This window comes from Rhea americana, unplaced genomic scaffold, assembly GCF_003343005.1.
Source record: "Rhea americana isolate MKP2758 unplaced genomic scaffold, rheAme1 scaffold_562, whole genome shotgun sequence".
Taxonomy (NCBI): Eukaryota; Metazoa; Chordata; class Aves; order Rheiformes; family Rheidae; genus Rhea; species Rhea americana.
The window spans coordinates 58,833-121,994 of record NW_028186715.1 but is presented as its reverse complement, the minus strand read 5'-3'; the positions used below and the strand labels follow the sequence as shown (position 1 = coordinate 121,994).

General features: G+C 47.9%; 4 protein-coding genes across 5 annotated transcripts; 3 read left to right on the top strand and 1 right to left on the bottom strand.

Moving 5' to 3' along the window:
- The first annotated feature begins 4,969 nt into the window (after nucleotides 1-4,969).
- Nucleotides 4,970-7,153, top strand: LOC146587842 (protein S100-A11). The gene is made up of 3 exons (XM_085318933.1): nucleotides 4,970-5,122; nucleotides 6,425-6,574; nucleotides 6,872-7,153. The coding sequence occupies exons 1-3, from the start codon at nucleotides 5,120-5,122 to the stop codon at nucleotides 7,022-7,024; spliced, it is 306 nt and encodes a 101-aa protein (XP_085175059.1). The 5' UTR covers nucleotides 4,970-5,119; the 3' UTR covers nucleotides 7,025-7,153.
- Nucleotides 7,149-29,441, bottom strand: COPA (coat protein complex I subunit alpha). Its single transcript, XM_085318932.1, has 33 exons — nucleotides 29,310-29,441; nucleotides 29,010-29,123; nucleotides 28,576-28,649; nucleotides 28,219-28,299; nucleotides 27,848-27,924; nucleotides 27,467-27,576; nucleotides 23,198-23,307; nucleotides 22,702-22,801; nucleotides 21,978-22,113; nucleotides 20,993-21,075; nucleotides 20,257-20,407; nucleotides 19,752-19,818; nucleotides 19,358-19,433; nucleotides 17,058-17,140; nucleotides 15,946-16,085; nucleotides 14,941-15,026; nucleotides 14,441-14,579; nucleotides 13,928-14,090; nucleotides 13,671-13,817; nucleotides 13,077-13,266; nucleotides 12,847-12,942; nucleotides 12,405-12,493; nucleotides 12,035-12,158; nucleotides 11,655-11,744; nucleotides 11,444-11,553; nucleotides 11,166-11,243; nucleotides 10,882-10,950; nucleotides 10,534-10,670; nucleotides 9,758-9,944; nucleotides 9,561-9,671; nucleotides 9,125-9,286; nucleotides 8,647-8,841; nucleotides 7,149-8,368 (listed from the first exon to the last, which is right to left on the bottom strand). Exons 1-33 carry the CDS (start codon nucleotides 29,347-29,349, stop codon nucleotides 8,309-8,311), a joined length of 3,675 nt encoding a protein of 1,224 aa, XP_085175058.1. The 5' UTR covers nucleotides 29,350-29,441; the 3' UTR covers nucleotides 7,149-8,308.
- A 105-nt stretch (nucleotides 29,442-29,546) lies between these two features.
- On the top strand, nucleotides 29,547-43,357 carry NCSTN (nicastrin). Of its 2 annotated transcripts, XM_085318926.1 has the most exons (17): nucleotides 29,547-29,685; nucleotides 29,990-30,094; nucleotides 31,516-31,639; nucleotides 32,188-32,306; nucleotides 33,834-33,979; nucleotides 34,103-34,253; nucleotides 34,725-34,834; nucleotides 35,671-35,823; nucleotides 37,223-37,327; nucleotides 37,502-37,579; nucleotides 37,726-37,895; nucleotides 39,107-39,209; nucleotides 39,486-39,581; nucleotides 40,091-40,178; nucleotides 40,313-40,464; nucleotides 40,794-41,006; nucleotides 42,603-43,357. In XM_085318926.1, the coding sequence occupies exons 1-17, from the start codon at nucleotides 29,559-29,561 to the stop codon at nucleotides 42,723-42,725; spliced, it is 2,163 nt and encodes a 720-aa protein (XP_085175052.1). In that variant the 5' UTR covers nucleotides 29,547-29,558; the 3' UTR covers nucleotides 42,726-43,357. The 2 variants fall into 2 exon arrangements, with proteins under 2 accessions (XP_085175052.1, XP_085175053.1); XM_085318927.1 differs by lacking the exon at nucleotides 39,486-39,581.
- Nucleotides 43,358-59,603: 16,246 nt separating this feature from the next.
- Nucleotides 59,604-60,014, top strand: NHLH1 (nescient helix-loop-helix 1). The gene has a single exon (XM_085318931.1). It carries the CDS (start codon nucleotides 59,604-59,606, stop codon nucleotides 60,012-60,014), a length of 411 nt encoding a protein of 136 aa, XP_085175057.1.
- The last annotated feature ends 3,148 nt before the right edge of the window (nucleotides 60,015-63,162 follow it).

The window sequence follows — 63,162 nt, the reverse complement described above, 5'->3', positions numbered from 1 at the left end:
GAACATTCGCTCTCGCGAGCTGCAGGCTGAGGTCTCCGAGAGCAGCGCACGCCAGACACGGGAGAGAGAAGAGCCAGGAGCCATGAGCACCGAGAGTGAAGTCTATGAGAGAACTTTCCACACCCTAAGAGAGCCAGAACAAGAGTGTGATATTTCCCCGTACCCTCATTCAGGTGGGTTACAGCATGAGGGATGTAAGAGGAACCCCCGTGCGTCCACAGGGCTCCACGACAAAACGAATTACATGCCATTACACGAGCAAGAAACATCAGTGCATGAACTTATCAGGCACCCATCACGCGATCGTGAAGGAAGAGGGGATGAGCGGAGCCTCTTCCAAACAGTGGAGTTGCATACAAAGGACCTCACCCCACCAGGAGATTCGGAGTCTATTGCAGAAGTGAGTAGCCGTTATCTCCCTCATGAGGCAGATGTACAGCCAGATATGAAGGTCCTCCCTCAGTATTGCAAGCCTCACACTTTGGCATACTTGATCCACGTGATCCAGAAACTAAACGATCCCGAAGCAGCCACCTATGAGATTGTCCACCACCATCCCAATGACCTGGGCCAACCAGTTTATGTGATGAAATGCTATGTATCACGCCAGTCTCCAGCAGTCCCACGTGAAAGGAGCAGCCGCCAGGATCCAGAACCCAGGGAAGACAAGAGAAAACCAGGGGAAACTCAGGAGCATGAACCCCCGCAGTGTAAAGGCACGCGTGTTTTGGAACCATGTGTGGTCAGGAATGGTAGCCAGSAGCCAACTGTTTCCAGCCCCCAGGAAAGAAAAGGAGACCTCAATGAGCCACATGAGTGTGAGCGGCAGGAGAATAGAAAAAGCTCCTGTCAGCAGGAGAGGGCTGAAAGAGAAGCGAAGGAGTGGGCACGTCAGGAATCACCATCAGATAGCATTAAGGGTGAACTTCATCAAGCATGCAAGGCTGAACCCAGAGAGGATGGGAGGGACAACCGGTGTCCAAGGATGCCTGACTCCAAAATGGAACTGCAGCGAAATGGATCAACAGCCTCTGGGGAGCAGGTCTCGTGGGAGCCCAAATCCAGCTGCTGCCCAGCAGGTGAGTCCCCAGCGCCAGGGGAGGAGGGAAGCCAGCCTCAGCTGCAGGAGGGCAAATCACCCCACAGAGAGGCAAGTCAGCAGGGGAATGAGCATGAGGARGAGGCCAAGAGCCGCCTACCTCCATCCCAGGCATCTGAATGGAACCAGGACCCAGAGGCCCAGGACCAGGTTCCAGAGCTGCAGCTGCAGGAAAGTGGAGGGTACCAGGCACCAGCATGCAAGTCAGGCCAACGAGCTGCAGAAGAGACCTGTCCACAACCACCCTCGAGGAATGAAGCTGGTCGCCGTCAGCAGGATGCAGAGAGGAACAGTCACCTGCAACAGGAGGAAAACAGCAAGAGGAGCTACCGCCAAGCAAGCAAGTCCAGAGCCCAAGGGGAAGAGGAACTACATCTTTGCACCAAGCAGAGCCAAGGCCCCCCCAGCCCTCCAGGCTTACAGGAGGCACCAAGTTATCGTGGTGTGGATGAGGCCAAGGAATCTTAAGGAGATGTCTGGTCTCTGCCGGGTAATTGCTGGGCCTTCCCCAAACCTCGCTGAGGATTGCTTCYGCTCTCTAGCTTTAGTGTAGGCAGAGCATTATCCCAGGATCTACAGCTGCTCTTCTGCATTATGTCTATCCACCTTAGTGCTGTGTTTAGTCACTTTTCTACTGTAATTGGACTCCTTGGGTATCTCTGTCCTTTATACCCCTGTCATCTCTGCTACCCTGTGGCTCCACTGTTCTGTATCTCACGCTGCACTCACACATCCCCAACCCTGTGGCAGGCTCTCCTGCTTGTTAGCTTCTGCTGTGCAATGCAAAAAAAAAATAATAAATAAAATAAAATAAAAAATCCTAATATCTCAATCATACTCATTCTGGGGCCTGAAAATCCTTGAGGCTGGGAAAAGACACCTCTAAATGCAGACTCAGTGCTTTTGGTTACACGTTTTTGCTTTCTAGCAGCTGAGCAGAATCCCAGCCCCAGTGTCAAGGAGGCTTTGAAGTAGTTGAGTTATGCTGTGCTTACAGAGTGATTACAGAGTAATGGTGCTGGTGGGCTGGGCGCAGAGAGGGATTGTTTCTTCTTCACACTGATGTACTGCATGAAAAATCACAATAAACAGCTGACTGCACTGACTGCTGCCCTCCTTCAATCTTGCAGCTAATTTCTTCAAAGGCCTCAGCTTGGCGGGAGGGTGTCCCACTTCAGACCACCTATTCCTTCTAATCCTAGGCACTTAATTCAGACAGGGATGAAAAATCTGCTGAACATCCCTCCAGATACCCAGCTGCACATCTAGCTCACATACCTCTAAAACTTTGACCCTCACTTCCGCATTATTTCAGGGGTTCCCATAGCAGCTCGCACATGTTATAATCTGAGACCCACAGTGGGTCACACAACCCTTGCCTTGCGAGGATGTGCCCTTGCTCTCTGGCTTTCACTACAGACACAGGCAAGACAGGGAAAGCCTGCAGTGCAAATCTGCTGCTGCCTAAGGAGATATCTAGATGCCCATTTTCCTGGCCACATGCATCTGCCTGTCTTTTCCCCTGGGCTGCCCCATATCTGAGACCCCTCACAGGTCCTTGGGCAGGAGAGAGGCAGCAGCACAGCATGGAAAATGTACTGCTTCCCAGACATAGTGCACAAGACTGGAGAAGATGTCTATGGCTCTCTCTGAGGAAAACCATATTTTAGTCATTTTTTTTTCTTTCCCTTGAGCAAGAGGGAACCAACTCAGCAGCAGATGGGGCTGTAATTTTGCAAGAAGATGGAGAGAGAAGTGAGGACAATCCTGGCACCATCTGTGACTCACTCTGAAATGCAACCAGAGCCGTGCGAGTCAGAGCCCGCTGGCTGGTAACGGCACCAGCTGGGAGGAGCAAGGGCGTCTCAGGCCCATCAGAGCCTGATGTGGCTTCAGGAGGAAGTGCACAGGGCTCCTTACTCATCCTGCCATGGGCTTGCTGCACAGCCATTTTTCTCTGATATTTCAGGCACAGCTGGTGCCAGAGGGACACAAAAGGGTTTGTCCCAACCTGGGACAGGCGGATGCATGGGATGACACTCTCCAAGATTCTCCCTTCATGTACATGACTGTCGCACCTCTTGGGTGACAGACACATGGCAGCACAGATGGCCTGTCTGCAAACACGGCCAAACCCTTGACTGCAAACACACAGAGCAACGGCAGGAAACAGCAACCTCCCAAAACCCCACGTTGCAGCTAGGACTGGGCTGGGCCAGGGCCACCTCTGGGATTTGCTCTTGTAAAAGTGGAAATAATGCTGGCCCGTCTGAACAGCTCTTTCTTTGGTTTTAAGGGAGCACAGGGAGGAGTCTGCAAAAGCACAGAGGAAATGCAGAGTCCAGGCAGAAGAGTGGTAGGTTTCCTGCTTGCAGCTGCCTGGTTTGAAAAATCCCTTTGATTCACTTGCACTGAAATGTTTCAGGTTTGGGAAGGGCTGGATGAAGGTACACTTTTTCCCCAAAACATGCAAAACAGTCTGGTGAAGGAAATTGGGGCAAGGAAGGAAAGGAAAAAATAGATTGAGGGGTAGGATTCTTCCCTAGATTTGGTGCTTTACATATTTTCCTGTTCCTGCCATAAGATGAGTCACAGTCACCAGTAACATTTCCTAGCAAGCTCCATCCCTAGAGGTCCCTGAGCCCAGAAGGCATCCTCACTCTCCAACACAACCATGGCAGTCTGTGCTACCCCTTACCACTCTGCTCCAGGCTCCACTGTAAGTTTTGGGTGAAATCTGGCACCATCTGGGGCTGGGAGTCATGGGAAAATCTGGCCCTCAGGATCTGCAGGCTTTGGGGTATGTTGGTGCTCATCCCAAAGGAGTGGAGAAAAAGGGTGCTGTAACCATGCAGCAGTTCAGTAAACACAGGCAAACCAACGTGCCTGAGCAACTTTCCCAGCACCCACTAGCTGCGGGCTGGGGAGTGGCTGGGGGATGAAGGCTTGGAGCTGGGGCTGCTCACGTAGCCAGCTTTGCTCTCTTGGGCAAAAGCAGCCACGGACATAAGGATTCAGCCCAGCTCTCCTCTCTACTGTGCCAAATTCACRGCAGCGCAAGTCTAATAGCCTTGATCATCCCGCCTCCACGCTACGTGGGTACGTCCCATGCCTTCTGAGTGTCCCTCCTCCATCTCCGTGTCTTCCCGTKTTAAGCCCTCCGTGGCCAGCACAGACTCTCACTGCAGCTGAGCAGCATCAGGCACAACGGTGGTCAGCTGCAGTGGGGAGCTCAGACCAGCACCCCAACCCCAGCAGGSTCGTCTTCTGCCGCCGAGAGCCCAACACCACAGGCAGTTGCCTCTTTTGCAATACTACAATGCTTAAAATGCACCATCAGCAGAGCTCATCAGGTGGGAGCAGGTGGAGATGAGCAGGTACGTGGACAGTCCTCAGGGGCAGAGGCACCTGGTGAGCCCCAGGGTCTGACACCCCTGGCAAGTTCTCTGCTCCCTTCCAGCAGCCTCAGCTCTGTAGTCCTTGTCCTCAGGTCCCAACTGCCTTCTGCAGGGCAGAGCTGTCTGCTCACCTGTGCCTTGTTTGCTCTTGCTGGCCCAGGGGCTCCTCTCTAGCAAGGCTGGAGCAAGCGAAAACGCTGAGGGCGTTCTGGGCAGCAGCCAGATGGCCCTAGGCTGGGCAAGATGGGAAGGGAGCTGCAAAGCGACGATGAACCAAGGGGAGAAAACAGGCTGGAAGGAAAATGAAGGTTCAAAGATGCAAACAAGAAAAATGAAAGTGCGACTAACTGTAAAGAATGAAACACAGAGCGGATGAGAAAGCCTGGAGGAGGGGCCCCGCGCATTCCTGAGCTGAGGTGGGAACCACAGGCATGTCCAGATCTGCCATTAGAGTCGGCGATTGCCCAACGCGGCGGAGGGGGCTGAGTCAGGGCTCGACGCTGGCTCCGCCGGGAAGGGCGGTGGCAGCCGGGGCGAGGCTCATAACCGCTCCGGCTCCTGCCCGCGCCGTGCCGTGCCGCAGCCCCTGCCGAGGACTGAGCCCCCTCCTTGCGCCCCAGCCATGGTGAGCGAGCCGGGTCCCAGGGGAGGGGAGGGGGACGCCGCTCCGTAACGGCTGGAAGGAGATTACAGAAGAGCGTTTCCAGCAAACAGCCCTGGAGCTCTGCACTCAGCTGAAAGCGAGAGTCGCTCTGGCACCAGGAAGAGGAGACAGGGCCAAGGGCCGAGTTACAGTCGCTCCCGAGCAGGGCGTCCGGGAGCGGGAAGGGGGTGCAGCACTGTGCAGAGGGCAGGCAGAGGGTCCCGGCAGCTGGAGGGGGACAGGAGGTGGCGTTGGGGTCCCTGCAGCTCCCCCCCCCCAGGCTTCCCTCCTCCCTCCCTTACTCCTCTTTCTTGCTCGTGTTTCTGATGCCCATTCCCGGACTCGGGGCTGCGTCTCTCCCTCACCAGGCCCCGGGGCAGGGGGTGCAGAGGAAGGCAAGAGCAGAGGAAGTGGGGCCCAGGGCGGAAGCAACTCGGCTTCTCTCACGTCAACCAAAAAAGGCTAAATTCAGCCTCAGGCGGGGCAGGATGTGGCCAGGGAGTCCCCGGGATGCCAAGGTTAGGGAGGGAAGGGCAGACTCCTCCAGCTCTTCCCTGGGCCACCCTTTCCCAAAGACCAGAGCACGGCTCAGGGCCTACGGCTCTGGGCGAGGGGGACCCTGTTGTCCCCCTCCCTTTTCCCTGGGTGTCCCCAGTGCAGCAGCCCGTGAGCCAGCCCAGCTCCCTCCCGGCCGGATCAGCGTTTCACGCTCCAGTTCCTTATGGCCCCGGCCCTCACGCTATTGCAGTTCCCAGACAGGATCCTCGGGGAGCCAGYACTGCTCGCATTTTTGTCGCCTGACTCAGAGTTTCTCCTCTGTCCGGAGAGGGCAGGGGGAGGGAAAGGGGGAAACGYTTATCTTTCTAGAAAAGCAGCCACAGCCGAGTCCTGTTGGAAATYGCTGAAAGAACTGGCTGCTCTTCCAGGGTGAGGGAGCAGCCATCATTGCTGCATGAGCTCTCCCTGTGCCAGGCAACTCCTCCTAAGAGAGCTGACACTTCCCCAGGGGATTTTCCATGCTAGAGATCYAAGAAATCCCAAAGCAGCATGACTCAAATCCTGTCCCTCCCCTGAGTACTTCCTCACCAGTGCTGTGYAGGGCACTAGTATTTATTCTTCTAAAGAAAAATGCAGCTGGGCAAGTTGGGCACAGGAGACTCTTCTAGCAGAGCAATTGCACAAGGTCCCTCTCACCCCAACCTTCCTCTACAAGTAACACGGCTTTATTCTGCAAGCAAAGAGCTGTCTTCAAGGGCTGGCCTAAACTTACTCTTGCTCCTTCAGTCAAAGGTATCACCCACAGAGACGGAACGCTGCATTGAGTCCCTGCTGGCTGTCTTCCAGCGGTATGCAGGCCGCGAAGGGGACAACTGCACRCTCTCCAAGAGAGAGTTCCTTGCCTTCATGAACAGCGAGCTGGCTTCCTTCACAAAGGTAAACAAAACCCAGACCCTTCCAGGAGAGTCTCCCGTGGTGTACTCCATCCCCCAGAAGTGAAAACCTTTGCTCTCACAAGCAGTGTGGAGTGAGTGGTGGGAAGAACTCACTTTTGTCAGAAGCCAAGAGTACATCCTGACAAAAACTGCCCTGATTGAATTCTGTCTCCCTCTGCCAACCCCTCTCCAATGGTGATTAAAATTCAGTAGCTGTAGGGTTCATACCTTGGTAGATAACAAGGGGCACGGCTTCCTCTAAGGACATGTTGACAGAAGACTCCCTGATCTTTTGCAGAATCAGAAGGACCCAGCTGTCCTGGACAGAATGATGAAGAAACTTGATTTGAACAGTGACGGGCAGCTGGACTTCCAGGAGTTCCTGAACCTTATTGGGGGCATTGCAGTGGCATGCCACGATGCCCTGGTTGTGCAGGCCCCTCGCCGCTAGCCCAGGCAGCTCCGCCTCTCCCACCACTGTGAACATGTCATGAGCAAGAACCACGCAAAGCTGGAAACAGTCCCCTTGAAACATGGGCATCCCTATTCCCCATTTTATGAATAAAGTTTTAAAATCCTAGCACAAGGCATGGTTTTATTTTTGCAGCACAAGTCAGGGGGAAGCACTATGCCACCAGTCCAGATACCTGAGGGAGCCAAGATCTCTTCCCAYTGATGTGAGAACATGGGTCTCCTCCTTCCTACCTCAAAATCACCCTGACCCTACATTTTTCAACCTTGTAACTGGTGGAAACYACAACACATCTGACTTTGGAGATCATCCAGTCTGTTAAATACCATGGGGAAGGGCACAGCAATTCCAAACAGTACAACTACACAAGGTAAACACAAAGACAGGAGCATTACAAGTAACAATAATTTGAGCATTRGCAAGAGCAATTATATATTAATAATTAGCAGAAGCACCCCTTGCCAACACAGTAAGTTATTTCAGCAATATAGTCTCTGTTTTCTGGGAACTTTAAAACTCAAAGCTAGTAGTTTTAAGAGCTCAGGAGGGATGGAAAAGTAGTATGTAAAGGGGAAATGAAATCCAACATCCATTCTATCTCAGTAAGACTAACTGGGCTACTGAAGAGGGGGATCAAGATGGTCAATTTATTTTATTCAAGGGAGAAKTAGATAATGTTGAAAAACTCTGGCAGAAAAAAAAAAGTCAACAAYAGCAGTTAGATTCTGAGCTGCTTTCCCACCGTTTCCAAAGGAAATGGAGCTGTTTGAGTAGGGACGGGTCCTGTGCTAGCCCCAGGTCCAGACAGTGCCACACTCCACTGAGAGCAGAGTCAGCTCTTCCTGCTGCTCCAGCTTCTTTCAGGAGTCCCAACACTAGAGGAGTGAGAGTCAGTCACTGCCTATCAAGTATTTTCTATAGTGTGCATTGTATGGTACCCAGGTCTGAGCAAAAGCCACCTTACGCCCTCTGGGAAAGATCTGATTTTGAAGGAGAAACTGTAGCTTTGAGGCAATAGTACATAGAAATGTCATCAACTGGATCTGGAAACAGACTCTCTAGTAGCAATTAGTCAAAAGCAGAGGAGAGTCTTATTACAACATTCCTGGGAGGGGAAGAGTATGTATGACAACAGCACAGGCACAACTATAGTGAAGAGATTTGACTAGGAGCTGGAATGATGGGAGGTAAAAGTTTCAACAATGCTGTGAGACGGGACCGTTCCCCTCTGATCCTCTCACCTCCCCAGGATAGGGCAGGGCCCTAGCGGAATTGGAGTGGACTGATCCGCAGCCCGATGACATCTTTGCCGATCTCTGTCACCTGGGGAATAAAAGGCAGATGATTAATGTTTAAAATGCAGCCTATACTGTTCTCAGGACTGCAAAGTCAGTCCCTGAAGGTACAATTTAAACTATGCTGTATTTCACAATTCCCAAATTGCTCCTCCTCACATGCTAAGTCRTCAGACATTCAACTTTAGACCCCAAAACCAGGCCAAATCAGTTTAGGGAGAGCAAAGGGGAAGGTGTTAGAGTGGATTTTCAAAGGAAGCACTATAGACTAGGAGTGCATGATTGCAGACATTCAGACTTCCTTACTGTCGTGACACGGCAGATCTGCCCCTGAAACTCAGGACAATAGCAGGCTCCACTGAGCGGACACTTCTCCACAGGTTTGCCACGATATATGGGCCGGTAAGAGGCGGCACAGATGTCAAAGGGGTTGTGCATATCGTAGTTGAGCTGGTAGGTGTCAGTGGGATTCTTCTCACATGCAGACAAGATCTTGCGGGTCTGCAAAAAGCAACCACATTGACCAGAGGGGGAGCTACAAAGCAGTCCAAACAGACTCTACCACAGGAGGTGGAATAGATTCAACTGGTAATGAGCAYAAACCAGGGTGCTTCCTCTCAATACCTCTCCCTTCCCCACCAGCGAGAACCTCCACTCTGATCACAAAAGCCTTAGCCCATCCCTGCAAGGAGCAACTGTCAGTCCTTTCTGGACCAATGAGGTCTCATTCCAAAGCAGAGAGAGCACCTGATAATATTCCTGGTCATGCATGTTGCAGACATACCTGCTGCGCCACCTCAGGCTTTGGACCCAGTTCCAGCAGTCGACGAGCAAAGGTAGCAGCTGTCTTGAAGTTTTTGAGTTTGAAAAAGAGGTTGAGAGCAGTGCGCAGCACCAAGATCATGTGGACAGGCTGCAGGTTGGAGTGGGTGAAATAGGCAGCCATCTGTGTTAGACACAAGGAGGGAAAAGAGAGATACAATCACTACCAACTAARTGAGAAACTGGACGCCGGGAAAATGCTGCAAGAAACATACCAAACTCTCACAGGTGATCACAGCCACCTCTGCTTTAAAGGCAGGCAACTGAGGCACAACTTCACATAAGAAGAAATGGTAGAAATGGCAGAACTCATAATTCCCAATGCCTTTTTAAACCAAAAGGCTATTTTCCTTCCCAACTCCCTCCCAACTCAGGGAAGAATGTCAGAGTTTCTGTACCTCACAGATCCGCTTCTGCTGCTCCAGGGTCTCTTTGGGCAGCTTTTTCCGCTCTATCTCCATTGAGAGTCCTACAATATACTCCCGACAAATGGCTATCAGCTGCTGGGCCTTGGAGAGAGGCAGACAGAAGGAATCAGGCACTCTGCCTCCTGCCCAGGAGGATGCAGAAAAAGTAAAAAAGATCTGTCTCTCACCTCAGCAATTTCCTGCTTGTTGTCCACCACCAGCAAGGGCACACTGAGCAAGATAGAGCGGAACTTCTCCACGGCCTCCTCAAACTTGCCAGCTGTAGTGAGCTGGTAGCACAGCTGCAGGCGCTGGATCAGGTCATTGAGTTTCAGTCCAACAGCAGGGAGGGCGTTCTTCAAGCCAGCTTCCTTCCTGGGGGTACCAGAGAGGGGTTAGAGACGGACAAACAGAATTACTGCAGAGGACATCCARAACACACCAATGTTACACCTCAACTGCAACTTGTCAGGAACACTTTGACCTAGGATCACACTGTCCTTCTCACCTTAGCACCAAGGACATCTGCGCTGCTGTAATTCTGCCTCCCACAATGCCCATCTGTCTCTGCATTATCACAAGCTGGGAAGTAAGGCTCATTTTTCTATCACGGCTCCCAGCCACCATTGTAAAAAACACACTTGTGGTTCTCTAGATCTCCTAGCTTCAGATTAACTCTATCAGAGAGAAATCATTAGAAGTAGGAAAACCAACATCCCAAGTGCTTCACACTATTTTCAGCCTCTAGAAAAAAAAGGAGGCAGTCCTTTCAAGTCTCTACATCTAACAACAAACAGCAGAAAAATTCCACTAAAGATGGAACACCCCCTRTTACATCCAGACAGGAAGACTCTTTCCCTCAGAAGAGAAGAAGGATTCTGGCTACAGCTGAACTTTAAAGGTGTCAGGGAGGAAAATGTCACAAGCCGAATTGCACAGAAGAGGAGCTAGCCCAATCGCTTACCAGTTGCGATGCGGGTATCCATACATAGCAGGGAGACAAGGCAAGGCTTGGTAGGTCGTACGGCCACGAGCATAGGTCTGCAGGAACAGCTGCTTGTAGGGACCAAAGTTTGTGACTCCTACCTGGTCATGAAGSAGCTGAAAGGGATACATTGATCTGCTGAGTAAAAGATATTCAGGGCTCTGCAGAGGCTGCACAGACATCAACACTCACGCTCTGACCTCTTATTTCATACCCAGAGAAAACCATGCATGAAATGATTCACAAAAGGACACAAAACAAAGCTTCAGACTAGATCAGAGACAAAGATAAGCTTTTATTCACCCAGGAACTCCTGTGGTAACTTACTCKCATTGCTGTTTCAAAGGAGCCTGCCAGGATGTGATCAACAGGAAGCTGAGAATTGTTACACCACACCTACAAAAAGGGAAGGGAAACATATTACAAGAATTGCATACACTCACACGTTTGCCCTACCYACTGTCATCACTCCTCAGTCCCCATCAGTCCCCATAACAAGTTGCTGTATTGTACTCACAGTTGAGTGAGTAACAAGAAGGACTGAGCTTGAAAAAAAGAAAGACCAAAGTAGAAAGTTTCTTGGAAAGAGGACAAAAGACTTGTCCCATTACCTGAGCAGGGCTGGTGCCTTTGGTGGGTGGCACAAAGAATCCATCCTCTGCTCCTCCTGTTGGACCAGCAGGTACATCCTGGGGAAACAYGCAGGGTAATGGTTAGCATTCAAGCATTTGACACTCAGATGAAATCATAGCTGGCTGCAACTGTGGTGGCAGAGACACTCTGGTAAAGCCCAGAAAGCATTTTTTCCCTGCAAGCTTTCACTGCCTCATGGCAATGAGGGGATACTTGAGAAGCTTCACAAGTGTGCCTGGCACCCAAAGCACCCTACCAGTTCAGGAGGAAGGTCCAAATCTTCCTCAACTTCCCATCCGCCTCCTTCTTCCTGCCCTTTACCTAGGCCTTCTTCTCCAAAGCCTTCTCCAGCATCCACAAAACCATCTGCATGGAGGAAAAGAACAAGTTAGAGCTCTTACACACATGCACATACATACACTCTCTTCCCTCTCACTTCTCTAAAAAGTATTTTTGGATACACCCACCTTCATCCAGCTGCAACTCTGCATCTTCACCCCAGCCTTCAGTGCCAACAGTGTCAATATCAATATCTGCAGCCAAAGCACCCCCTTTGCCTTAAAGAAAGGATAGAAGTATTCATTTACTCATCTCTGAGAAGATAAGATGTTAAGCAAAGAATTAACTTAGGCCAACACTTCCCCTCCAATTGTAAAACACCACTTTCTGTTAAAAGAACAGATTTCTTCAGAGATTTTAAAGGKAGTGTAAATATATAGCTAGATTCCAGCCTCTGACAGTAACATACAGAAAATCTGAGATTTAATAGCAACAGTTCAGGAGCCTGGCGACAAATTCAGTTCTGCATATCCTAGCTTAATGTAGCTTTGCAGGTATAGAGTGATACCTTTGCTAGCAATCGTTCCTTCGAAGAACCCCTTGGAGACAGTCAGCAGTGGCCAGTTGGTATCCAGAGGCATGATAGGGGCAGGAGGCTGCAGTAGTTTTGCATTGCGATCAATGTCTGGAATCTAAGTGGAAAAGAACCCAAAAATCAGCTAAAGGCCATAGAAGGAAAATCCCGTTCTTTGACCTACCTGCCTCTAGACAGCATAGGCAGTCACAAGCCTGATGAGCAGTGACTGGAATGGACATGGTTTCTCCCTCCCAGAAAGGAGCTGCTTCACCACGTGCACTAGCACCACACCCCACTGCCATCTTCTCCCAAACTCTAGGGTTCTCATAATGAGWTAGGAAGCATTAGTTAATCCACTAACTGTTTCTTTTTCAGGATCAAATGTTTCCTTCAGGCTTTCAGCTTCCTCATCCAGACCATGAGTTGCAGCTGTGAGATAGGCCAGGGACTCTGAAATGAGATATAGCTAAKATGAGTGAGTGTCCTCCACTGCCTAGAGCAAGAAAACCTTCTCATACTGACCTGCATGACCACACTGCCACAAAGGAAAGATTAGCACCATAGTAAGGTTTATAATTACACCTTTAGGRGTATAACTTATGGATTTAGGCTAGAATGTGTGCGTGCAATGACAGAGCATACTCAGATTGTCAAAGTTTGTCTCGGGTCTCCTGGATTACTTTCCTCCCATCTGATTCTATTTTTCACAAAGGGATTTGCCTCCAGAAATTAGCATTCATCTGCACGACCTCTCCAGCCTCTCCCTGGCCTACAGAAATATATGTTAGTCTGATATTACTCACTTTGCCCACAGTTCTTCAGGATCCTCACCCTCTCTGACACATCTCCAAGATACAAGGCATTCTGGTAGTGGCCACTCATATCTTTACGGATCTCAGCTAAATCAAAAGAAAAACAGATGTAATGATAGCTCTGCTGGTTTTGGCCTCCACTGTGTTGTCACTCGTYTCCTCTGGGAATGATGCTCTACTGCTTTTATTTTGTTCCTCTTTGCCACCATCCTGGGACTCACCTATCTTCATCATCTTCCGGAGCTTCTCCAGGTTGCCAGTGATGAGATAGAGGAAGGAGAGCTTATCAAAATTCTTGGTGCGCTGGTAGCACATCTCCACAATTTGGTGATTTCCCTGCAGCAATGCCACTTCTCCCAGCTTCTCCCAGCAATTCTTGTCATCCAGAGCCTTAGCTGCTTCCAGAGCAATCTAACAAGAGAATGAAACATGATTACAAGGGCAGACCTGAAAAAATAGCTAAACACACTCACAAGTGACTTGAGCTCTATTCTCTGCCCCATCAAAAACAGAAAGTGGCTTTGCAGAAGGCAGTCTTCCCTGCAGGTTCCTGTTGATAATACCTGTGATGTAAGGCATAGGATTAAATAATTGCATTAAATCAGGCCCTCAGCTGAGGGCCTGCACCTTAAGAGGGCTAATATCACTCTCTGCTCTGTGAAGCAGATTTGCGACTCTCATATACTCTCCCAGGGAGATGCAATGCAGAAAAGGAAAGGTGAGCTTTTTCTTCCTAACACTCCTCCTTCTTACAACATAAAGAAATATTTGCCTRAAGAGACCTGACTTTCCCATAGCACCACCTGCCACCTTACCTCAATGTTGCCACACTCCAGTGCCAGGCTGAAACGGGTTTTTTCATCCTTGACAAAGTGCAGTGCCACCTCAGGATAGCCCTTTTTTTGCAGGTAGGCAATGATGGACTGGCCTACAAGCTTAGCATTCCTCACCATGTGCAGCACCTGCAAAGGAAAGGCCAAGGCATGAAGATGACAATGCCACTTGGGAAGGATTATTCCATGCCCCCAGGTCACGGTCAAAGAAAAGTGCAGTGTTTCTCCTGCCTCCTCACCTCATCATATTTTCTGTTGATCAATGCCAGTTTGAATTTGAATTCTGTAGGATCAATGGTGAGGACCCTGGGACGGCATTCTCTGTCCAGGCAGTACACATTGTTTCCCTTCACACGAGTAACATAAATAGGTAGATCCAAGGTGCGGATGATGCCRTGATCCCTATACCAAAACACAACATATTCATGTCACGTGCATGCTAACACTATGCATCTGTATGACCACATCCTGTATCTCAATTGAGGCTCAAACACTATCATCTTAGCCTGGATTATAAAAGCAAGCCCCAGTTTGAAGAACAGTGCTACCATCCAGCAACGAAGTACCAGTAACAACATAAGCAACCAAAGATGAGGCTGGTACAACCACCTAGTTCTAATTGCCTTTGGGTAAGTCCACATTACAAAAAAAGTACAATTACACCAGCACTAGCTTTGGTGTCTGTCAAAAAGCATAGTAGTCTGTGCAATGCCTGTCAGTTCAGGGACTCAGTGGGCGATGTCCAGACTCACCCAGTGGTGACAGCGTATTTGATGTGGTTGCTGGTGGTATAGATGAAAACACCACTCTCATCCCAGGCACCACTCTTGACACGGATATTTTCATGGATATTACACAGTGACTCCAGTTTTCTGTTGCAGATCATGATGGCTAGAGAAGAAAAACAAAAGTCCCAGCAATACAGATCTGTTCATAGATTCAGATATTAAGGAAATGATAGCAAGCACAAACAGAATTGTGACCATCTGCCTTTATTTTACGAAGAGAACTAGCTGGATCCCTTTTGAGGGGTTTAGGAAATTCTGCTTGTGACCTCACAGAAAGGTTTTGCTGAAGAGACAAAYTGAAAGGGTCCACACCGTGAACGTCCTCAGCTGCACCTTCATTTGTGGCCATGGCACTGAACGGTTACTCTAGCACGCCATACAAGGAAGGATTCTGCTCCGCAAAAGGGAAGAGGCTGATACAGCGTCTAGGACCCAYCTGAAACACTTAAGCCTCCCTTGCTTACCGTGCTTAGCCAGCAAAGCTACGTGGGACATGTCAGCCGACCAGATGACGTATTTCACCTTGGAGATCTTCACCGAGGCCAGAGTTCTGTGGAAAGGACAGCACTGACATCAGAGAGCTGAACAATATCCCCTCTGCACAGCAAGCTCTATGATGACTCCCTGAACCCAAAAGGCAGATGCTCCAAAAYCCCTTTATGCAATTCTAGAGCTAAAAACTGTCTCTGCAGTCCAGTTTAGCAAAACAAAACTCTCTGCATACCTGCACAATGACAAACATACTTGCAGTGTAAACTAACCTCAAATTCTAGGTCTTTGAGGTACTTAYGCTTTTAAGGATAGATTTAAGYGAACATGGGAAACAGGATACTTCCAAGCAGCATTTATCTTGCTATTTGTTCACAGCTATCCCAACAATATGATAAAGACAAAGGCACACAAATAAGAAATTAGACTGATGAAAAGCTCTGGGACGTACGAGCACATACACTATACCTATTTGCAGACAATCCAGATTTCTTCTCAAGCCCCAAATATGGCTAAATCCATCAGCTCCTTGTCTCTTTGTGGCCAGCAACACTTACATTGCTACAAACTTGCTACCACATTGTGGTTTAAAAGCATTTTGTATACACGAAAAAAAAAAAAAACACTAAGGAAAAAGGCATCAGGCAAGCTTAGCCTGACTGAGCTTGAGTGTTTTTTCTCTTTCTTTTTTAAATTTCTTTCCCCTTTTATAATACCCAATTTTGTAGTCACAGAATTTACAAGGGTATGGCACACATCTCCCTGTGATCAATGGCACAACGCCTACAGCATAAATTGCACCTTGGCTATGTTTACACTGCTCTTTTCRTAACAGTTGTTAGCCGTGGTTTGGATCAGCCTGATGCAGCCTGCAGCTGATGCTAAATTCTGGAATGCATTAATAGCTATTACTTGTCCCCAGAGGGCACACGCCAACAGGATTACAATATTAAAACTTCTCCCAGCAGGCTGAAACCTACCGCTTCTGCTGCACGTCAAAGAGGGTGATGGAGTCTGCATCTCTCAGTAGCAGGTTCCCTGTGCCAGCATAGAAAATCTCATCGCAGTTCGGCACCTGCACCTTCTTGGTGATCTCATTCTTCAGGTTTTTGATTAGGATCTGCCACGTGATGAATGAAAAGTAACACCACAGGAAAGTTAGGCAGAATCTACAAAGATGTTTAAGATTAGGCTCAGACACTTTGTATAGCTGAACCCCAATAACAAGAGACATAAATAGAAAATACAGCCTTTCACAAAGCAAGATCAACAGAAATTTATTCCATCAGAAGACTCAACCGCATCAGTTTGTCAGAATAAAAATCTGTTTTTCTCAGTACAGCTTCACATAGTGCACACTTTCCCTTCATTACCACCATGGTCATCATTAGCTGGCCAATAAAATTTTCAAGCCTTCTCTACAAGTGAATATGGAGCACACAATGTAGATTTAAAAAAAAAGTTGGGCAAGTTGACAGAAGAACAGCAAGAGAGAAGGGGAAGCCAAGGAGAAAGGARTAACAAAACAGGTATGTAGTAAAATTGAATTTACTAACCAAGAAAATATTGAATGATGCAAATCAAACACTAAAAACCGTGATGGATACAATATTCTGTACAAGCAAAGACTAAGACTTTTCTTCCACCAAGTAAATCCAGGCAGGGAAAACTTTCAATCACTGCCTTTTGTTTTTCTCCTATTGCACTCCGTGAGTGAGAAGAGCTTTATTAAAAACCTATACCTGCTTTTTCACCATTTACTTAGCACTTTTGTGCTATGAAAGCGACCTGGCTAGCTTCACAGTCCTTTTCTGGGCAGCTTTCATTTCTGAACTCACCTYCTATAGTATGCCTCCAGCAACTAAGAGGCAACATTTACAGGAAAAGAAGATAAATAATATTTAAGTTCATTAGGTTTTCACCACATCATGTTTCTTTACATCTGCAGCCCAGTCTCTACTGGCAKTACTTTGCCACTCTACTCAGATCACCAATAATTCTGTTAACCCAGTTTTCCCACTTTCCACTCAGATGCTTCCAAATGACAGTACACCCAGTGAAAAAGATGACCCTATTAAGCTTGTCCCCTTACCGAATGCATGCGATCCAGGACTGCAAAGCGGTTACGAGCTACCCACACAGCTGTTAGCCCGGAGGAACGTTTCCCTTCAGGGGCTAGGGAGAGCAAAATGCAGGCAGTGAATAAAACCTCTGGCAGGCTCTTACAGCAACACATTAGTCAGTCTTGTTTGATCCCATCTTGTTGTTGGATCAGCTGCTTCCTAATAATTCATGTTTAACCTGAGGCTATTCGCAAGACTCATTTCCTCCCCCAATGTCCTTTCAGATCTCCATGTGGCCAGCGCCAGCCCTTTTCTTCAGCCAAGGCACAAGACAAGTGGCTGCCTACACAGCCAATGCCACTGCTTGGCGCTGAAACAGGCCATCCTGGGCGACAGCGCAGTCTGTCAAGCTAACGAGCAGAGCCTTGCTGGCCAAACAAACTGAGCAGTGAGGGTCCCGGCTTCAATGTAAGCCCCCTCTCCCTCCCCCCCCTGCAAACTGACATAACGAGCTGGAGGAGAAAGGCTGCACTTTCCCCAGCAYGCAGCTGTTCTCTCAGTTTTAAAATGCTAATATAAACACAACACACTGCATGTCAGAAGCACAGAGAGAACTGTGCTGCAGGATATGTTTCGGATGTGTTTCAGATGTGGGGAAGGCTGTTGCAGCAGAGGAAAGGAACAGACAAGTGAGGTGAGGGAGGTGCTGCTGTTTCGATAAAATACGATTTCTCCTTCTTCAATTTCCAGTCCCTTTTCTCACCAGTGCTCTTGCTGCTGAGAACATGAGTKTTTTAGGAGACCTTCTTAGGGTACCTATAAGTCACTTGCTCACTGGATTGCAAATCATTTTACCAAGCCCAGTATCATTTGTGGGCAGATCTACATCCTAACAAATAATAACTTAGCGCTGAAGGGGCAAGGCAATCAGGTTTTATTTACTGCCCAACATACGAAAGGCTGGTTTAAATTCTATTCCCAGCAGAGCTAGGGGCTTTCTGAAGGCAACTTCACCTATTTTTATGAATCTCCACAATTCAGGGTTTTTACTGACTTTCCCTACATGTAATGGCTTCAAATCTTTAATGCTGAGCGTCCTTCAGACAGAAGGTGATGGAAATATATTACCCAAAAGATTATGGAAGAGTAATTAGGAAGCTTAGCTCCCCTTGTAGGCCAGGTAAACAAGCTGAAGGACATAAGGATGGTAACTCCATGGCATGTGTTAAATCCCTACTTTACAGACCTGTGAGATCATCAGAAGGCTGCATACACACCAATTAATTCAGAGGATATTTATCAATTAATAGAATTCTATGTTGTCCTTGAGAATAGATAGCTGCTTAAAAACACCCCAGAAAAACAAACAAGCAAGATAAAGACAAGGGTGAGTCTCAATTTTCAACTGAAAACACATTAAGAATACTTTGTTTTCATGAAGCATAGATACCTCTTCCTCTAAAAGAATTATCCCTTTCCTCTTTAACAGGATCCAAAGTCAAATGTCCCCAGATAAGTCAACTTTGAAGCTCTCAATCAGAATACTTGAAATATATTCAGTAACATTTGATCCACATAAAGTGACTAAAAAGCTCCCTTTCTCTTTCCCTCTCCAAAATACACCTGCTGTCTGTACTGACAAAGAAATCTTTCCTTTTTTAGATCCTCAGAAACTGATAAATCTCTGAAGTAAGCTAGATTCCAGTAACTCACTCATCACTCCCACTCATTTCAAAACCTTTAGTGCCATGACGACAGAGGCAGGAGGAACCAGCTGGAGTTTCAGATCCCAAGTGGAATTCACAGTTAGGAGAAAGAAAAATCTTTTTTCTAAATCATATTTTGACTTGTAAATTGCACAAAACTGATTAGAATTCGCTGAGAGGAAGAATGAATACTGGTGCCCTGGCACTGTCACTTTTACAGCCACTTTTCAGAGTATAAACCCTTTTAGAACTAAACATATCTGGTTAAAATCCATCTCTGTTGACAAGCCAGGAAGGCTGCCTGCTGCGTCAAAAGGGAAAATGGAAAGTTCCTAATAACAAAATTATAAAATATATATTTGTAGCAGTAAAAGTTTGAGATGAACATGAATTTTTCAAGTCAGTGAAGCTTATGATATAGTAAACAGGAAGCCTGCCAAATGATGTGTGCTGCAGGGGCACTGGGAAACATGGAAAAAGAGTCCAACAAGAGAGGCTTAGAGAAATGAAGCTTTCATATACATAAAACACAGGCACAAAAACACAGTACACGAACAGAGGAAGGGATAGCCATCAAGAGACAAAATACTAAGAAGGATTAATGTGAAATAAAAAACACCTACCATCTGGGTTCTGGGAGTCTGCATCCTTGGGAATAGTGTATAGGTCATAAGTGCTGTTCTCCAAGTTGCTGGCTCTCTGCAGGGGTGAGGGAACAAATAACAAAATAAAACCAAAAAACCATTAAGAGATAGGGTTTCCCTACTCCTCCCAATTACAAACACACTTGATAAGGAAAATTATTTAAAACTATAAAGAAAAAGGATGTTCAGTTTGTAATATGAGAGTAGAAGGAACAAATTGGCAGATATCCAAAATAAATGCACAAAACAGTTCAAAAGCAAGAAGTCACTCATAAAATTGGTCCTTGGTCTAGCTTTGTATCTCACATCCAGAATTTGCATTCACAGCCTCTTGTAAAGTTCTTTAGCACATTCTGCAGCAAAACTGCCTTACCGTGCAGAGGAGGACAGCATTCTCAGCTGGGTTATATGACATGTTGAACACAGGGAACTTGGAACCACTGAAAAGGAGTAATGAAGAGAACATAGAGTTAATAATAGAGCAGACCACGTTTTCTTCTACCCAAATCATCTTCTGATAAAAACTCCTTATTTTTTGAAATACACAAYCAGAAAAGCTCCATTTTGATGAAATTCCTGACTCAATAACACATGGAAAAAGATTAAGAACATAAGCATTTTCTAAATGAGAGAGCTGGTATTTCAGTTTGAAGTTGCTTCAAATTTGAAGCTAGTTACAAAAACATTTTTAACGGTAAATGGATAAAAATTGACGTACATGAACTTCTTTTAGGCTTTGTAGTTCATCTGACAGAACAATCATTTGAAACTGAGGTACTAAATAGAAAATGACAATATAATCTATTTATCAATGAGGAACTAACAAGTGATTCAGGATACCATCAACTCTTGTAACATAAGCACTCGTCTCTTCCTACCTTCGCAGCTGCATGACAGCAACATCTTTGGAACTGTTGAAATCAAGCTGGCGGAGGAAACGGTCCTTCACATAATACAGCATGTTCCCATGCACGGCATAAGCAGGCCGCTCACGCTCCAGTTTGAACACAATCATGCCACCATCATGGCCTGAGAAAACATGTGAGAATCCAAACTTCAGAATTAAATTCTGCATTTTTCTCATTACATAGATGACATGACTTAGCCCCTCAAACCAAGATCGATCTAACAAAGATTACAACCARTGATTGTTAGCCACACCTACTACTTTTCAGCCTGACTGAAAGAAGTGATTTTATTTCTTCCCTCACTAAGGGCCACATTTCCATCCCTYTAGGTTTCCCAATAGATTTAAGATCTGGCATTGCCCTAGACATGCTTTGACTTGCTGACATGTRTTTAAGTAGTCCAGCACAGGGTTCCCCTTGGATCTGTCCCATGCCTAACTAGCTAATGCTTTAAGGCATGAGCCTTAAGACAGAGACTGTTTTGCTCTAGCTTTGATCAGCCGCTGCTGCAATGAAACTGTGTTCCATCCACAGCTCTCAGAGGGTGCAGTAAGTTAAATAAGGATCTTTTCCATAAGCATCTGCAAACCAGTGTGTTCTGCAAAGTATGCTAATGAGAATCAATCTTTGACGCACAGAGTTTCTCCATGGAGTATGTACTTTCTTCACTGCAACCTGCCAAACATTGAGTAGATCTCCTTTTTACCTGCAGCAAAGAGGTTGAGGTTGGGATGAGCAGCCAATACCCAAAAGCGATCATGATCACGGCGAAACGTCTGGACGCCCGTGCTAAATGTGCAACAGAGGGATTAAGGAAAATAAACAAAATGGAAACCTTGATGTAAGCTCCAGTTCACAAAATCAACATCCTTAGCATAACAGTACAGAGCATCTCTGGCATCCATTGTGGGGGAATCCACAGATTGCAAAACACTGAATTCAAAGACTTCTGCTTTGTTTTATTTACAGAAAGCCTGTTTTGCACTCTCTTAGGCTAGTTCAAAAGTCAGGACACTTCAAATACTATTTCCAACTTTAAAACATGCAAACTACTTTGCTTCTTTAACAGATAAATTTTTATTATACAAACAAGAGCTTGAGCAGAGGAGAGTCCAGTTCTGSAGTAAACTCAGCTTAATACTGGCTAAGCTCTCTAAATAAGAACAAAACTGATTTATGTCAAAAYGAGACCTGAAATTAACTGCCCTCAGTATTCTAGCTAGGGTCCATTTATGAAATCCTTTCATGTCAGATCCATCTGTATTTATAATGCTATCCCAGATAYCTAAGGTGAAGAACAGTACTGTATYTAGTAACTGATTTCAAAACTGAAGTAGTCGTTTTATGAATTCTCAATTTACACATAAATCTCCGGTTCATTCTGTATCCTTTACAGCACAATGACACACTCATCTGAACAATTCAAATAATATTTTCTCATTCAAAATACCTTCAGCAGCAGTAGCACTAGAAARGCCAGCTCTCTTCCATTTGCTTTCAGATAATGCCAAGCCTTRTCCACAACATGTGTCTCAAAGGGACAGGTAATGTGAAAAACAAGGTCTCCTATTCACGAATTTTCAAAATTCAGAACCAATGTTTTAAGATCTGTTCTAAGAATATTTGTAGGCCTTTCATTTGTGTAAAGACTGCCCTAATAAGGTTGAGTCAGATGCTTGAGAAGCACTAACCGTTTAGACATATCCCAGACACGGATGCTCTTGTCTTCTGAATTGCTGAGGATCAATTCCTGTCGCGGGTGAAAGACAGCACACGAGACATTGTTGTAATGTCCACGGCAAGTGTCAACCTCCCAAGCCTTTGATTCTAACAAAAACAAAACACAATGAGGAAATTAATGCTTAAGCAGGTTAAGTCGTGCCATAGCAGAAGCATATCAAGCAACTTYAGAAAGCGGATTCCATGGGCTGCTAGTTACTATATCATTCTCTCCAATTTACACTCATGATTTCTCTCTCCTGTAGCACAACTCTTCTAATGAGCATGTAAAGTCAGATTACCAAAAAGATGCTAAAAATATTATATAATTTATCTAGCTTGAGCTGACAGTACACTCATTCCTGATGAAAGGCTTCTGGCTCTGGAATAGCTCCCATTCTTATTGGATTGGTGTAYATTCAAAAAACTTCAGTCGAGCTTATTTGTTCCTACAGCCTCTGCTCAGATGTGCTTGAAAAACAAAAGAAACTTGAGGTAYTGGCTAGGGAACTGAGCTCTCCTCAAACTACAAAAGAGAATGCTGCCTGGGATTATTTACTGCTGACTTGCACAGACATGCTTGTGAGTGTAAATTACCTTCAGGTTCAACCTACAGATGTTCAAACATAAAATTTAACTCTTCTCCTGCTTAGCCTCCCCTTCTTTCTGTGACCTCCCTTTGAAGAGTCTTCTTACCATTCATCCGCCAGATCTTCACTTGTCGATCATCAGCTCCTGATACAATAAGCGGCATGGTGGGGTGAAAGGCAGCCCAGTTCACTCCACGATCATGGCCCTAAAGGCAAAAAGAAAACCGTCACTTGAAGCCTTCCTAGCCTTAACGAGCTATTACAGAATGCTGAGAAAAGGAAACTGTGTGTCCCCCTCCTCCCCTCCCCACAGGGCAACTATTTAGCCTTAGTCTGCTATTCAGCTGAGATTTTAGTTATACAGAGAAAACAGTATTTGTTAGGTTGCAATGCAAATATCTCCAGATTTCAGATCTTAAACTTCTTTAAAAAAAAATGCTATATTCTGCAACAGCATGTAAATCTTAAAAGCTGAGTCAGGTTTCAACTCCTTTTTCCTCTACTGTTTCTCAGATCTTTTAGAAGATCATTTGAAGTCATCACAGGGACTTCATTAAATAAAGCTGAAAAGACTGTACAGCACACAGATATTAACACAGTACCTCAAGAACATGCTTCACAACTGCATCCGTTGTCCCAAACAAATCCACCCCAGTTATCCCCCTGACATCCGACTCCACAGCTCCAGGGGACAGGTTCTTCTTCCTCAGACCTTGAGGGACAGAGAGGAAGGAAAAGCAGGGGCAGAGGAAGCAAAAATTACATCATCAAGACAATATTTCTAATTTAGCAACAAGCAGAGTGCTCTCCTGTGCTGTTTAGGCACATCTTCAGGTGGAAAGAAAGAACTTAAAAGAGTAGAAGAGAGGAGAGAAACATCCAAGACTCCCTTACACTTCCTCCAAAGGTGCAAGCTCAGATTAGATGTGTCAAAAAGTCTGCAATGCAGTACACCATACAAAGCATCACCTCAGCTCACTAGGTCGCAGAGAGCAGCACAACAGCAAAGGACRACTGGCACATTCTGGTTCCTCCCTTTCTCACTCATTATTTGCTAATTTGAACTTGCAACTTTTAAGGCACTTTCATCTATGCCAGTTGGAGGAGTGCTCTAATTCACACCTTGATTATGAATTTGGACAATTTGCCTAGAAACAAGGTATTTTCAGGAGTTATTTTAAGAGGCTGAACTATAGGAACTAAMCTATGTTCTTGATTCTGAAGGAAACTGCAAGTTATCCACACCAAAAAATAGACCTAAATCAGCCATCCCTCATTCAAAACCAATGGGAACACAGTTGTGAAAATGAGAAATCAAATAAGCCTCTCATCCACCAATACACACACAAAAGAGACTGTGAGCTTAGTAGATAAAGCATTGTAAAACAAAATTTTAAAAATACACTTTTCAGTTTAAAGGTACTTGGCCAAGAAAGCCATTATGAAATTTATCAAGAACAAGAAAAAAATGACAAGGATAAAACCAAAACTGAACCAGCTAGGGATGCCCACAGAAACAGAGGTGCAACAGGAATAAAAATATTATTTTCTTCTTATAATTTTGATTCCCAAATTTCTCAACTATTAGCAGCTCTGGGGAGATTTAAGGTAAGAGTCTAGTCCCAATAAGCGCTTTGAGAAATTTAGTCTAATGAAATCAACATGTTAAGCAGTAGCTTGGAACAAAGAATGAACACTGCACACTGGGTGATGTGCACACACAGATGGTCCAACTMACAATGAAGAACTTGAATTTCTGAGTGGAAGCTCCTACAAAGGCAACACAAACTGTCCCAGAAAGTGAGGAATAAAACATACATAACCAAGGGTTGGTGGAAGAAGAAACACAGGACGTTTAGAAGAGAAAATACTTGAGCCTTTGACAAGCCAGTGAAACAGGACTGGTACACAAGTGGAAAATTTCTGGTATAACTGCACAAATCAAGAGGGAAGGCAGGACACTCACAGAACGTACCAGCTTCCTGTGTTGCTCTGGGGAGGGAGTAGGGAAACAGAAAGGACTCAGAACAGAACAGCAGATATTAGGCATTCTGAGGACAGCTGTTAAAAAACAAAAAATCTGCAAAGGAGACTCAGGTCAACATGCACAAGAGCACTAAGAGGAACAAGTGTTAAAATAACCAGGGAAWAGGGGACACACGCTAACTGCGACTGACAAACTGGAGGTTAGAGGAAAGAAGGAAGAGAACTGCAAAGCACCAAGACATTTGAGGAACACAGTGTTTGACATATCAGTGGYAACACTGAATGACAGACAGTCATTTGCAAATTCTTCTGCTCTATTCTCTTCTTCTTCCCAATTCAGGCTTCATACTTAAGGGTCTATAACTTACTAAGACCGAAACTAAGAATGGCTCTTGGGTACTGACTGTTTCATTGCTAGGCATAGGCTTCTCTCCATACCTCTAAACCATCTGCATTCAGCAGGCAATTAGAAAAGTGCAGTGGAGGCTGAAGTTGTACAAAGGTTCTGCCAACCATGAATGCACATCCACCAAGAACGTTCAAGGAGAGGCAGGCTAGGTCAAAAGTAGGCCTAAAGACCTGTCACAGCGCAGGTCCTCCCAGCCCCAGGGCTCCTCAACAGCATAACAGCGAATTAAAGGCCCAAACCCTCRGGTGATCCTCACTTAAGCTGGTCATCCCAATCGACAAATCTGAGTCCTAACAGAACAAGGAAGATGCTTGCCAAGCAGCAAAGAACATTTGCCAAATAAGAGGAAGCTGAACAGAAGCTGSTGTGTGATGTTACAGTATATACAAAGAGCACTTTCTGCTCATGACCACTAACACATAATTCCTGGGTTATCAGTTAAAAAGAGACAGAAAAAACAGGTTATTTTGTAGTTGCTGTAGGTTAATATCATCATCACAAGCAAGGACTTCATTCCACAGAACGAGTGGATAACACAACACAAATTTCATGCATTTTTATATATAAACATGCTCATTCTGACTGCATTCACACATTCTCTCTCAGGAGATGGGCAAGAAATAGATTCTTTAACCTGGACCATATTCATTTTGCATTGAAGATGCTTTATCAGCAGCTCCAAAGCAGAATGTTTTGGTCCACAGAGCACAAAACACATGGGAGTTCAAAACAATAGAGTAGTCCTGATTGCCTGCTCCAAATCATGCTTAATTCACCTACTATAACTCCTCCATCTCTCACTGCCAACAAAGSTGATAACTTTGGGAAGAGGATTTTGGAATATGGCCTTTCAATTCATTTAACTGAGCGCATCAAAGAACCAGTGCTCATAATCCCAAAACCTGCTGAAAATACAACTTCCCACTGATGTCAACAGAAGCTGCAAGTTATCAACAGCACTCAGAACTGGAATTAAATCTCAGTATCAAAATGATGCTGTCTATGATTAGGGCAGACATCAGACAAAATAGGGAAATAAYCATTCCCAGTAGACTGCGAGAGTCAGAACAGAATCCTGGTAAAAACACAAGTCATTTAGGGGAAAAATTTCAGGGGTGGAAGGATGAGGGAAATCTTTATTTTGAATCCGTTTTTGATCTATCTCTAGTTTTTTCACATACCAATATTCTTGCACTGTCCTGTCTGACTGGAGCAACAGCTGAGTCAATAATTCAGCACATCCCTAAAACCCCTCATCACATATCAGCTGAGGGAAAAAAAATAAATAGAGAGAGCGCTCTGTACCATCTCCAAACCAATTTGGCAGCAGGAACTCTGCCGAGAGAGAGCCTGTGTGAGAATGCAGCAGCGAAGCTTACTGGTGGAAGAGCTGTTAGACTCCCCATGCTGGCAGTACAGAGAGGGGGACAGGTTTTAAATAACCAGGAGATCCTGTCCCCAGCCCCTACTGTTGACACAGCTGGCCATTTCTGAGCGTGTACTACAAACAATGCAGCATGCCCAACCAAAACTGCAATGCTGAGAGCAGCAGGTGGGATAAAGGACCACAATCTATCTCTAGAATAGCTCACAACATTGTAACACCATCAGTACTGCCCCACCTGCCTGCCTCCAAGCAGTCCCTTATCTCCATCTACTATTTTCTCCATTTTACTTTTTCATTTGGAGATCCTCTTTCAAACATTAAGTCACCTTGTGGTCTAGCTGTAAACTAAGAAACAGCTAACAATAACTTACTAGCAAAATACTTTGGAATTTTGATTTGCATCTCCTTGGTCTGATCTTTAGAGCATGCTTCATTTTATGAAGCAGATAAGCAAACTGTATGCTGAAGAAATTTGTAATATTGTCTTCCTGTTACCATGCACAACTAGATTACCAAAAAGGAAAAAAAGAAAAGCCTTTTTTGCAATCCATATACAGGTCTTTCTAGCTTTATCTCAGAATGAAAGACTTATTATTGCCTCCAGAGTTTTTCAAGCAGATAAAGATGATCCACAAATCTCAAGAATTCCTCCTAGGAGTCTGGAACATCGGTGAAGCTGATTCAGTGACAGCACTATGTGCCCTCTGACTGCAATACTCATTGCTCACACTGGCTGAAAAATCAGACAGGGATATTACATTGTAKAATCTCCATCTTAGAGGTTTTCTTYACTGCACAAAGCTACAGCTGACTTGTTCTACTGTTGTAGACTTGCTTCAAGTAGAAGGCTGAACTAGAYGACCCCCAGTGGCCCCTATCAATCAACAATCTACACTTAATGAAAACTGAGGGCAATGAGTCCCTACCAGTAGRGAATTCTGAACTTTGCTGCCTGAGGCTGCTAGTCAACAGGCTACTTTTTCTGCTCTCAGATACGAACTGACTTGTTCCTGCCTCACTTGGCTTTCAGCAATCGCAGTTTTGAAGTAGGCTGTGCCACTGGATACCCCCTCGACCTGGGCAGCTCACCAGAAATATCCCAAACGCGCACAGTCTGATCCAAGCTGGCTGACACTACCAGGTCCTCAGAGGGGTGAAACTGGGCACACATCACATAATGGTTGTGTCCTGTCAGCACACTACAATGAAAAGGACAGAAAATACCATTTAAACATAGCAAATAYCAAAGCATATTTCAGTTCTTTGCAAGTAAGAGACAGTTTAGTACTAACAAAATAAACGAGCAAAAGGAAAGACTAACAAATATAGCCACAACCGATCAATTTTGTCAGTTCTATTCCTTCAACTATACCAGTTTTTAAACGTCAACATCTCTTATTTGAAGACAACAGATTAAGATAGCTTGCACCCCAACCCTGCAGTTACTTGTAAAGCATCCATTGATTTTACCAAACACAAGTCCTGGACTGCCAATTCCAAACACGAATTGTCTGATCATCAGAAGCACTCAAGATCCAGGGATATTCCTAAAAGATACAGTATTTTGTAAATGAAATTGTAATCTTCACCTCAAACACCCCCCTCCTCAATGTTTTCCAATGGTCCCCATGAATGACCAGTAACTTTTTTTTTTTTAAGCTACAGGAGGTAGAACTTATGCCTTTCTACAGAYGAGCAACATGTCTGGAGAATCATCATACTAGAAAGTCAGATATGATTCCTTTTGCAAAGATTCCCATTCAAAGAAGCACAAAAAAGATCCTGTTCCGTACAAAATAGAGCAGACATACATCACTGGGTTACGCAGCARAGAGCCTTACGTGGTGGAAGAAGGTAGTGCGAATGTAATCCAAGTGCCCAAGTAGAGTGAAAAGACAACGGCGCAATTTGTAATTCCAGACCTGTAYAACACAGGAACAGAACAAAAAGTATGTGCCACGGCCTGCCTAGACTTCCAGTGTTTTCTCACAACTTACTAAAGATTATAGCTCATTTAAAAATCTCTCCTATTTTACAGCACGGTTCTAATGCAAGCTACACAGAGAATTTGTTTTAATCACCTCTAATGCTTCTAAAACAGCAGAATCCTAACCACTCTCCTCATTCTCTCATCTTATCAGCATTTATCCTACAGATTCTCTTGTCTGGACAATGTTCTTTACAGAACAAGATTTTACCTTTATTTTGTAATCATCACCTCCAGAAACAAAGAGAGGTTGTTGTTTGTGGAAGTCAATACCTCGAACCGGTCCTACAAACAGGAGAAGTAAGTTGACAGAGAAAGATGGCTGACAGCAGCAGCAGTTCCTTATATCACTTAGAGTACGATTTTTATTCCTCCCTTTTTTGGTAATRATGAAATAAAAAACTTTAAAGCAGCAATGAAAAAAATCAGGTAAAATTACTCTGCAGACATGTTCAGAGACTAATAAATTAGCCAGAAAGGCAGGGTAAAACAAATGGGAATTGAAGTCAAACCAGCAGAGGCCTGACCTTCAGCAAACTGCTGATCTTCCTCCCCTCTCACCCCATCCTTCTCTTGCAAGGAGGTTTCAACTTTTAGTCTCATTACGACACTGCACCTTCCCCCCACCACCACCATCGCGCTCACCATCGTGCTCGTCGAATTTATCGATGAGGGTGCACATCCGATAATCCCACAGCTGGATCACRCCATTGTGCAAGCTCGTGAGGATCCACGGCCGCTTGGGGTGGAAGCTGAGCCCTGCCGAGACACGCGGAGACGTGACAGCGGCGCCGCCGCGCCACCGGGGCGCCTCGGGCCCCCGGACCCGGGCCACAGGCCGGGGAGCGGCGGGGGCCCAGCCTCCCCCTCCCCGGCCCGGGGACCCCCAGTGCCCCAGCCCCATCGCACCCGCCGCCGCCGCAGGGCTCCCGGTGCGGCCGTTACCTTTCACTCGCGCCGACTTGGTCTCGAACTTGGTCAACATCGCCCGCCTCGGCCCGGCCCGGCCCCGCTCGGCCCGGCCCGCCGCCCTGACGGTCCACGTCGGCGCCTCGGAAGTGCTTCCGAGCCGCTTCCGCTTCCGCTTCCGCCCGCCAGCTCACCGCCCGCCCTGATCACAGAGTCTCAGTCCTCCTGCCCGGCGCAGAGAGGTTTCCGGGTGGCCGCGGCGGAGGAAGCGGAAGGGCTGAGGAGATGGCGGCGGCGGGGAGCGCGGGGGGTAGCCGGGGAATGGAGGCTGCTGCTGCGAGGAGCCGCTGGGCCCCGGGCGCTGCCTGGCAGGGACTGCTTCGGGCGCTGCTGTTCGGCGTGCTGGCGGCGGGTGAGGCTGCCTGCGCGAGGGCCCGGGCGCGGCGTGGGGCCCCCGAGCTGGGGCTGCTCTGAGGTGTCGGGGCGGGGGGTGGGCGGCCTGGCTCTGAGCTGAAGGGCCGCTGTTTCCTTTCTGAGCTGGGGGAGTTCCCTCTGAGACCCCTTTGTCTGCCCTTCTCCGGGGTGGGAGGAGGCGTCTGCCCTCCTCTGAGATGGAGGGAGTCGGGGCCTGGCTTTTCCCCTCTGAGTTGGCAGGGCTCCCTTGGAGACCCCCTTGTTTGGCCCCTTCTGAAGTGGGGCCTGTGTCTTATCCCCAGGCTCATGCCAGGGGAACTCTGTGGAGAGGAAGATCTACATCCCCCTGAACAAAACGGCGCCGTGTGTTCGCCTCCTGAATGCCACCCACCAGATCGGCTGCCAGTGTGAGTACAGCTGTGGGCCTCCTGGAGCAACCCCTTGTGCTGGCCAGGCCCTGAGCGATGTGGTGTAACAGTGTCGTGCTGTTTGTCCTGCCGCAATCTGCGTTGCTTGTGTTCTCAGTGCTGTTTACCAGACCCACCTCAGTGAGGTGACTTGCTAACCAGCTTTTGCTAAATTGAAGGGTAGGGGCCTTAGGGAGGCTGGGTTCGTACAGACTCTTTGACAGTCGTTGCCTGGCAGAGAGCAGCGCTCTGGATTCAGCAGTCTCTGCTTGTGTGTAGCAGCCAGTCAGCGCACACACAAGACAAAACCAAGCTGGATCTTAGGCTGTCCCTTGCCCAGCCAGTGTTTAGAGGTGCAAGGCAAAACTGTAAGTGCTGCAGAATGAGTTAGGGGYAATGAGGGACTGGAGAAAGGGAGCAGAGAGCGAAGGAGAAGTGGGAAGCTGAGATCTGTAGGGAGCAGAGGGCTTGGTTGTGCTACTTGTATAGTGCTTGTTAATGTGTTAAAATTTTTTATTGAATTAGGACTGGGGAAGCTAGGACTGCTTGGCTGGTAAGAATGGTGAGAGAGATAAAGGAACACAATTCAATCAATATTCCTTGCTGAAGGCAGTGATATATAGAAAGAGATTCCTCTGRGTCAATGTCTTGCTAGTTCTTGACTGAATTTTGCGGTTCCTGAGTGAGCCCCTCCCTGCAGAGGGGTTGTCAGCTGGTACTGCAGGGCAGCGCAGCTGTATTTGATCTGGTAAATAACTTGAGGTACAAGGTTCTCTGACTTCCATCATTTCATGTGAGCCTAGTGTTAATGCAGACAGCTGTCTGTAATTTTGCCTTCCTAGTCTCTAGCAGTTCTTGATAATGACAGCAGTTACTGACTGTGGGCATTGACAAAGCCTCCTGCTGAGCAGTGCTTGAACTCTCAGTTTCTGAATTTACAATCTTTACTCTTTGATAATGGGCAGCTCTAAACTGCTGCTGTGATTGTGGTCCTTGAGGCCATTCCTGTATCCTCCTTGCACCTTTCTGTTTCAGGGCCTCGTTTTCCTATTATATCTTTCATTATTTTCTTTGGTCACTGGTTTCCTGTGACTACTACCAGTAGTGCTTAGGTAGCTGAAATTCTTTAAGCACTTTAAGCTTAAACAAAAGATGCTTTCAAAGTATAGGTGCTTGTTGCTATTACCTCTCCAATTATAATGTTTGGCTTTTTTTCAATTTAAAAAACAAAAGCATATTTGACATTTCTGGTGTATTTTAGCTAAAAGTAGCTCAAGGTGCCACTAACCAAATTCCTTCTTCAGCACTCTAATYGTATGAGCTGTTCTTTTCTTAAACTTTGCATCATACTGCCCTTCTTTTCTGAGGTTTGAAAGAAGCAGGTTCCAGTGAAACATGAAGGGCACGCTCTCTTTCCACAGCCTCCATCAGTGGAGATACAGGCGTGATCCATGTGGTTGAGAAGGAAGAAGATCTGAACTGGGTGCTTGTGGATGGCCCACACCCACCATATATGATATTGCTAGATGGGAACCTTTTCAACAGGTAAAGAATCGWCATCCATTTTAATCTTGCCAAAGTGACAGGAGCCCAGGGGGCCAATAACAGTCCCTAATCTGGTGGTGGAAAATGTCATTTTTCAAATAACAGATGGACAATCAGCCCTGAATGCCTGACTGTACCAATGTACTATAAAGTTGGAGCATTTGTATTTTTACTGTGTCTTAGTGCCCGTATCTTTTCATTTCTTCTTAAATGGATGGTTTGGTGGTTTGAATCCAAGAGTTCTGCTCTTTGAAAATTCTAAAGCCATGTTCATCATTGTAGCACTTCCTGTATTTCATTAAATGACATGATTAACATCTGTCTTCTTTCCTCACCTGCCCAGGAGGAGATAAGTGGGTGAAGTGACTGTTTTCTACTTGTTGATGTGTTCATAATCTTATGTATTTCTGAGAAGATAAGGAGAAGGGGACATGTTTTAGTCAAAAGTATCAAGGGGTGCTTGATTGTAATACAGCAGTAATAGCATGTATTGGATTGTAACTTCAGGGTGTATGAGTGAAAATTTGAATTCACTAACTCTGTTCCAGGAGGGTAATGCTGCAACTGAAGGGAACCTCACGCGTTTCAGGCCTTGCTGTAGCCATTGCCAAACCTAGCCCTCCCCAAGGATTCTCTCCTGGTTTGAAGTGTCCCAATGATGGGTTTGGTAAGGAAAYGTTAAGTCTTTGCCGTTGCTGAGTAGAGGAGAAAACAGCAGTTTTACATTATATGGCCAAAGGAAGAAGTGCAAAGGGCAGCCAAAATTGTAGCTGCAGGTTAATATAAAAATGATGTTTAAGGTGCAGGCTCAGTATATCCTTTAGAAGTAGTTGGTCTGAACTGGAATCTAATCCATCCTCAGTGAGGGCTGGAACTGATATTTAGGGAAAGACTGTTAGATAAGCTTTTAGAGGGCTACAAAGATGATCAGAGGGTTGGAGCACCTGCCCTATGAGGAACAGCTGCGAGAGTTGGGCCTCTTTAGCCTGGAGAAGAGAAGACTGGGGGGGGGGATCTTATCAATGTGTACAAGTACCTGAAGRGAGGGTGTCAAGGGGACAGGGACAAACTCTTTTCACTTGCCCTGTGTGACAGGACAAGAGGCAATGGGCAAAAACTGAACCACAGGAAGTTCTGCCTGAACGTGAGGGGGAATTTCTTCCCTGTGAGAGTGATGGAGCACTGGACCAGGTTGCCCAGGGAGGTTGATGAGTCTCCTTCTCTGGAGATATTCAAAGTCTGCCTGGATGCAACCCTGTCTATCATGCTCTAGGTGACCCTGCTGAGCAGGGAGGTTGGACTAGATGATCTSCAGAGGTCTCTTTCAACCTTACTGATTCTGTGATTCTATGGTCTGCTCTGGGTAAAATGGCATTATGTCATTAAAATGTTAAACCCGACCCAGATTTGCTGCCATTACTTTTATTTAACCTATGAAACTTGTACTTTGTCTGCACATGGTCGTTAAAGCCTCTTGCAGGTTGGGTGGAGTAGGTGTTAACTACTCTGGGCTAATGGTTTGTTATTTAAAATTCCATTTTGCTTCCCTGTATTCCTCTYGCAGTTTCAGTTAGGTTTTCACTTTTTTTCGTGCTCACTTCAGAAATTTCTCAAGCAGCAAAATTACTGTGTTGTACTGTGAGGGAAGAGATTGCTATACTGTGTGTAGTTTGCACAGAGGTTTCTGCTGTGAAGGATGCTATATAAACTCCTGAAACAAGTTTGATGTGCTAGCATTTGTTGTCTCACTGCCTTCCTGCTGTTTGCACACAGTATCTAGGTGTTAAAATGATTGGCACATTATGGATGCCTTAGAGGTACTTCCAGCACATGATGAGCTCAGAAAATGCTGGTGTATATGTTTCTCCTTTTGAAGTATAACATTTCTCTGTGTGCCTCCTCCACTCTCTCAGCATGTGATAAATGCTTGTTGAGTACTTGTGCCAGCCTCCTGGCATGTGATGGCTCTGAGCATGCATGTTTCTTATTCTGTCCACAAGGCACAGTGCTCTGTCTCTGCCATTCTGCTACACGCAGTGACCAGCTCCATCGCTCTAAGCTTTTGTCAGCTGGTTCCTTAGCCCATAATGGTGCTAAATCTATACTTGCTGCTATTTTCTCAGCAGGTCTTACCTTTCCTGCCGTCTGTTATTCTCTCACAGATTCTGATTTGCCCATTTCTTCCTGTTTCCAGGTGTCTATTCCAAAGATTATGGCCCTCAGTTTGCACACTGCAATAGTACTGTGTGGAATCCTGTGGGGAGTGGGCTTTCTTACGAGGATTTTGACTTCCCTATTTTTCTACTTGAGGATGCCAATGAGACTCAGGTTATTAAGCAGGTACTGCACTTTGCCAAAAAGTGGGAGAGGGGATCTGTTGCATGGTTCAAGAAAGGGGGCTGTATTGCAGTGCACAATACTGCTACAGAAATACTAAGTCCTATAATTTCTATTTCTCCCCAGTGCTATCAAGACCATAATGTCCCTCATGATGGATCTGGCCCAGAGTACCCTCTGTGTGCTATGCAGCTTTTTTCCCACATGCATGCTGTCACTAGCACTGTTACCTGCATGAGACGCAGCTCCATCCAAAGCACTTTCAGCCTTAATCCAGGTGAGCAGGTTCCTCTTTCCTTGTTATGATGTGGGATAAGGCTGATAGTAAAAATCCCAGTGGAATACAGTTGCTCTAAAGAAAGAAAATGTTTGAATTTCTCTGAAGGTTTGCTTGCTTTTAAGATAAACTATTTAAATTGTGAATAGTTTGGGGGTATATCTGTCATTGGCTTGGAAAATTAATGTGTGGAAGAGATGCTGGCTGTGGAAGGGACTTAATTTCTGCTAAACAAATCATAAAGAATGGCTCTGATGTTAGTGCTTCACTAGCAGTGCATGTACATGGATTGAAATCCYGGTCCTGGTGAATGTTTTGTCAGTGACTTTCCTGGGGCCAGGACTTCACCCACATTGAGCTGAAGTCTGCTGTGATAGAACCACTGATGATCTACAGCTGAGCAGAAAGATTGTTTCTCACTTGTCACTGCTGTAATCTGAGCTCTTGAGTTGTGTTGTTTCTGCTTCCTAGAGGTTGTATGTGACCCTCTTCTTGATTACAATGTGTGGAGCACCTTGCAACCTATCAATTCATCTGGAAAAGTCAACCCTGAGAAAGAAGTCATTATTGTTGCTACTCGAGTAGGTACCTCTTAATGTTGCTGTGAGGAGGGTGGTCTAAAAGGATTCTAGAAGATGCAGGCTTAGGGCCTTACTGGAATATATTCTCCTAAATATTTTAATTTATTCCTATGTTTCAGACCTTGCTTTACATCTGACTGGCTAATTCTGCATTTTACATGTTAGAGATTGTTATTTCAGCATAAGAACATCTGGGTTTTAATTCTGTTTGTCTTGCTACATGACTTAGGGCGTTTCTTCAGTGATGCAAAACCTTTAAGGAACCRAATGAGTAGAAATAGTTGACATTTCTGATTATGCTTTTCTAAGATAGTTTCCATCCTTGAAATGCTTTGCAGAGGAGGAGAGCTGGTTGATCTGTCAGTATTTACAGAAGGGCAAGACTGAGTCACATATTGCGGGTCAAGCAGTGAAAAGGTATCAAAGCTGAGGAGTAAGGTTAGCCCCCTGTCTAGCAGTCTATTTTACTTGTTAAGCATTATTAAAATTACAGCACACTTAGTAATTTCAGTTTTCACTGGGGCCTACCCCTGAAGTGCTGAGTCTAAGATACCTGAATTAGTATATCTGACAGGCATATTGGCCGTGGCTGAGGTGTGTTGGCAGAGCCTCTGAGGCCTCAGGGCTGATGCAGCAGTGGAATTAGTATTTTAAGTTTCATTAAGCAGAGCACTTTGGTTCTTCCCTCATAAATGGGGTGAGTTGTGAGGTAGGAGAGAGGTTGCAGGTTTGACTGGTGCTTTCCCAATGAAGCGTGCGTTTTACTCAGTTCTGCCAGGTTCTAGTTTCTCAYTGCCTGTGTGTGTATTTCTTACACCTGCTTTTCATGCTTGCAGATTGACAGCCACTCTTTCTTCTGGAACGTTGCCCCAGGGGCAGAAAGTGCCGTCTCTTCTTTCGTGACCCACTTGGCTGCTGCTGAAGCCCTTCATAAAGTGTCAGATGTTCATTTGCTGCAAAGGAATATAATGTTCACCTTCTTCCAAGGGGTAAGAGCAGTAGCGGCATCAGTCCTCTGTTTGGCTTGTTCTAGGACAGTACGTCGGTCCTTGGCATCCTGCAAATAAACTTTCTGCCACTCTTCTTGCAAGGTCATTGTTTGCATCCCCATGCCATGGTTCTCTCTGTTTACTCAATGAGAACGAGATCCCAAGCGCTCTGAGATAGCAATAGCAGATGGAGCTTCCACTCGGGCAACCTGTTTTCTGCCCCCRGTTCGTTCTGGGTGAATGACAAACTTTTTTTGCTTCTTTCTCTCCCCAGTATCTCTGTCTATGTCTGTTCTCTGCCTCACCACCATTCGGAGTGGAATGCAGCAGCCACACTTCACATTCTGACATGAAGCCCAGAAAAGACTAGATTAAAATTATATGTGTTGACAGCAGTGAAATGTAGTTCACTTCTGAGAGCCCAGCACTGGAGTTGGCAGCTGTGTTAAAGCAGAATAAGCTTATGGAGGAGGGACTGATGGCCAACAGCTGATGTTCCCCTCAAGGCATCTATGCTGATGTGTTCTTTTGTGCAGCTTTGTGAAACTGGCTCCCACAGCTCCATGCTGTGGCCATGTGACTTCCTTCATTCACCCCCCCCAACACATATATCCCTAGTCAGAATTTCCCTGGGGGAGACAGACATGCAGTGCTATGGAGTGGAGTCTCTGTTGTGTTCCCAGAATGTAGAAGGACTGATAAGACTTGGCTGTAAATTAGTCAAGGGGGAAATATAGTGGCTGCCTGACTTTATTGCCCTTCTGTGTRGCAGGGATCCTCTTCCTTAGAGGCATCTATCCTTCCCCAACTGATGCTCAGCTTCTTGCAGCTCCCAAGACAAACTCCTTCCTATCATGTCACCTTCCTTTCCTTTTTTCCAGGAAAACAGACACCCCTCCTTTCAGGAAAAGTTCATATTTTTAATCCCTGGAACAGATGATTGCCCTTTTCCCTAAGTTTGTATTCCGCTCTTTCCTCACCCAAGAGCAAAGAAGGTGTATTCCAGTGTAGAGGCTCTATTAATACTCCTGTGCTGTTCCTTGCAGTACCCTGCTAGATAYCAGTGCTTACTGATACCAAGTCTGACTTTGCCTCTGTATCTCTGTTGCTTGTGGAATTCACTAGCTGTCTCATGCATTTTTGCTCTTTGCCTTAATTTTTGTCTTTTGCTCATCCCTGCCTACAATATCTTTATTTTTCTTTGAAGCTAGGCACAGTGTAATACTTGGTTTGTCTTTTGGTGTGTGCTGGGCTGTATGGACTTTTAGAAATAATTGATGCAGTTGTTGGCCATTGAACTCCAGTTTCTGTTCTATGTCAGCCTCTCAAATATGGCTGATAGTTGAGCTAGGCAGCTACCCTTATGTGATTCATATATGTTTTTTTTTTTCTGTTGCAGGAGACCTTTGATTACATTGGCAGCTCACGAATGGTGTATGATATGGAAAAAGACAAGTTTCCTCTCCGCTTGGAAAACATTCATTCATTTGTGGAGTTGAATCAGGTGCAGGATGAGTTAGGGACCTCTTTTATTCCCCGTTTCTGTGTGATAATTTAAATATGGCTTTCCCAGCCGGACTTTCACTGTGTTTGACTTCTCCCTGGACTAGGCTTCCCTGCTCTGCCAAGACTAAGTTGTATCCTACTATGTGCTTTATGGTGGTTTTTTTCCTTGCAGGTGGCTCTAAGGAATGGCTCTGTTCTATGGATGCATACAGACCCTGTCTCTCGGAAGAATGAGTCTATTCAAATGCAGGTAATAGAGAGCAATCTGTACTGCTTCATCCAGCCAAAAGACTATGCAATCTTTAGCAAGCTACAAATRACCAGCATATTAACCTTTCTGGAGAAATTCCACCTCCAAAAGTATAGTGGAACAGTGTAGTTCTCTTCTCTTTTCAGGTTAAAAACCTGCTAGAAATTCTGAGCAATAGCAGTGTAGGAGCAAAAGTGACTTTGCAGGAAGTTGGATATTCGCAGCCTCTTCCCCCATCTTCCTTCCAACGCTTCCTTCGGGCCAGGCACATCCCTGGAGTGGTACTGGCTGACCACCACACTTCCTTCCAGAACAGGTACTTCTCTGGGGCAGGAGGACACATGCTGGCCGGTGGCCAAAGTTGGTGGAGCCGGCAGAGGGCAGCCCTAGCCCCTGCAATGCCTCCGATGGGGGTGCACTGTCTCACATACATGTAGAGTGGCAATCCAGGGGGAGCAGAGAAACAAACGTGTGCCATGTAATTGAACGGGCACAACATAATTATTCTGACAACCGAAAGAAATCCAGTTTTGTAGAGAAAATGTTCCCCACAGCTGGCTGGAAGCCAGAGGTGAGCAAATGGCAACTGAGCGTGCCTAAGCCTCATCTGTTCTTCCAGAAGCTACTGCTTTTTTTTGTGCATATACATATATATCTTTCTATTTGTGGTGGCAAGGAGCCCCAGGCACTGGAAAGGGCACTTTGATTTACCCCACCTGACCCTACCACAGTTTGTTCCTAGGGGATCCTCTCTTCCTCAGTTTTGAAAGTGGGAATGTGGGGCAGAAGGTGGACAGATCCTCTTGTAGCTCCCCCCACATTTTCTTCAAATTGTCTCTTTCCTTTCATCTTCTATCCTTCTATGCTGTTTCTAGGAATATCTGTAGTGATCAAGGGTGGAAGTAGCTTCCTTTTTCAGCTCTGGATTTGCACTGCTTTGAAAGGGCAGCTGAGGTAGAGGAAAAGTACAACTCACTTGTAGTTGACCCATCTTTAGYTGTAGGGGATCAGTCACAGGTGGGCTTGGAAATGTCGGGTGTTTATACCATGCAGTGGGCTTCCCACCCAGTTTCCATTCAGCTGTGTCTGCTGGAGATACTTTGATGTAAACCTCTCATAAAGTTGACTTGGAATTCCTCACTAGCTTCAAGATAAGGCATCAGCAAAGTCTGCTAGTGTGACTTGCATTAACAGCTCTATTCCCATGAGGCCTTGTACATGGGTTGTCTCTGCCTCAGTTTCTCTACCCATTTAATAGATAGGGCTGTCACCCACCTGAAAGCTAATCACAGCTTGTAAATTGCTTGGAGATCCTCAGATGGGAGAAGCTGTGGAAGGGCCAAGTTAATTATAAAGCCTCATTAAATGGTTTAAAGAGCGTGTGGCAGGGTAGTGCTTTGGCAGAGCTGCATCTCTGCTCCCAGGAGACTGCTCCCACTGTTTGCTTTAGGCACACTCTGAATTGAATTCCATGCCCTGTGGTTTTGTTCTGCCCCTTCTCAGCTCTGTTTTCTACCTTCTTTTCAGATACTACCAGAGCATATATGACACTCCAGAGAACATTCGGATGGAGTACCCTGAGGGRCTTAGCCCTGAGGAGACTTTGGAGTATGTTACAGACACAGCTAAGGTTCCTACTTTGCATTTTCTTTAGCTATTTTATCTGGGATGGATAGGCCTTTGGGTAGGGATAGGCAGCAAGCAGGATCATGGGGAGAGGGGAAGGTCGTCTTGAGAAAGGGCAGAGAGAAGGTTGGAGTGCTTTGTATAATGACAAAGGCAGTCAGCACTCAGATGCTAGCATGATGTAAGCACTTTGATAGATGTGTAGATTCTGGCTTGCTCCCCTTTCTAGTTGTGCTGGGTCTGCCTATCTTGATTAACACAGAGCCCTCTTCCTTTGCAGTCCTTGGCAGAAATTGCCACAGTGGTCGCCCGTGCTCTCTACCAGCTTGCAGGGGGAGCCAACAACACCTCTGCTATTCAGGCAGATCCAAAAACGGTACGAGCAGATGGAATTGAGTCCCTGGCATCTATGTTGAGCCCTCACGTACTTCCCTTCTGTCTCTGTTTATGTGTGTTTACACAGCATGCTGTCCTGTCTGTCTCCATGAGGGCTTTACCTTCCCCTGTCTCTCTTTCCCCAGCAAAACTAAATGAAAAACATTTCACCCTTCTAGTACCTTTCCTTTCAGCCTCAGGATAGGCATTAAGATCCACAGACCTATAAAACAGAGCTCCTTTATCCTCATTCTGCAAAGTAGAAGGGGAATCTGAGGTGAAATGGCAGTATGTGCACAGGGACCAGCTAAGGAGTCAGTGGAGCTGGAATCAAACCCAGTTTTCACAACTCATCCCTGCATTGTATACAGTTGTAATATATAGTGGCTCTGTTGCTGTGCTCTTGGCCCCTAGAGTAGGAAGTATCTCTCAGCCAGATAATCTTGAGAGAGAGACATTAAGATGCTGTGTTCTTTCCTCTTTGTAGAAATGAATTCCATCTCTTTCCAGGTCTCTCGAATGCTGTATGGGTTTCTGATTAAAATGAACAATTCCTGGTTTCAGTCCATCATTAAACCAGACATAAAAGTAATTCTAGGTAAGTGTGATATAAGGAAGAATGTGGGGTTGGATTTGACCTCATATGTTACTTGGAAGCTTTCTAAAACTTCATAGAAATATCATCTGCTTCTGGCCTTCTCCTTGCCAATCCCATTTCTCTGACTGTTCCAGGTGATGTTCCCCAACACTATGTTGCAGTTTCCAGCCCTGTGAACACTACCTATCTCGTGCAGTATGTCCTGGCCAACCTCACAGGCACTGTTGTCAACCTCACCAAGGAAGAGTGCTTAAACCCTGAAAAAACACCCAACACTGAGAAAGAAGTAAGTAGCCTTCAGAGTAGGATAACAGATGGTAGGGAAGAAAAGAATTGCAGTCTCGTTTGCTGTTTTTCTGCTTTTGAAGAGATCTGGTTAGGGATAATTTCTATTGCCCATGATTATGCTTGGGAAAACTGGAGAAGCTTCTACAATAAGGAGGCATCTTAATGCCCAAGGGCAGAGAAAGGATGGGCAAAAGGATCCCGTAACAGTGAGAACAGTCAGCAAAGCCCCTCTTTCTCTAGGGGYATGAGGGAGGTTCCAGAACAGGGGAACTAGTCTAGTTATTTGCTGATGCCTTGCTATCTCTTACTGCCTTGTTTYCTTCACAGATGTATGAGTACGCCTGGGTGCAGGGTTCTCTGGACCCTAATTCAACATCACGAGTCCCCTACTGCGTTCGGTCAACTGTCCACTTAAGCAAAGCGCTCTCGCCTGCATTTGAGCTCAGACAATGGGGATCTACTGAGTACTCTACRTGGACAGAGAGTCGGTGGAAAGAGATCCGTGCCCGAATATTTCTGGTAGCCAGCAAGGAGCTAGAGGTAAGTTTGTACATATTTAAAAAAAGAAAATAGAAGAGGAAAAAAATGTGTGGCTAGGTGAAATCCCTAGGCATTGAATAACATTTCTGGACAGCTTGCAAAACCATTCAGAGGTTGTTACGAGATCCTACGTCATCATCATCCTCTATGAGCTCCCCAGCTAAAAACAGCCAGACTTTGACCCTTGAGAAAGGAGTAACCAATAATGTGTCACTTGTGATACTCTACCACCTCCAGCTATTTGTGAGTTAATAAGCTAGTCTGCCAAGGCTGAGACAGTGCAGAATAATGAGAGTCCAGTGAGCAGACTGAGTTCTGTGAATAGAAGATGCAAGTGACATGAATCTTAACCCCTTCCTGAAGCAATGGAAGCCAAACCAGTGATGCTTACTGTTAGTGTTTTGCAACCCAAATAATCTTTACTGCAGTTTAAATCCTCTTGGGACATAGGAGAAATAACCTTTGCAAAAATCTTTACAAATGCAAGCTGTTGTTGATTCATCATCTCAGATTCTAAGCAGCACTTAGCTGAGTGTGTTATGGCTTAAATACCAGCAGAATAAAGGTTAAGTTTACAGAGACTTTTGGACCGTATGCCTATCTTAATGCCCTCTGGTTGGTTGTTAGTGATGTCATACCCTGTTGGTAAGGCCTTCGGAGTGCACAGCACTGTAGTCATCACACGTTCCAGTGGTAAGCCACCCAAAGGCCRTGCAAGCCCAGGCAATTGTTGCATCTCTCAGATGGTTATATGCACTATGAGCAATTTATTTGTGTGGCACTGTGCCTTTTTAACACTATGTCAGGCAAGGACAATGTCCTGACTCTCTCACTCATCTTGCTGCCTRTGTCTCTGTTTTAGCCCAGTGGGTGCTGGTGCCTTTCAGAGTTGCACAGTTTGAGCCCAGCCATCCCTGAAGTGTTGAGCTGATATGAAATGTACTGTGTGAGCTGTAGCATCACATCTGGCCATAGTATGGAGACTGTTTCGAGTTATCCAGGGGAAATTGGAAATAGTAGTTTTACTGTACAAGAAGGGTTGACAGTGAGGAACCTAATGACCACGTGCCTCAGACAGGTCTGGCACTTAGGCCTCAGGGAAGGTGCTGAGTAAGAGAGAATCTCAGTTATGCTCAGGCTATTGAGAGATSTTAGCTCTGCACACAGTTGTACTAGTTGAAAGCATTTACAGTTCCTTGCTGGAGAAGGTGACAGTTCACACAAATAGCAGAAATAGCCAAAGTGTCACCATTAACATTGAATGCATGTTAAAAATCCTTGCTAACTGTGTCAACTGCTCCAATGTTTTTTCTTGAAACATGATACTGGGTCACGTTTTTCTTTATCTGAGTGATGCAATGTCCTTGCCTTTTCTCTTAAACATCTGTTTGTGTGCACTGCTGATCTGATCCTGTCTGGCAGTCCTGTTCCTTTTGTCTAAGACTGTATCTTTTAATTTTAATATATATATTGCCTCAGTAATGATCTGTCTATTCATAGTTTCGTAACAGAGACTGCCATTCAATACAAATTCTSTGAGGTGATGCAGGTCTGTCTTTGTAACAAAAATGCTAAGTGTTTCTCATCCCTTCCTAGATAATCACTTTGGTTGTGGGCATTGCCATTCTGATCTTCTCTCTCCTTGCCACATATTTTATCAACGCCAAAGCGGATGTACTTTTTAGCATCCCTCGGGACCCTGGGGCTGTGGCTTACTGAAGATTCTCCCTAGGCTTGAGAAGTTTCAGTCCTTGGATTATAATTGTCAAAGATAAAACTACACTGGAATGCCCCTCTCTCTGGGTAGGGACGCAAATGGTTTGCTTCAGAGCTTCCATGCTTGGGTTCTGAGGTCTGAGCCCAAAACCTAAAAGACTTTCCCAGAAAACCATGCTGACCAAGTCCTAACAAGATTGTGACTGCCTGAGAAGTTCCTAAAGCCTTTGTTTRTAATTTGTCCTTACTTCTGAGCAACTTGAGAGGATTGGTCCTGGATGCCACCAAGACAACAAAACKATGTATGTATCCTCAAAATGAGGGCAAGAGTGGAAGTGTAAAGTGTTTTTTTTATGTTTTTTTATTTTTTATTTTTTCCCCTCTGGGATACTCATGGACTGATGGATTTCGGTGGTGTCTGACAGTACTGGTAGCCTGTTAATGTCAAACAGTTGCTGTGAATCTGTGTATACTACAATGCAGGGAGCGCAAGGTTTGTTAACAGATGATTAGATGTAAAATGTCCTTTTTTTAAAGGTGCAATATTTTCTGGGTTTTGTATATATATATATGTGTGTATATATATATATAATAGTTCCATTTAATTAAAAAAAAAATCTCTGCTTACCTGTTAATCTATTGCCTGTATTGTCTTAGTTGCTGCCAAAAAGGCCAAAAACACTGGGTTTTGCAAAATGGTTTGGGAGTCCTCTTGGAAGGAATGGGACTTGTCTCATTTGTTTTTTAGCTCGCAGGGAAACTTTGCATCCTTTCTAGAACTGGACGAACAAAAGAAATGTGCCCTTAGACAGGACAGGGAGTTAACTCCCTGCTGTCCAGCTTATCTGTTTAGACTGTAAGCTCTCCAAGGCTGAGATGGTTGATCACTCCATACAGTGCTTTGTACAGTGGCACCTCAAGCTTGGTTGATCGTTAGGCACTGGTGTAATAAACATGTTTTATAATGAGCATACTCCCACACTCTTGTTTCTTTTCATGCTGTTGCATAGCACCCAGTAGGACTGGATCCTGAAGACTGGCAGTTGTGACTGGTCAGCCCAGGAGAAAAAGGCTTTCAGACGTTCCTGATTCTTTCTTTTGTGTGAAAGAAAGTTTGCTTGCTTTTCAGTGATCTTGATTCAAAGATGCAACAGTGGTGTTGTCCAAAGTTAAGAGCTCAAAAACAGGCGGAGAGGATTAATTGTAGAAATCAGAGCTGACTAGCACTAAACTAGATGACATTTTCCTTTCCTTAGTGAACAATACAGGTGTACTGTATTTAAGTCTTTTTCTCATCTAGACATACACTCTAGAGTTTTAAAGTAATTCAGACTTTGTACTTTCACTGCTTCCCTCAGGGAGACTTTTTCCACTTGCTAATGCGTCTTRCTATCAGAGAACTGTTCCTGATACTTGGTGGAATGTTTCTATGCGTGATCTCTTTCCATTTCTCCTAGCACTGCTAAAGAAACTTGTATCTTAATTTAGATGGAAATATATTTTCTTTATTATAAGGGTTTTCATACCCTTTGACTCCAAATCTTTGGACTCATTCCAACTTTATCAGAACAAAATCGGTCCCCTCCAAATTATCCAGAAAGAATATTTCTGTGTATGAAAGCATTTTGCATGATATGGAGGGTCAGTATATGATCTGACATAGAATTTTATAAATTATGTGAGGGATTTTTGCCTCCCTAAGGTAAGTGTTTATGTGTGTGTGTRTATATAATTTATTTATTTATTTATTTATTTGGGATTGTTTGCATATCAAAGTGAAAATGTTTAACCCATAGTGGAGCTATGTGGAGAGATGGAGGAATTAGTGATAGCAAACCAACACATTGTATCAGTATATATGGGACTCTCAGTAGTTTTAAAATTAAAAATACTTCCCTCCCATAATTCCTTCTCTCTCCGCTCTCAAATCTGGATCATGTGCTTGCTTGGGTGGGTTTGTTTGGTTGCCTTTTTTTTCCCCTGAAGACTTCTGCTTGGAGTTTTTTTTTTTTTTTTTTTTCTCATTTCTTCCCCCCCCCCCAATAAGCAGAAATAAACCCTTTCACTACTCCCATCCCCATTTTCCACTCCCAGCTTTTTGTTCAAAGCTGTTCTCTGGCGAGGCTAACAAACAGCTGCCTCCGTTGTCTGTGCCTATACTACTCCTTGGATGGCCAACAGGTCTCCCCTGTGGACAGTGCAATGAGCAACCCTCCTATCAGTGACTGACAAAAGGAATGGAGAAGCAAGAGCGCTAGGCTGGCAAGCACTGCTGCAGAGATAAATTCTGCATACTGCTGCCAACATTGGAGAACGCCGAAAGTCTTCGCTTGACTGTCAGCCTAAAATTTGCCCYGAGCTGGGGTCTGTGCATCCCGTGAACGTTTTTGGTACCAGCAGTGTTGCTGCACAGAGGTGTAGAAGGAAAGGGAGCAGCCATCAGTATTTCTAGCCTTTCTCATCGTGTTTTGCCATGGTCAGTAAATTCATTTTGCTCAGCTGGCTTTTGACGGTCAGGCTCCTGCTGCTCAAATCTGAGCCTTACTTCCTCTGGGGAGTTAGGCCTGACTGTTGAATTAAAGGGGGTGGGGAAGAAATAGTCAGGATTGCTGGATTCATCTGGGAAGTAAATGAGCTATGCAAAGTGAGTCAATAACCCCAGATTTCTTTTCCTGTCCCTCCCCAGGGTGACTGTGACCACTTCTTCCCCTTTTCATGCCTGTTCTCTCATCTGTAACGTAAACCCCGCTACTGTCCTGTTTCACAGGAGTGAGGGGATGCTCTTGAGACCTTGAGGTGAGCAATACTTAAAATACAGAAGTGTTAAAGTAGAGCTAATGTTGGTGTTGCTTTGTGTATCAGAGAGAACTAAATCCCCTTTTATCTAGAAACAAGACCATGCAAGAAGGTCTTATGCTCACCTGCATCCCTCTCCAGCTCATAAATGGAGCAGACTGGAAGGAATGACGATCTCTACGACCCATTCAGTCATTTATCCTCACTTCTGTTCTTCAAACAAAGAACTGACAGTGGATTTGGGAGTGCTTGTTCTTCTCCACTGGGATGAAGAAACCATTTGCTTCCTTTGTGCACTGCTACTGAATCGCTAGCCCTTAGGGAGTTGCTGTCTGCTGTTTTAAATCCAGAGTTAGTGTTTTACCACTGGAAAGATTCACTCTTAAGATATCCTTTCCATGCCTTCAGTCTGAGTACAGGTATCTGTAGTAGACAACCCCAGTTTAAAAATGAAACAAGCTTGACCCCTTGTTTATCTTCCTTCATAATGTGCAGTAGCTGCCCTTTGGTTTGGGACTGAGTTGTATCTCTAATTTCCTGGTGTAACAGCAGCTGTCCTCAGCTGCTGAAACCTTAAAGTTGATAACTCCCTTGATACACTTTTCCTCATCACTCCAGAGATTATGTGCATTAATTAGAGCATTCCTAATGCTAATAAGCAGTGGAGAATAAGTGCCTTCTCAGTCCATGAATGTGGAAAGTAGTTTGAGTATTGGCATATACATAGGTTTATTTTTATCTTTGCAATGAAAACGAAATTACTGACTTCTGAGGTGMGACCACATATATCTGGATGGATGCTGCCTAAATAAGGCAGACTGTAAGTTGCAGTACAACCTGGAGCTTCACGATCATTCCAGACAGGGATAAGAGAAGTACTTTCTTTTCCAGCTTTCCTGTTTCTGCTAGCTGCTGTGCTGTACCTTCGGATAGCTACACTGAGTGACGATACAGAGCTGTTGGTGTGGCCTTCTTTGATGTAGGCTGATGTAAACAAGATAATTCCCCTGTTCAAAGCCCATTGGCTTTGATAATTAAGTTTGGGAAATTATGCAAAACGTGGAAAGCTAACAACTTTCCTGATCCATGTTGTCTGGTCATCTTTGAGGGAACTTCTCATGGTGTGTTATCCCAGCTGCCTCTCAGTGTAGGAAAGAGATACAGCAAGCACCATTTTGCATCTGTCTTTGCTGGTCCACCTCCTCTACAGGAGTATATAGTTCAACTGGGAAAGGACTCCTACAAGAATGCTACAGAGCTAACTAGCTTTTTTCTGGCTTTAACAGATTTCATCTGGCAAACCTTGCTGCTGAGTTTTAAAGTATTCTCTCAGTTGCCAAAGATTACCATTTCTGTAGCACAGTCAGCACAGGGGACAAAAGCTCATTCCACGTCACTTCAGCATAGCTATTAAGTTCAGGTACTGGGAAAATGCTGTCTTCAGACATTGACTTGTTGCTCTAAAGCATGAGTCCTTGAATTTCTTCCAGAAATATTACATTTTGTAAGTATTTTAAATCACTGCTGGTCTAACCAGTTCTTCCTGTTTCTCGAAGATGCTGGACGGCTTTCTGAGTTCTGCCCAAGCACTTGGCATTCTTGGCTTCTTTTAGGCATTGAGTTCAGCAGGTCAGTTATTCTGCTGTTTGGGGGAGTTTGGGGAGGGAGGTGACATCTACCAGCCCACTCCCCTGCTCAGCCCTCTGTACCCCTGCTTCTGCTAACACTAAGAATGGCTTTTGGCTTCTAGTTTGGCTACCCCTTCTGTCCTCTACTTGCTTCCCCTGCCATCTCTTTAGGCCTAAYAGTCCTCCCTGTGAAGTGAGGATTCCCATGCTGTCTTCACCCAGCATTTATGAGCTCTCAGGTCCCCCTTAGCTCTGGGTAGTATACAGTGTAGTGGGCCAGGCTTTCTCCTGGGCTATGTAATACAGTGAGCTGTTAACCCACTGGCTGCAAAGGGAAGGAATGGCCTGAGGGACAGAGCTCCATGCTGAGAGCCAGGACCATCTCTGGATGTGGTTCTAGAATAGCTGGGGCATCAGATAAACACCATCTCTTGCGGAAAGCAGAATTAGCCCAGCCACGACCAAAGAAACAAGGAAGAAAGCAGTGTGTAGTGGAGCAGCCAAGAGCAAATTCACCCTCAAGAGATGGAGCCTAGAAGAAGCAAGTTCTGCAGCCATCTGCCAGGGGAAAAAGAAGTGATGCAACTTCTAGTAAGTCTCGCTGAACTACTGTTCAAAATAAACACACTGACGCCAGCAAATACAGAGGCAGCCACTCCCCAGGGTAGTTGCCTGTCTGCATCTTGCGCTGTTTTACTCTTGAGAGTGAAGACTGCAGCTCTGTGTCTGTTTTCTTTTCCCTGCATCTGTCTTCAGCAAGTGGAACCAGCTTTCCCCTTAGAACTAGTTACTAGCTGTTCGTTGCCCTTTTTAGCTACAAAGTGCCAAGCCAGGCCTAGAAACCCAGAGCCCTCTGCCACATTTTCTCCTGACTGTACTCCAAAATCAGCTTCATCCCTTTATCTTGCCTTGGACAGGTCAGTGAGAAGCCCTGTCCTCCCAGGTGTTCCCACAGGCTCCCTGTGCAATTCCAAGTCATGGTCTTGGTGTTGTAATAGTGCCTGGATTACCCAACTGTTCTAAAGAAACTTCCCCCAAATCTTCCCCAGCTTGAGCAGAACCCAGGTTCAGGCTTTTTGGGTAGCCTCTGACTTCCCCTTCTGTGGAAAAGGGCAGCTGACATGTGCAGTCTCTGCCACGGAGCCCCTAGGCATCGTGATGAGACATTTGCCTGTCTGCCCTCCCTGCATATAATTTGCAAGCAGTAATTTGCTCTACTCTCTCCCCACGTAACTCTACCAGGGATTTTTGCACAAAAAGAAGATGCCGCTAACTCTCTTGACCTCTGAACTCAGCTGCCTCCCAGGAGGCAGAGGGCTGGGGCTGAGCCCAGAGAGGAGGGTTTGCAGCTGCCCCTGTGCCCTGAGGGGGGAGACATATGGGGGTGACAGTCAATGAGACATGGAGAAAGGAGAGGAAATGTGTGTTTTCTTAGCGCCCAGCCTCCCAGCTCCTGGGAACTTTATGGCTCTGGAATATTAAGAGGCAGGAAAGTTAATTAATACCCAGAACAAAGCCAGGGCTGTTTGGCTTCTGGGTGAAGGAAGCAGTGGAGACAGGAAGAAAAAGTCAGTGTCATCTTAAATAATTTGTTTTCTACATTTTGTCAGCATCTTAAATAGCGATGAAGCCAACTGAGGGATGGAGGGCTTGATTTTTGGAGATCAGAGAAAGAGATTTGCTGACAAAAGCAGGAAAGTTTGTTCTGTTGGCATATTCAAGCTGGGGACTGAGCTTGGGACGTAGCAGAGCAGTGTTTACAGTACAGTGCTCTCTGTCACTTCTCCAAGAAGTCACTGTTTCTCTTACTTTGTGATGCTTCTGCTCTTCACTTTCCATCCTTCCTTTCCAGTCTGCACAGCTTCTGCTGCCTCTTCTCTTCATGGTGCCAAGGCCCAGCACCTGCGCTTTGGGCAGCAATGCCTGCAGCTGGCTAGAGTTTTGTCATCCCTCGAATGGCCTTGCTGGGACTGTCATTCGCCCCCTTTGCTTCTCCTTGTGGTGTGGCTGGGTTCAGTTCCCAGCTCTGCTGTTGCCTGTCTGACCTCTTGATCAGAATTTAAAAGTTTTGAGGCATTGCTGTACATGCCACTAGAAGGCATATTCAGACAGCCAGGTCTGTGCTGAATTGTTTTAAGACTTCTGAGCTTTGCATGTCCTGTGCCTTGAGTCTCTGTCTGTGAAATAGGCAGGAACTTGTCCTTCGCCTATGTAGATTGCCAGGGCTGTGAACTGTGGACTACTACATTGGATACAGACATAACAGAGCCCTTGTGTGATGCTGCTGTCTAAAGGATACATCAGAGCACTCCTAATGAATCATTTTGGTTGTGAGAAGCCAACCTTGGAAAGCATTTTCCAAGACAAAAGTAAACTGGTGGAACTACAAACAAGAGACCTCTGTCTGCACATCCCTCACCTCTTTCATGCAAGGGTCTGAGTGCTGCATGATGTGGGCTGCCTGCCTGTCCTTGCCAGGACACTTGGATATGATGGTGAAGTCAAGTATGCAGCCTTATCCTTGCTTTACAGCTCAAGGAATCTGATGCAAAGAGATTAGTTCCATTTATTGAGTCACTGAAAGCTATAAGGGAGCCCAAGAGTCCTGTGTCCCAGTCTAGTGCTCTAACCAGTAGCCTAGAGCGACTCTCCAACATTCCTGTTGCCGTAGTCATTGACAGTTGCTTTCTGTGTCATGCCCACAAGCAGTGGTGTGGTCCAGCTGAAGGAAAGGCGGCAGCCTAGCTCAGGATAACTACTGCAGTAAGTGAAGGCCATTGGCTGGCGTCCAGCAGGCATCTGAGACCAACATGTGTTTAAAATCAGGGTCTGAATACTACAAATAGGAGTGTAGGAACTGCCAGACTGGATCATGCCCATGGTCCAACCGTGCCAGTGCCCTTGTCTCTGACAGAGACCAGCAGCAGCAGCTGCTGCTACTGAGAAAGGCACAGAAGACCTTGGGATGATCCAGCACCCAAAACCAGACCTGAGAGAATACCAGAAGGACACGAGAGCTGAGCATGCTCCGCTAACGCCCATGCCTTGTGCCATTGCAGCAATCTGCCCCAGCTCAGCTCCACCTTGTCCTGTCTTTGCGTGTGCGCTGAGAACATTCAGTCACATCTCCAGCCCGTCTGTTGGTCTAGTCAGTTGTTTGCATTGCTGGAGAAAAATACCAGGATTAGAGAAAATGGAAGGTGGTTTGGGGAGGGCAGTGTTAGGAGGAGACTTTGCCGCCACCTCCCATTTACTGATTCAAACTTGCCCTTTCCCAGTCTGCCCTGTGCTCCTTACTCTGTGCTTTGTCCAGCCTTTTGCACCTGCATGCCAGGTKATTGCTTGTGTGCCATGCAGTTGCTCAGAGGAGGCACAGGGTGAGGCAAGGATGGAGGATACTGCTTAGGACCTACGGCTCTCTGCTACCCAGGTGATCTTTCCCCAGTGCCAGCACAGCTTTAACAGTGAGGTTTCTGGGGCTAATCAAGATCGACATACAAACAAAACAGCATCTCTGCATCTCGGAGCCAGCAGAAAGGGAGAAGCAGATGGGCTAGAGGAGGCAGGGAGCTGCTGCTAAATGGATTGATGGAGAGGCCTTTAAGAGAGATGGATTGGAGAGGGAGCCGCTGGAGGAAAGGGCCGAGGCGGCCACGCTGCGAATGGGGCAGGGGCCCAGGGAGATGATGGGAAGGGAGAAAGGCCTGCAGATAACAGATGGATGGACACAAAGACTGGAAGGGAAGAGAGGGACAGATGGACAGGCAATAGAGAGAGTCAGGAGAAGAGAGGGATCTGAACGTAATTAGATTGGATCCGATTATGACAGACTCGATTAGAGCAATATTATGATCAGGAGCTTCTGTCGCTATTTGGCTTTTAGGGGGGAACAAAGCCAGAGAGCACGTGTGGAAGGGGGACAAGCAGCGACGAAGGGAACTGGGAAGGATGAAAGGAGAGGGGCTTCTTGTGAAAGCTGTCAGTGGTGGTGGTGACAGATTGTCTAGTTATCGAGCACCGGGGCCGTCTGTCACCGACCGCTCACAAAACCTGCACTCAATAAAAGCCAGGGAGACAAAGGCGAGGAGAGGAGAGGGGCTATCAGAGCCGAGAGCTTCTGTCACTAGCCAGGCAAGCATGCCCAGGGCACGGGGAGAGCTGCACAGATCAGAGACCTTCTGTTCCTAGCTTTGCACATGCATGAGTAAGCATAGGTGTGCATGCCCAAATGCGTATGCACGTAAACACACATGCTAAGAGGTATCCTGKGCCACCTGCTCACCCCCACACGAGCACGCACAATCTGCAACCCAAGTTTAAGATGTGCATGCATAGTTTTGCGCGTGAAACTTGCCCAGCTGCCCATGTGCATGCAGGCACATACAATTGCACGCTCATACTTGCACAAAAAGGTTTTGAGCTCTAGCCTTAGATGACATCATCACCTCTAAGTGAGGAGTTGCCTGCTGTCCRGGTGCTTCTGCAATGTCAATCCAAACAGCTCTGTTTCCTGCTCTGTCTGCAAAGGGCATGGTGTGCATGGTGGAGCTCTGGCTCAGCACTGAAGTGTGGTTGGTGAAGCCTTGCACTGTCTGTGCGGAGCATCTGAACCTTTGCAGCCAGCCCAGGCTGCAGCAGTTGGCTGCAAGGGCATGTTGCAAACCAGATGTGATTGAGATTTGAGCTGCCCCTTCTATAAACWGCACTTCTGCCTGCCTGAGAGAGGTCTAAGGCACTGAACATGATGCTATGGACACTGTAGGATCCCTCACGGCTCTGGTGCAGGCAACATCTCAAAAAGGCAGGTTTGCCAGAGAAGTGTTTACCATGTATGAGGCACTGGGTAGACACTGGAACAAGGGACAACCCAGCACCTTTGCTCCTGCAAAGGCTCCTTGCTGGAGGAACAGGGCACAGTCAAACAGTGTGCACGAAGATGCTAGTTATGAGGGCGGAAGGGAAATGTCTGACAGATCCTTAAATCTGGCATAGTCCCTAAGCCTTATCATGCCTTAGTTTCCCCGTATATTAAGGGAGGTAATAATCCTTTTCCCCTAGTTCACCATATCTTTCTCCCCCGGTAGGGGTGCTGAGTCCCATGGACTCTTGTTCTTCTGTGTCTTGAGTCATAGCACAATGTGGCAGGGATGTCCTTCAAGGTCTGCCATCCRTGTTTGAGCGTGTACCCCTTTGCACTGTAAAAGTTACGAAACTCTGGCTGGGTCCAGCAGCGCAAGGGTTAAAGCCGTCTGTTTTCCCTGACAAGCACAGGCCAGTGTGGTCCCCAGTGGCTTTGTACAATATGTCGCCTCATCTCCTGCCAAATGCTGCCTCTTCTAGTCTCTTTTCATACCTCGCAGTGCCCTCCCCGYGCACACGCGCGTGGGCCCGGAGCGGCTCCGCCATGCGGTGCGCGCGGCTCGGGTCGCCCAGCCCTGTGCTGCGGCTCCTCTGAGCCGCAGCTGATCCCTGACCTCTGTCTCCGTGTGCTGAGGTGGGCAAGCCCTGGAGGGCTTCATCCCCTTGGACTTGAGCACCACGATGAACCCACGTGGACCTCAGCCTCACAAGTCAAGCCAAAGGTACCGAGCGACTTTAGAAAGTTGGCTCTGCTCCCACCAGTRTTCACCAGCCTCACTTTCTTCTCGAATGCTGTGTTGAAAGAGAGGCCCGGAAATTCAGAGGAAATGAAGATTTTCTGCAGGCTCCAGCTTGTGGACTCTGGTGATTAAGGTTGGTTTTGACAAGGAGCACCRGTTTCTGTTGGCCAGGAAGTTGGGAAATTCAGAAGTGAAGAACAAAGCCAGAGGGTCTTCTGTTCYCTCTCCCCCAAATCTCATCATTTTTTTGGCCGGTCTTATGCCATCTGAAGCTCAGAAGTTCTTCCTGCTGAGGAAGTAGAAAATGAAGTAGTTGCCAAACTGCCCTTGGCAGCCTGGCAGGGCAGGAGGTCCCTCCCGGGGACCAGAGCAGCTCGGCAGGCTCGGAGCAGGGACTGGCGAGCCCCTGCAGCAGGGAAATTGCAGCTGAGGGGGGCAGATTGGCTTGGATTGCAGCAGAGAGGTCCTGAGTTTCTTGCTGTGTCGTCACTCTCCCGTGAGACCCTTGGCTCTGGCTTTGTCTTCGCTGTCCCTCCGCGCAGCGGGCGAGCCCAGCCCGGTCGGTGCACGTCTCGCCTTCCCCRAGCCGCCAGCCCTGCGAGGCCTCGCCGGTTGTGTTTGCGTCGGTGCAGCGCTCAGCATGAGGGCCACATCCTGCCCTTAGATCCTTCTCKTGTACAAAGAGCAGTGGTTTTCCAAGCTGATCCCAGACGAAGTTCTTGCTCCTGACAGAGCAGAATTCGGGTGTTGACAAGTGAGTGGGCCTTTGCCRTTGCAGGTCTTGCCCGTGAAAGGAGGGAAGCTCGGTCTGCAGCACCCAGGGCAGAGTTAAGGCGACTGTGCTGCGGGAAGCGGGCCTCATCTGTCGGGAACGGGCGCGTTGCTGGTGTCACTGGTGTGGAGCACGGAGGGCAGCCCGGGTTAGTCCCCCCACCTCGGGGGTGAGCTCGATCRCTGAACGGGGCGAAACCTGCCCGCCAGCCTGGATGTTGCACGCTGCAGCGGCCGTGAGGCCGAGCACGGAGCAGGCCTCGCGTTCCCGGTGCGGAGCGGAGCAGCCAGCTTTGCTCCTTCCCTCCCCTCCTCGCCGAGCCCAAGCCCGGCAGGATGACTGGAGCAGCCCAGCATCAGCTGCGGAGAGAGGTGGGGCCCTGCTGGCGTCCTGGCAGGGGGAGAGGAGCTGGCCCTGGGGGTGGGCAGGCRAGACGGAGCAGAGCAAGGAGCGCCGAGCAAGAAACAAATGCGAACAGCCCCGGGGGAGCCGGGGGGCTCAGGCAGAGCACGGCAGCGCGTGCGGAGGGAGGAGGGGGCTGTGTGCACGGGGAGGGGGTGGCGCGCGCGACGGGGCCGCACGGTGCTGGCGTGCCACGAGGCGCGCGTGCCCGGGCGGGCACGTACGTGCTGTTTGCATGTCGGCATGCGAGAGAGGAGCGATTTGTGCCCCGTGTGCGTGTGTGAGACGTGTGCGTGGGGCACACGCTGGCTCCATGATGTGCGCTGTGTGCATGCTGCGCGCCGTGCACGTGTTAGTCTCGGGGCGGATGTGGCTATTGCCACGAGCTCATTAGGCAAATATCGTTTTATAATCGGTGCCATAGCAATGGTGAGGCAGGCTCCTCGCTGCCACCTGATCCCCCTGCCGCGGCCGCCGCTCACCCTGCGAGCTCCGCGCCCATCTGCTGATCCGTGCCGGGGGCTGGAGGCTGCCCAGGTGCGAGTGCCCGTCACCTGGGCTTCGCCTGCCTGCCGGCCCGGCCGGGGAACCAGCCCCAGGGGCAGCGTGCAGGGCGGCGAGGGGTGGGGAGACAGGACAGAGATGGGATACTCCAGCGAGCAAACTACAGGGAGGTCTGGGGAGGATGCACACGCGGATATGTATGTGCAGGGCCAGGAGTTCGCTGGTGCTGAGAACTAGGGAAGATTTTTTTTTTTTTTTTATGGAAAGATTTGAAATTGGAGAAGGGTGAGAGGCAGAAACAGTCTAGCCCACAAGAGAGATCATTGTCTCGTTGTTAAATAGAAGATCGACGTTCAAAGCAGTAGCTGTGTGTTCTGGGCACCTCTTTCTTTCACTTTCTTTCTCTTTCCTCATCCAACTTTGCTACAGGTGTATTTTAGAGCAGCTCGCAGAARGGCGCTGTGGTTAGGCTGTGGCTCCTGACCGCCTGTCCGGGTGAGGCTGTCAGCGGTGCAGGCACCCGGCAGGGTTGCGCTCGCCTGCCTCACGCGTGCGCCCACAGACCCGCTCCCGGGTTCATGCAGGCWCCCGGACACACGCACCCGGACGCACATGCGTGCAGGCGCTGCACAAACACACCGCCCAACTCGCACCCGCACCGCAGCGGTGGGGGCTGCACGCCGGTGGGAGCCGCCGTGAAAGCCGTGCCGTCCGTCCCGTTTCTTCTGCAAGCGCTGTGCCTCGTCCCACTCCGGCGCAGAGACTTGCCTGCCCGTTTCGCTCTCCCTCTCCCCTTTCCACGCTCACTCCCTTTCCCCCACCCCATCTCTCTATTTCTCCTTTATGAAATATGCATGGAGAACAGATGTCGCCTTCTCCCGGAGCACCCCCACCCTCCTCCCTCCCTCCCTCCCAGCCCACCACCTCCATCCACCCTCCAGGACCACATCCAACCTCCACCTCCCTCCTCTCCCGGGGGCTCCAACCTCCTGCGCAGCCAATGGCATCCCCTCTCTTGGCTTTAATATTTATGAGGGGGGGAGCACCGGAGCGGCCAATGAGGCGGCCGGGGTCGGACCCGGTGTGCGAGGCTGGGGTGTATATATAGCGTATGGGGCACATGCCTCCTTGGGGTGTCCATCTCAAGGCACGGTGGCCCGCTCGCACTCCTGCCCAAGGAGCAGCATGCCTGGGCCCCAAGGCCACCGGGGTTTCCCCTGACCCCCCAAGCCTGTCCCGCAGAGCAGGACTCCACGCGCCCAAGGGGAAACTTCCTTCCTTGTCAATGGACGGATGAGCCAAGCAGTTCCTCGTGCTCTGGATTACTTGAGCTTCATCCTGCTGGAAGAGAAAAGCCGGAGCTCAGGAATGGTCATCGGCTTAGGGGTAAGGTTACTCCTTGGGATGGGTTGAGATACACTTGGATGTTACTGCGAGGTTGGTGGCTGCTGAAATGCTCGTGTGACAGGCAGGGAGATGGACGGCGAGATTAGTAGTGTTTTCTGTGCTAAAAGACAGCTCCTTGCATAACCTACAAGCTCTCTCAGGAAGAGATGCTTGACCCTTCCTCTCGCACTTGGTGTAACATTTAATGCACACACATGTGCGTATCCTTCACTGTGAACTTGTCGGTGACATGGAGGATTCCTGATTGGGAAAAAAAGAAAAGGAACTTTCATTTAAATGGCCTGAAAGTGGGTCCTAGACATAGCCTGAGCCCTGCTTTGCATGGCCGGGGAGTCCTCGCAAATTGTCACACCACTGATCCAGAGTGCAAGGAACAGGGCGAGGAGAGGGAAGCATTACTTTCTTTTGCGAGTGTAAATATTACTGGGGTTTTGCTGGGCTCTGGAGGAAGGACTGGCAAGTGTAGGTCAAATGAGATTCTTGCAATAGATAAATTTAGGAAGATAGTAGTTTGCAATTCATCCGAAGGAAAGAGCAGAAGAGCCCCTCAGAGCAGAAGTCATCTGTGTGAAGGAAGAGTTCCTGAGGAGTGGACTAACACAGCAAAGGCACGGGTTAAGGAGTTCGTTTGGGTCCGATACTGAAACTGGTCTTTGTGCAAATGACCCAGTGTGTCCTGCCGACATCCTCATGTGACTGAGAACAAGAGAGAGGCCCCCGCGCAGGACCCCTGCCTCTCCTTCTTTGATACACCTTGAATTCACCTGCAAGGAAGCTGAGATGGGGTCTCTGGCAACGACGGTAAAATAGGTCCCACAGCCTGTGCCCTCGACAGACTCCAGTGGACTGGTGAGTGGTGCCTGGGCTGTTCCTGGGCTGTGTGGCCATCCCTGTCTTCCCGAGGAGAGAGTTTCTGCCGCCTCCCCTCCCCCGGGATATAACTGACATCCTTGCTTCTCCGGGCTGGTGTCCCAGGAGGCCGGGAGGGAGGCCGGGGCAGGAGACGATTGCTTGTCACCTTCCCTGCCCTACGCTGGAGCGATGAGGCCAGGGGACAGCAGAGTTTTCATGCTGGGGTAGCTCACCTGCTGCACATGGATGGCACCTCCAGCCTGTCCCCCGACAGATTAGGCAGCACCCGATTTTGCAGAGCAAGAGGAGATCAGGCCTGCTCTTTCTAGAACAGCAGGCTAGCATAACAGGGAGAGAGAAGAGCAGTGAAGCTAGTGGAAGAAATCGAGCGCATTCCGCAGTCCGTAGGAGCAGGGGGGAGAGTGTTTAGAAGGAGCGTGAAGTTGCACACAAGAGTGCAGAGCTGCACACGTGAACGTGGTCGTGGATATCTGCACCCTAACTCATGGGCTGCCCAGGGGCTGGACGTGCCGCGCTGCAGAGCGTTGCAGGTGCCGATCTGGGCCGRTCCGCGGCACGTGCCCGGGCCCGGACCCGAAGTTCTCTCCTCCTCCCAGACGGGCTGCAGCCTCGTTCCTCGGAGCTGGTGATCGCGGCCGGAGCAGCCCTGGCGGGCTGCGGCAGAGGGGCTGCCCCGGCTCCCCGGCCAGGCTCAGGCTTGCTTTAAGTGCTGTTTGCAGACGGACGTGCTGCTCCCGAGAGTGGAGCACCTGGAGGGGAGGGACCGCTCTCCCCTCCGCAGAGCACGAGAAAGGAGATCCCAGGTCTGCGGGAATGTGACAAAAGCCSAGGGGAGAATAAGGATCAATGGAAATGAAAGCGAGAGGGGAAAAGAGGAAGTTAAGACACAGGAATCACAGTTGTAGCATACAGCTGTAGCAGATGTGGCTAGTCTGGGAACTGAAGATACRTGCTCCTGCGTTGGTACCTGACTTGTTGCCTCTGAACCTGACCACAGAGAGCAAGTTAAACACAAAGCCCAGCTCAGTCTTGCTCGAAGGACAGTACGTTTTGCTGCAAGTTCAAAGCCTTGAAGGGGTTTCGCTGTGGATCCAACTAAAAGCTACGTTTCCGTTAGCCCTTCCTTGATGCAGTTCCTTCCGTCATCTGTCTAAGAGCTTCAGAAGAGTAACTTTCGGTTTAGGCTTGGAGGGTTTACTTACACTATCACACATTGTTGGAAGGATTTGTGTCCTAGAAAAAGACCTAGAAAGTCCAKATAATTTTTTTAGTGAAGTCCGAATGTTGCTGTGAAGAGTGAGTGAGTGGGAGTGTGTGCGTGTCCACGCRAATGGTGCTGCTGGGTGAATCAGTGTGCGAAAACACTTGGGAGCAAATTGTGCATGTGCAGATGCCTGGTCTGGGGTAAGTGTATGAGCATGGGTGTAAATTGTGGTGTATAAATGGTTGTGGGATTCTCACAGGATTTTTGGCTGAGAATATTTGCACGTGTGTACCTGCGTGTGCCTGCCTGTGAGCACACAAACAGCCGCGTGTGCTTGTGGGGGTGACAGAGGGGTTGTGGAGGCGTTTCTGTGCCTGCTTGCGGGTTCCTTGTCTTTCTTGGGCAGTGTTTCTGTAAACGCACATCAAGGGCTCTGTCCATCGCAGGTCTTTTAAAATGGGATGTGGAATATTTCTTTCCAGTCGCTGCCCGTCCGTATCCGCTCCGTTTCCATTTCTTAGTCGTATGGCTCATTAGAGGCTCATCAGGCCTGAGAGATGTAATATGTTGAACATCTCTGCCTGGCTGTCTTCCCAGGCAGGCGGCAGTCTCTTYGAGCAGCAGCCTTCCTCCTGCCGAAGTTTGTTTCCCTTCCCCTGCTCGGGGGACAACGTGCCTCCAGCAAGGCCCTGCCTTTTCCAAACCTGCTCCCGGGGCGCTGGAGGCATCTGTCCAGGCCTGGGCCCCCCGCGTGTTGGAGCCGAGCAGCGGAGGCAGCAGGAGGGGGAGGGAAGGGAGCCGGAGAGGCAGCTTGCCCGGCCGGCAGCGCTACGTCCCGCAGGGAGCGGGGAGCCAGCTTCTATTTGGACACATCGAGCAAAGCAGCTGTGTTGGGTTCCATATGTCTGGGGTGCCAGAATCCATGACATACGGGCTCATTTAATATACAACCAGCCCCCCTCTTTCTCTCGCCCCCGCAGTCTGTCTTTCCCTTCACTCATCCACCACCTGTCATCCCTCCAGAGAGCCAGGAGAAACCGCTTCCACCRGCTCCCACCGTCCCGCGCAGCCGCCAGCGCCGGGGCGGGCAAGGACGCGCTGTCCCCGTCCCGGCGCAGGCTGCCTGGCCGGCTCGCGCTGACGCTGCGGGGATAGGGGAAGCGCGCAGATGTGCTTTCTAGCCACGTCCTCGTGTAGCCTTTCCCTTCTTGTCTTGCATTCAGAGGCGGACAGTACTGAGCGCCCATGTGCTTCTATTTTCTAGAGCATGTTGGAAGAGTTCACCTCTGACATCTGAAGACTTCAAAATTGGGTCCTGCAGCGACCACACAGAAGAGCCTGTGATCTCTGTGCACACGCACAACATACCCCTGTGCACACATGCACGCRTAGAGGATATTTATTTATTTATTTATTTTATATGCATCCTACCATTTTATTTACCCTATTTATTTTGAAAACTGTCGCTCACCTGACAAGTTCTCTCGGGGAAGGGAAGAATTGTGAAATTCCCTCGCAGACACTGTGTGTGATGAGGAGGAGGAGGAGGAGAGTAACCAGTGGTTTACTGTGAGCCAGAGACTTTCCTTAAATTAGAGTGGTTCTGCTTCAGCAACGTGCCCAGCTCTGTCCTCCTGAAGTACCGTTTCTCTGTAGTGTCCATCCATCTGTCTGTCCRCGTCATATTCTCCAGAAATGATGCTCAATTCAGACCAGACGGAGATTGACCTGCCACCAACACACTCAGAGTCTGAGTCCGTCTTCAGCGACTGCGGTGGCGGCGGTGGCCGTTCAGGCAGCATGGAGGACGCCAACAGCATTGGCTTGTGTGGTCAGTCCCGAATAGCCGAGCCAGGCGAGGCAATGAAGAAAGACCTGCAGCACCTGAGCCGGGAGGAACGTCGGCGCCGGCGGCGTGCCACAGCCAAATACCGGACAGCCCATGCCACGCGGGAACGCATCCGTGTTGAGGCCTTCAACATGGCCTTTGCGGAGCTGCGGAAGCTGCTACCCACCTTGCCGCCAGACAAGAAGCTCTCCAAGATTGAGATCCTCCGCCTGGCCATCTGCTACATCTCCTACCTGAACCATGTGCTGGATGTCTGAACTGCCCAGCCTGTGTCCGTCTGTCTGTCTGCCACATCTCCTACCTGAACATTGTGCTGGACATCTGAGCCATGAGCTCAAGTCCATCTGTCCATCTACTACCTGAACCACATGTTGGGCATCCAATATGCTGTGCCTGTGTTCATCCATCTGTTCAAATGGACAAAGTCTCCATCTGTCTGCTACACCCCCTATCTGAACTGCGTTCTGTATTTCCACACCACCAAGCCCATGTCTGTCTGCCTTTCCATCCAGCCTCAGTAAGGGGCTGGATGTTTGGTCCGTCGGCCCAGCATCTCTCTCTGTCCTGCTAGATGAAGCCTGTGTTGGTCATGTATACTACACACTTCTTTCCATCCTTCTGCTGCAAGTCCTACTGAAGCTTGCCTACAGGATCTGAGCCCACATCCATCGTTCTGCTGCCTGACCCACATTGTGAGCCACTGAGCCCAAATTTTTTTGTGTTACCTCTTTTATCTGAGCCACAAACTGGATCTGAGAAACACTGCAGCACCAAGTAGCACCACTGCAGCACTTGGGGTCTCATCCATCCAGCCATCTGCACCTTCTGCCCCCAGCCACTCCACCAGCATAGCCTGTCTTGGCATTTTGTCTGCTTATGTTCTGCCCCGGCATCATGTGCTGGACACTTGAGTGCTCATGCATTGGACCATCCTGTCGCACTAGACCTCTCTCCACAGAGGGAGCAAAGCCCAGGAGCATCCTTGAGCACAGATCAGGTTATCTGGGTTTTCCCTGGCTTTTCTTGTACCAAAAGGAAGCACAAAGTGTGTTGCAGAAAAGGCAGAGTTGCAGACTCAGGGCAGGACCTGGTCAACACTTTCCATCGATGACAAAGCAGCAGGACAGCAGAGAGAAGGGCACCTGCTTGCTTTCCCATCTGGAAGGTGCCAGCCACGTCCTCCCTCGAGCTGTGCTGGCCCCACTGCCACACAAGGGAGGTTTCGGTGTCTGGCTGGAGCTGCAGTGCACCCTGGGGTCTGGCCAAACCCCTCCGTTGCATGTCCATCTCTCAAAACTCCTGCTTTGGGAATGTCGGTGGGAGTTTGCTCCTGCAGAGCCGTGTGTTCAAGGCTTCGCTGTCTGTCTCTCCTTTGCATTAGTGCAAAATGAGTGTGAAATTCCACTGGCCAGACCCTTTAGCTGGTCCCTTTGCACCAAGAGATGTGACCACTGCAGGGCACTGGAACTGACTGATGCCACTTTCCATCTCTTCCTGCTCTTCCTCTGTCTCCCCAGTTTGGTGCTCATAGTTAGAAAAGTTGGGCTGGGATCAAAAGCGCTGCTCACACCCCAGCACAGGGGGACATCAATGACCAGTCTCCCAGCACCCTGGTCGTGTCCCCCTGCAGCACAGCTGGGCTGCTGGGGCTCTTGTGCAAAGGGGCTTCACCTTGGGATGCCAGGGTGCTGCAGACCCCTCCGTTCACACCAGTACAGCACTGGTGCAGCGTGACCTTGCATGCTGCACGCTCTGCTGGGGTAAACTGCACTTTACCTGCTGCTCGCGGATGTAGTGGCAGTGAGGTCGAAAAGGGAAGGAACCAGGCGAGTCCCGCAGCAGCCCCTTGCCTGGGTCCTGGCACTGGGTTTCTCCCCACCAGTCTCTATGACACAAACCAGCACTTTGGGAGAAGGAGGGAAGTGAGAAGGAAAAGCAGATCCAAGCAGCCTCTTCTCCAGGAAGGGTGCACYGAGACTGGTGGAAGCTTGTTGCAAGAGCGAATGTTTTGCCTCATGTTTTTGTTTTAAGAGTTAATTTTGCACTGGCAGTGGCAAGAGCACGGCGCCCAGGGTGGGGAACCAGGACTGCGCAGAAGTCACTCGTGGTGCTAAATGCCGGTGCTCTGGGCCAGGAGCAGAGACGCAGCCTGGTCTGTCGGGAGCTGAGCTGGGGCTGCTCCTCTGTGAACCTGGCAGCATGACAGGCAGTGTTCGAGCCAGGGTCTGGGGCAGGTGGACTTCAGTGGGCCAGAGGCRAAATGTTTGGGATAAGAGGGCCAGTGCCACGTCCGGGAACACCAGCAAGCCCCTGGGGCGGGACAGCCAGGCGGGGACTCTTTCTTTGCTCTTCCCCATCCCTCTCCCTTTGGCTGGCCAGGCTGTCAGCCCGTTCCCAGCAGCACTTACTCTTGCTGCCTGTTCAGCCCTCGCAGTGTCCCACGCTCTGCATTTTGCTCTCTTAAGGCACCCGCTGCCGCCCTCGCCATGTGTCTGAGCCCTGCCAGACCCAGCCGGGCTTCCTGGGACCTGCAGCCCTCTCCCGTCTCTGTCACCAGCTCACCTGGTTTCCTCACTCCGTACCTCACTTTCCCCTTCTCCGTAAAAGCAGGCGGAACGATCACTACCTCTGTGTTGCCAAGACTCGCCAGTGAAGGTGAGATGCCTGAGGCCAGAGCAGCAGCCGGGAGGGCAGCCGGCTTCCCATCGCCGACCGCTCAGCCGGGCAGGGGCAGGGGCAGGGGCAGAGCAGGGCAGGGCAGAGCAGGGCAACCCACCCATCCCCTCTCACTCACAAACCACGTCTCTGTGCCACGAGGATATTTATTGAATTAATTTATTGATAAATGTTATTATTTATTTACTGTGTTGTGCACTTTCTGAGAAGGAAAATTAGAAAACAAAAACGACCATGGCAGCAAACAAACCGTTCCACCCTTGTTCATGATGTGCCCCAGCGCGTGTTTGTCTTGGCTGTTCAGACTGTGCAAGGATTTATTATTTATGAGTTCATAAGGAAGTTGGGGAGGGGGAAATGAATTAAACTGCCAGCAAAAGAGAGATCTTGAACCTGGAATGCCCTGCTTCCCCTTTTCTTTCTTTATAAGCYTCTTTTTAACCATCTCTTCCTTGTTCTGCTTGGTGGCGACGGCAGCTGCAGTAATTGATGGCTGCGGCCGTGCCTGCGAAGGCGGAGGGTGGGAGGGAGCCATCAGCTTCTCCGCTCCGCAGCATCGGAGCCGAGGGATGGAGAGCTGCGCGCTCGGCACACGGCGCGCGGTCCGGCCGGGGAAGGGTCCCGCCAGCACTGACCACGCCGAGCCCAGCAGCACGCTCAGCGTCGTCGGCTTCGCCCGGCTCCGGAGGGGTCCCCGAGCAGGCAGGGGAGCACCCGGGTCGTCCCCAC

What these genes read in the sequence shown, in the direction of transcription:
- NHLH1 (XM_085318931.1), top strand. Translation starts at nt 59,604, where the DNA reads ATGATGCTCAATTCAGACCAGACGGAGATTGACCTGCCACCAACACAC.